Source organism: Parasteatoda tepidariorum, chromosome 7 (genome assembly GCF_043381705.1).
Source record: "Parasteatoda tepidariorum isolate YZ-2023 chromosome 7, CAS_Ptep_4.0, whole genome shotgun sequence".
NCBI lineage: Eukaryota > Metazoa > Arthropoda > Arachnida > Araneae > Theridiidae > Parasteatoda > Parasteatoda tepidariorum.
Window position 1 is genome coordinate 7,688,205 of NC_092210.1, and position 72,089 is coordinate 7,760,293.

Here is a 72,089-nt window from a genome sequence, read left to right on the forward strand (position 1 = left end):
GTTCACCAATGAGCTCTGGATCTCAGAACCATACTTTTACATCGACGCAACGAAGTTTTGGTGGTGCAATTTTATACGTAGCACTGTTTCTTACAACATCGACATTATATGTTGCCATCATAATTCACAAAATATTGCAATTTGGCATGTATTGTAACGAAATGATGTTTCACATTTTCTGTAGCACTGTAGGTTTTTTTTTAAAAAAACTTAATAACTGTCAAGTGCATCATTTGAATTTTCTGTTGGTTAAAATTTTATTCCCGTTGACTAATGGAAGGCATTATAAAGTTCTCTGAAGTCATTTCTTGCTGATCCCGTTTAATCAAACTCTAAAATAAATGTTCTAACGACAAACAATACTTCCAATGGAATTAGCATCGCAAAGCATTCTAATTAAAAGAACATCGAATACACTTTAAGATGTGGGTCGAAAGCTTCAACTTCACCAATTGAAAAAGTTGCCATCATTAATAAATTTCCGGAGTTTTCGTAGCCACCGGAGCGAAAACTAAACCGCGTAACTTTATGTGTGTTTCGAAAACCTTTTCTTCAACTGAAAGAAAAAAACTTCTGTAGCGAATATGTAGGCCTTCTGAATGTATTAATGATTTTATGTTCTGAAATGCGCCTTCGAATTACATTCAAATTCGCATCGTAAAAAAGGAATAAACGATAACGATCGTTCCGTGTTTAAAAAATGCACATATACTAAAAGAGAAAGGGAAAAAAAACTTTTATTTTTTTCCCCTTAATTCGAAAATTTTCCACTCTTCAACTTTTTAATACTACTTACAGTTGTTTCGCGAAATTTAAAAATTATCTTTCTTCCCTTATTTTCTTCTTGAAAATAATCTTAGTTTAGTAAAATTGTAAATTTAACGAACAGGCAATAAATTATTGCATTCTGGATATTCAACGAAAATAATAGGCTTTTGAAAGTATTAATGATTTTACGTTCTGCTGCGCGCCATCGAATTACTGTCTAATTCACTTTCAAATTATTCTTAAAATAAAAGAAAAAAAAACTTTTTGTTTCTTAATTTGGAAGTTTTCTACTTTTATTCAATATTCAATTAATCGTATTTACCCATATGCCAACGTCTATTAAAATAAACTTAGCGTAGAAAAATTATAAATGTAACGAGCAAAATTGTAAATTTAAAGGTGAAAGGTTACGTTCTGGATATTTAACGAAAATATAACCCCTGAATGTATTCATGATTTTAAGTTCTGTGGTGTGCCTTCAAATGACTGTCAAATTCACTTTCAAATTATTCCTAAAACGAAAAAATAAATCACTTTTTGCTTCTTAATTCAGGTCCCGCAATGGACTGATCGTTAAGACACGGTTCCCAGCAGATCACCGAAGTCAAGCATCACTGGCTGTGGTCAGTGTGCACATTGCATATCAGGAATNTGGATCAGTCTGCGTAGGGATCGAGGGTGTGCGGTATTGGTCCTTGTTAAACTGTTCTACCGTAAAGTACTCGACTTCGCGTGCAGGTTGTCGGGCTACCGAAGCGGGGGTGCCCTTCCCTCCACAGAGGATCAAAATTGTGATGACATATCTTCGGATCATCCTCCGGGATGTTTCCCAGACCGTCGCCAATAGCCCATTGTGCAGCTCTAGTGCGACGTAAATTAACAACAACAATAAGTTTCTTAATTCAGAAACTTTCAACTTTTATTCTACATTTTACGAATTGTATTAACCCATATGCCAACAAATTTTAAATGTCCTTTTTCTTTTTTCCTCTTAAATTTTTCGAATTTGATGGGTACAAATCATCAGGGGTCTGCCAATGGATGCAATGATCCTGTGGCTGCAGTTAAACTAGCCAATGCGAAAAATAGATAATTAATCACTTTGGTTACACTTTCACATGCGAATGAACACTCGTGAAACATTGATGTTATTTCAAGCGAACGGAGCGTATTTTCAATGTACTTAATTTGTTAAAGGAAGTAAAAGAGCATTAAATAATTAAAAAGTTGCAATTATTTGATAATTTCGCATTTCTTGAATTAAATATTCGTTACTAAAAAGTCATAAAAAAGTTGAAGATTAAATGAACAAATTCGAAAAAAATGTTTTGATAAAACTATACTTTCTCTTGTAAACATGAATAAATATTTCTTAATTATCCCTTATATTTAATGTAAGTCAATTTCGTATTCAAAACCATCATGAACATAGGCGTAAATTAAGTTCCCCAGCAAAGTTCGTCTCCTTAAAGTATATATATATATGTTTNGAAAAGTGATTTAACTGAATTTCAACGTGGAATGATTGTGGGTGCGAGATGTGTCGGAACGAGTATCAGCAAATCGGCTGCACTTGTGAAGTGTTCTGGAGCATCAGTTGTTAATGTGTACAAAGAATGGACAATCAAGCAAAAAACCGGGTCTCAACGTCAGACTTGTGGTCGTCACAGGGTACTGAATGATCGATCAGACAGAAGGCTGGCCAGGGTTGTGCAACAGGAGAGCAACAGTGTGACAAATTGCAAGTGATCTTAATCAAGGAGCACCTGTGAACGTCTCTGAACGGACTGTTAGACGCACATTGCGCCGTATAGGGTATAGAGGCAGACGATCTGTTCGTAAGCCTTTACTGTCTGCTTTAAATAAGCGCAGACGTCTCCAATTTGCAAAGGAGCACAAACATTGGACAGTAGATGACTGGAAGAGGGTCATGCGGTTTGATGAATCACGATTTCAAATGCATCGCGCAGATGGCAGGATGAGAATATGGAGAAAACAGCACGAAAGCATGGACCCCAACTGCATTGCCATGACACTTCAAGCTGGTGGGGGCAACGTTATGGTATGGGGAATGTTCTCTTGGTATTGTATGGGTCCTTTCATTCCTGTACCACAACACCTTAATGCCCAAGGGTATTTAAGTATCATCGCAGCTCAAGTACATCCGTTTATGTCAATGGTGTACTCTGGCGGGGATGGATACTTCCAGCAGGGCAACGCTCCTTGTCATAAAGCTGGCATTGTCCTCAGATGGTTCGAAGAGCATGACGGAGAATTTAACTTGCTTCGTTGGTCAGCACAATCCGCAGATCTCAATCCAATTAAGAATTTGTTGGATGAAATTGAACGGGTGCTCAGACAGATGTATCCAGTACCATCAAATTTGCAGGAATTTTCAAGTGCAGTTCAGCAAGCATGGTCTGGCATACCCTCTACCACCTACCAACATCTCATAGAATCCATGCCCAGACAAATTAAGGCAGTAATACACTCAAAAGGTGGTAAGGAATATATATATATATATATATAAAAGCCGGTCAGATGGCCGAGCGGTCAGCGTACCTGACTGTGAAGACAATGGTTGCAGGTTCGAATTCCGCTCATCATTGCACGGATGTTTCTCTCTCTCCCAGTGTTGTTCTCTGTTGTATGATGTGTGAATGTGGTCCACCCTACAAACGGGTATCTGTGGCAGTGTGGCGTGAGTAATGTTTCTCACCTCCTTGACTTAGGTTCTCAGGTGCCCAGTGGATACCGTTTAATGAGTAACACTTCTGGCATCTTCCGAGGTAAAGAGCAAAAATTCAGTGCTTGCCGTAAGGAAAAAAAAGCATTTAAAAAAAGTAGTTGTGGTTGTACTTAACTACATCCGCAACAAGCTAGTTGTAGTACAAAAAATAATGCAGTTTTTCCGACCACTGACTAAAATATACATGTTATTACCATTAAGAAGTCCCGCAGTGGACTGATCGTTGAGACACGATTCCCAGCAGATCATCGAAGTCAAGCATCACTGGTTGCGGTCAGTGTGCAGGTGGGTGACCACTTGGATCAATCTGCGTAGGGATCGAGGGTGTGCGGTATGGGTCCTCGTTATACTGTTCTACCGTAAAGTGTTCGACTTCGCGTGCTGGTCGTCGGTCTACTGAAGTGGGGGTGCCATCCCCTCTGCTGAGGATCAAAACTGTGATGGCATGTCTTCGGATCATCCTCAGGGATGTTTCCAAGACCGCCGCCAATAGCCCATTGTGCAGCTCTAGTGCGACGTAAATGAGCAACAACAACGACAACCATTAAGAATTTTTTTTCTTCTTATTTCTTAGAACCGAGCAAGTTGGCATCCATGTAGTAGTGTTAACCTGAGTCGCTTCCTGACGGATGTTTTACCTGCTTCCCTTTGAGGAGAATTTTTTCCTAGTAGTAACCAAAAGTACACTTTAATGTAAGATTCTTCATTTACAAAATGTGATATTATGTTATTTTGCCTATTACTACACATAAATAATTCAAAAGTTCATATAATTTGTAGTGAGCATTTTAAGATATTTGTGAAGAAGTTACCCTGGATTCTGAAAGTTTTATTTCTTATTGTGTGTGTTCTGCTAATTTATAAAATCTCTAATAACTTATGATTCGCTACTGTGCAGTATGCAAAAAAAAAAAAAAAAAAAAAAAAAACGGATCACCCTAAATAATTTTTGATCCTAATGATCGGATCTTCACGTTCTAGGACTCAATCTTAATGGCTTGAGGTGTCCTCAAATGTGCTAATTATTTAGAGCAGACGATATTATAAGTTACAGAAACAGATACGAAAGCGTACTTTCTCCGAATAAAAATACCTTTTGTGCAACGGATTTGGATTTTTGATTCCCAAAATATAAGGGGTTGCCTCTATCTGGAAAATATGTTTCCCATAGTTTGGACAGGAGAGCGATTCAAAATTTAGACCACTTAATGCTAGTTATACTTTTTGCTTATTTGGCCATATCTCGGGAACTTTTGGAGTGTATTAAACAAATTTTGCTCACAGTTACAAAATACGGTTATCCAAAGACAATTCCATGCAAAAAATAAATTTTAGTAAATATTTTTCATTTTTTAATATTCTATTTAATAATAGTTCAAAAAATTTTGAATTGAAAGTTATACAATTTTTTACATTATTTTAAAGTCTGTAATTTTGTATGGCAAAATACAAAATTTGAGCAAATTCGGTTTAATAGTTCCTGAGAAACCGAATTTTAAATATCAGACTTTTGTGAAATTCAATTTCTCAGGAATTATTCAACCGATTTCGTGCGAATTTTATATTTTGCCATGTAAAATTATAATCCCTATAATGATGTAAAAAATTATATAGCTTACAATTCAACATTTTTTCGATCGTTCTTAAATAAAATTAAAAAAAATAATAAATAATTACTAAAAGTTATTTTTTACATGGAATTATCTTTGGATTCTGGAGACTGCACATTATTTTTGTCAATTATTTGTTTATTTTTTATTAAATTTTGTAATAAGTCTAAAGGCTTTTCTAAGTGCTCTTTCCACAATGGCAAGAGTGAATAAATCGTTTTGTATTTTTGAAGTTTTAGAAAAATAGGTACAACGTCTCTTTAAAATTTTCAAAGGTTATAAACGAACAAAGTTTTTTGTTTTAATTTCAAAACTTTAGTTTTTCTTTTAGAATTAGGGAAAGGAACATTTTTTTTACATCACATAATTTACATTAAAACGGTGGCAATTCCAAGACTATTCAGTAAGTTCGAACAATGCTCCAACAAGGGTCTTAAAACTGGTTTTAATTTTATTCCGCTGAAGGAACTGAATTTATACTTCATGAATTTCGAAGCCGAATTTAACACTTATTAAAAGAGCCGCTAAAAAAAAAAGTCGCGGAAGCTTCATGCGAGCGTGAAAAAATAAACACTTTTTAAGAACTTGTTCTAGATAGCCGTACGGCCGATATTTTTAAAAATAGAAAGCTAAAGGAAAAACATTATTTACGGTTGGAGATGGTTGCAGGTGGGTCCCTCGTTTCGAAACTTTTTCTTTGCTTTTCCCCCTTTCCCCAGTTATGCAACTCGTTTTTAGAGATTAAAAAAAAGAATTATCTAAGTTGAAGTAAAAATACACCTCAGATTTTAATCCATCGTCTGCGGATCGGAATGCTTTCTTCTGTTACATTTCGTTAGGTTTATAGACAATTGCAATATGCATTTAGGACGAGGTTAAAGCGATACAAAAATACTCGATGAGCTTAAATCAATCATGAGAGGTGGTAATTTTAGTTAACGAATGGAAGTATAATTGAAGCATATCTTATCTTTGAAATCCGAAAGTAATTTTAATCTTCTAAAAACTTTAGACTTTATATGAGACGCTGCGTTACTATACATAAATATCATATGTTACTACTGAATAAATAAATGATAAAAATAGCTTTCCTTTCAAAAGAGCACACCGTTTAAAAAAAGTCTTTTCATTTTATTATTTTTTTTTTTAAAGTTAACCTATTTAAGACTATTGTTGCAAAACTGCTCCTTTGTTTTGAAGTAAGTTGCACTTCATGAAGAAAGTGGTTGGGAATTAATGGTTAGACCAATCTAATTATTATCTAGCGTTGTCTACAAGTTTAGTTTTAATATCGCAATGACCAAGAATGAAATAATTGAATTATCAATTAAAAAAATAACATCACTCTTTGAATAGGAATTTATCAGACCGTTAGTGCTTAATGGGTAGTAACCCATTAAGAACTAAGTTAATGGGATAAGTCAGTTCTTAATGGGGAAGTTCTTAGTTAGTTCTTAATGGGAATAATAAAATTAACTTATTTAAGACTTTTGTTGTAAAACTGCTCCTTTGTTTTGAAGTAAGTTGCACTTCATGAAAAAAAGTAGTAGGGAATTTATTCTTAGATCAATCTGATATTATCTAGCGTTATCTACAAATTTAGTTTTAAAATATCGCAATAAGTAGTAGTAGAATAATTCGGCGATGTAATTTTACTTAATTTTCTGTATTACTGTGAAGCAGTAAAACATGGAACAATAGTTTTATAATGTAATTTCATGCATTATTTACTTAGCAATGCAGAAATAGTAAATAAAATTATATTAACGAATTCATATTCCTCCCTCTTAATCCAAAGTATATCTTATGTTCAGCTGATTTTTTTTTAGAATATTTCAAATTTAATTAAAAAATAATACTATATCGCTACTTTTATTGATGTTTTTTCCTTTTCTTCATACAATGGGTTTTCTGATGAATTTTATATCATTAATAATTTTCAAATTTTTTTAGAAATGATCTTATCAAAATTTCAATTGAATTTGTTAGTTTGTAAAACATGCTTTATAAAAGTCGTACCTTCAGGCATTTGTAACTTCACAATTATCATTCATTATTTATATTCTGAAATTATGTATATAATAAAACCACACTAATTATAAAGGTCACAGGGTGACCGTGCAATCCACTTTCATTCGCTTTTAAATCTAGTTGGATAAATAGCTCTTGAAATATAGATTTTCTTAAACCACTAATTTATATTTAGCTGAATATTTCAAATAAAGTCACTATAATGAGTTCAACCAGATCTGGAAAGTCCCCAAAGTTACCTCGCGGGCTTCATGGTGGATTCTAGATCAGGGAGGGAGTTACAGGGTGGTGAAATTTAAATATTGCTTTCCAAGCAAGTGAAGTATTGTTTCTGATGTTCACTACCTTACAATAATGGATGAAACACTTTCAGCTTCTGACATTTTTTTAAATTTTTTTTTAGAAATACTTAGAGGATTATTTTGTAGCTTTAAAAGTTCATGCAATTTTTCATACTTAGCATTAAAGTTTAAAGCTTTCAGATGTTTGAGAAACTGACAATAAATTACGAAAGAAAACAAGTATTTTTGAACACCCTATATCAAAATTAAGCAATGAGCTTGTAACTTGTATCGATTTTGTATGATTGTTATTTGCAATAACTGTATGAAATTTCGTAAATTTAGCTTAAATATTTATGGAAATATGGAAAATTTTATAAAAAAAAAGCAATTTTTTTTTTGTCTTGCGTTTCTTTTGCTATAACTTTAAAATTGGTTAATGAAATTAAACTAAATTTTTGGAGCAATTTAAAATTATTTACAAATTCATTATATTATAATTAATCTAAAATTTTAAAAATATTCGCAAAAAACTACTCGATATGTGAGTATTTAAAGTAGTTCTTTTATACTGCGCAAGGACGGAAAAAATTTAAAAAAATGTTTTGTTTTCTTTACAATTTTGTACTTGACAAATAATGAAAAATGTTTGATTTGAATATCTTAAAAATGTAAAAAGTTTCAAGCAATTTTCTTAGCAGTGTTTATACTTTTTAAAAGAAATCTCAAAACGATCACAGTTTTTCTACAAATTTCATTTTGCAGTCTTGGCTGCATAGAAAAATTAAAACTCAAATTTCTAATTGTTCTAGTCAATTTGAAAGAATTAGATTTAATAAGGAATTTTTTATATTTACGTGAGAAAAATGCTTAAAAAATATCTCAAACCAAGAACATTTGTCTTTAAAAAAAGAAAAAAATTACAAGAACCTGGGAGAATAAATTAATTCTTATCACTGCAAAAGTTTAATCCGGATTGTTACGATACGGATCAAACTGAAAAAAAAAGAAGTTAAATTTTTTCAACTATGCAAAAAAAAAAAAAAAAAAAAAAAAAAAAAAAAAAAAAAANTTCAAAATTAGGCCTTTATTTGAGCATTCAAAAACATTTGCAGTGTATAATGTGCAAAAAAAAAAGGACCACCTTGAATAACTTTTGATTTTATGATCAGATTTTAACGTTCTAGGACTAAATCGTAATATCTGGAAGGGGGGGGGGACTTCAGATAGGTAGGCGATATTTTGAATTACGAAATCGGACACTAAAACGTACTTTCTCTGAACAACCATATATTTTTTTCGACGGATTAGATTTCTGATTCCCAAAATTTTAGGGTAGGCGCAATCTGGGAAATAGGGTCCCAATAGTTTGGTCAGGCGAGCGTTCCAAAGTTTGGAACCCTTAACCTTAATTTTACTTTTTGTGTATTTTGCTATATCTCTCGAGGACTTTTCATGCGGATTAAAAACTTTTTGGCACACAATTATAGAATTCGTTTAACAGAAGATAATTCCACACAAAAAATAAATATTAGTAAATATTTATTATTTTATTTAAAAATGATCGAAAAACTTTTTATCAGTAAAGTATAAAATTTTTTTGTATCAATTTAAAGAATGTAATTTCACATGGCAAAATACTTAAGTTGAGCAAAATCGATCGAATAGTTCCGAAGATATTGAATTTTAAGTACCCGACATTTTTGAATTTAAATTTGTCAGGGACTATTCGATTGATTTCGCTCGAATTTTGTGTTTTGCTGTGTAAAATTAAATACTTAAAAATTACGTAAAGAATTGTATACCTTACAATTCAAAAATTTTCGAATATTATTGAATAAAATAAAAAAATAATAATTTACTGAAAATTATTTTTTGCATGGAATTATCTTTGGATGAAGGAATTTTATAATTATGTGAAATTTTTTTTTTTAATTCGCTTGAAAAGTTCTCGAGATATAGCAAAATACACAAAGAGTATAATTAACATTACGGGGTCCAAACTTTGAAACTTAAAACTTGTGTATTATGCTTAGTATTAGTTCCTTGTATTTATTAATAAAAAAAATGTGTTCATTTTTGCATTTTTTTCAAAAAAATTGGTAAAGGAAGCGGTTAACAGAGAAATAATTTTTCCTTGACCACCGTAACTCTTATTGAATAAATACTTTATCATAAAAAATTTCACAAACAATTGAATTTTTTCATAACCTAAAAAAAAGTGGAAGTCACAGATAGTTCACTTTTTCCGGAAATGAAAAGATATAAATAGAACTTTCTTTCTTCCTTTGACAAGTTTTTTTTTTTCTTTTTGATAAACAAAATTTTTTTTTAAAGAAAAGCAGTAGATAGTAGACCTTAGACATTGGCAGTAATACTAAGTCCCCACTTAATTTTTTTGTTATATATATATACAGTCAAACCTCGATATCTCGAACTTGACAGGAGAAAAAATTCGAGATACCGAAAATTCGAATTATCGGTTGGTTGGTTGGTTAAAGTTTAATGGCACAAGAGCCAGAAGTGGCTATACTGCGCCAGTCACGAGGTAAAAAAATTGCACTTTTATATCAATGAATGCAGTTTTATTGTTTTGATGAACTTGATGAGATTATGATGTATAGGGTCACTAAGTAGGGATGAGAGATCGGGATAAAATCTGCCAAAAAGTTTCTTCCTCAAATATTTTCGAATTATCGAAAATCGCATGTTATCAATGGTAGAATAAAGAAAAATGCTCTTTACATACCTTATTTACTATTCCATATTTATTCTAAAAAAACTTTTTACACTTAAAAAGATTCAATTGTTGTTTGCTTTAGAGATGTGTAAGAAAGTTTGTCTATAACACTTTCTAAGTGGACTATAGCTTCAAAATGTCTCCTCTGACATATTCGGCTGCCTCTCAATAAATCTCCTTACAGTGTCCACTGCAGAAAGTGCTTGTTTGAGAATTGGTTTTCTATTCTTAAAAAAAAAATTTGAATATTTTTTTATTTTCAGAAAAAAAATCTACACTATTCATGGAGAAAAAAATTCAAGTTATCGAGGGATTAGAAAAAAGAATTCGAGAAATCAAGTTTTTTTTCTAACACTGAGTGTATAGGAAATTTGAAGGGAATTTTTTTTTCTTCGAGATATCGAAAAATTCGTGAAATCGAGGTTCGACTGTACATATATATAGAGAGAGAAAATATGATTAATTTTTTTATTAGTAGTGTCAAATAACTGTTAATTTTGTGAGCAAAAAACTATGCACTGAGTAAGGATGAAAACATGGAAAAGTTTCACTTAAATATGAGATTTTTACAATAAATAATTGCAATACATTTTGAACAAAAGAATAGTTTATTGCGCAAATTTAACTATTTAATTATTTTATATCCGCTGTGTCAGATAAATTCAATTAAGGCTCCTATACTATCAGAGCTGACCTATCAAGCAGTATTGGAGCAAAAAAGTTCGCAAGTTAACGTTATGTTAGTATTGTGCTTATGTTAGCTCTTTGGAGCAAAAATAGATGATGAGTCGGCCTGTCTAATTCAGGGGCTTTAAATTCAATAAAGAACATTACGTGGCAGCACGTGTGGTCCACGTCACCAAATTTATGATACCATGCGCCTTTTTTTTAACTTTTCAATTGGGTATAATATAAAAAAAACACAACTACTTCCACTTAGTAGGAATAACATTTACCATGACGCAATGCTAAATTCTATGCCACTATCCACATAAATGCAAAAATCAATTATTCATCAAAAATCGAATATCAATTACTTTTCTTTATAATGCAATAAAATCTGGCGAGCAGCTATTTAAACGATCAAACACTTCGTTTGTTTATTTGTGGCTTGAAGTTAGGCTCGCAGAAAATGCCGTTCATGGGTTAAATTTAGTAGGAATAACACAACCTGTGACGTAGGCTATATTATACCCAATTCCTACTATTAGTTCACACTCTCCCTCTATATATTTATATACCTTGTTCAAATTTTCAATCGTTAATAAAATACTTTTTATTCATCCATTCAAGTTCAAATACATTTTTTTGAACTTGCAGTGGATGACCCTTCATGTTAATACAGTTTTTTCAAATATTAATTCATTAATTTTAGTTTTGTATGGGAGAAAAATTTGTAATTATTTAATAAAAAGTAACTAAAATAAAATTTTTCTTTGTTGACCTAAGTAGGAATTGATTTAAATTTTTTTTTTTAATATTATAATCGAATCTCAATATCTGATTACTGTTACTGACAATTCCAACACTTGTTAATTTCCAGGTTTCTGTAAATAAAAAATTCAACTTTCCACGACAATTCAGGTCTTCCATGGAATCCTTGTATTATTACCGTTCAAAGCGATAAGGGTAAATATCACATAAATGTATTATTTTCAAAACTGCTATGTTAAGTTCCTGAATTATTAGTAAATTTGGTTTTTTAAGCACTAGTTCAATCGAAGCGAAGTCCCTAATATTACAGGTCAGAAAAAGGTTAAGTTGCAAATTATTAAATTACTGAAAAAGAAAAAAAACCTTTACATTTACTGTCGCGTGATTTGTTAAGGAAAGTTTAAACTGCACTCTGGAATTAAATGTGATTCTTTATTCATGGTAACTGAAAGCGGAAATCAGGCTTTTTCCTATATCATTATTTCCCAATGTGTATCAAACATGGAAACGTGATCAACAAACTGTGAAACCATTCCCTTCCCCCTCTCTTACAAAATGGTACAAGAATTTAAAAAATCACTTTTATTCATTTTTTCCCCTTCGATCATCCATGCTTTGCTTTTCTTTTCCAAACCAGACGCTGATGAATCTATTAGCAATAAATAATTCACTTTTCACTAAGCTATAATTTTCGAATTTGGTGATTGTTCAACCGGTTACCCATTGTAGCCGGAGGTTCGATAGACGAATCAATATCACTTCTGTTCGATTGATAGACTGGGCGGTTTGTTCTTGAATAAATCATCTTCACGGCAGAAGAGATCTCTGATTATTAAGCCTTGAGTATCTTTTTTTTTTTTTGGTACCCTACTGTGATGTGAAAACAAATGTTAATATAGCTGCGTTTCAATAGTTTATATTCTATGATTATTTTCGTTCGTTAACAAGCACTTCAAACTTTTCGGGTGTGGGGATTTCATACCTGAAATTAGTACCGTTCCTGAAGCTACAGATTTTTTTAATGATATTATTAGTCTATTACTTTGTCGAAATATGCATTTTTAGAAACGTTATGCATTACAGGGAGTCGCGTAAATGTTGCGACAAACTTCTAGGATAGTTAGGACACATCATCAGGATTAAAATTGCATAGGAACCTATTCCCGGAAATATCACCATACGCCGCTAGGGTCGCCACTCCTGTTAGGAATTGTTTTTTCCTGTGCTTCTGAACAGGTGATATAGGGGAAGCGTTTCTAGCCATCAGATGACATTTTAAGGAATGGGTTCCTATGCAATTTTAATCCTAATACTGCGCCCTAACATCTCTAGAAGTTATGCTACTACCCACTGTTGCATATACAGGGTTCCCACTCAAGTTTTTAAAAAAATTCATGGACTTTTCAATGACTTCCAGGGACCTAAAATCAAATTTTTCAAGGACCTATTCGGTATTACACTTATATACTAAAGTACATATCAATCAGATTTTACAATTACGTAGAAGCAGAAATTGTATATTTTTGAAGCACAATGCTTATTTGACAACAAAAATAATTATTTATTAAATTTATGAGCTAATAATACAAATGGTTGATAGTTACATTGCAGTTTCAAGTCACTTTGAAAAATTCCAATTAACAAAAATAAATAAATAATAATAATTGACGTAGGATACTAGCCAACATTTAAAAACTAGCATCAGAGAAACTTTTCATGAAAAATTTAATGAAATGAATTAGAATTAATGAAACTGAAAGAATGGATAATGCAGATTACTTTAAACAAGCATAGTCAGGGTGCGTAGCCAAATCTTTCAACAAAAAATAAATACCTTTTAGGCACTCAAAAAATATTTTTAAGCACTATACAAAATAATTTTCAAAGACTTTACATGTTCAAGATAAAATAATTAGCTTCTGAAAAAGACCTCGTTTCTTGATTATATTAGTCATTACAAAATGCTCGAGAGATTTTTTGGTTCAGTATCGGAGGATGGAAAATGAAGTCTGAAATTGAGAATATTTTTCAAAATGCAGTCGAGTTGCATATGATGAGAGTGCAATAATCTCACCGAACCTAGCTCAGTAGACGCACTTGCGGACTCCCAAGTATTTCATCAAACATGTAAAATGATTGGCGCTTTCATAAGCTATGGATCGACAGTACGCCGAAATAGATTGTGGTTAAATGAATTGTGAAAACGTTGAATAGAACAATATGAAAAGTACACTTTTGCATAATACGTGGTGAAAATCAACACGGTAAAGAAAAAAACCTCTTTTTCGAAGGGGGAAAAATTAATCTATTTTTAAAAACACCCAATGGCACAACCACCTTTAAGGGCTTCTAAAAAACGAAAAAAAGCACCTTTAAGCACTTTTTAAAAATGCTACGCACCCTGATAGTAAATAATTGACAAAGCTTGTGCAATTGCACGTTATTAAAATATAAATACTTTTTTCAATATGTTAGATCAAATTTTAGGTTATCGGAAATGTATATAATTAGATAAAATATCAAAATGTATCCATTTAACATATCTGTTTCAATTTTAATAACAAATTATCTATTTTGTTACTTCAGAATATCAGTAATGTATTTTGAACATTAAAAATCTATTGTAGAACAATATTTTACAGATAACTAAGACTTATCAAGCTTTATTTTCTTTAAAATAGATCCATAAAATGTGAAGCGTAATTTTTAAAATTTTGTGAATATGTGTAAGTTTCACTAAGCGTAATTGTTTAATCACATTTATACGAATTTAGATATACTATGTGTAAATCAAAATTATAAGAAAGGTGAAGTCTTGAAGATTGCGTAAATCACAATGTGTAATTTGTAAATTGAAAAAGAATTGCAGTGTATGTTTCTTAAATCGGAACAATATGAATAGCAAATGATACTAAACGCACGAACTTAACAAGACGTAAATCATACTGTGTCATACATAAATCACTTTGTTGTGAATTCTGTTGCGTGATTAGCTAATAGTTTTCACGTGAATAGTGATCATTATGATGCAAATTGCAATTCGAAAGGTGCTTAAATCATTTTGACGAGAATTGTGAGTAGTAATTCTTAAATCTCTCTTTTGAGAATCGCATTGCGTGATTTGTAAACTACTAGAATGAGAATAGTAAGGCATGATTCTGAAATTACTTAAATACATATCACGTTATATGATTCAGATATAACTTTAAATGAAATCATGATGTGTGATTGATATATCACTTTTATGTGAATCATATGAAATATATAAAATACCTTAATACAAATCCTGATCAGTAATTTGCAAATCACTTTAAAGTAATATTTGATATGTGATTCATTAATCACTTTCATTTAAATCGCAATTCATAGAACATTTTATATGAATTCGATCTGATCCGTAAATTAAGAATAAGTTTAATGTGAATCACGATGTTTATTCATAATCAATGAAACCTGTAATTTTATTTATTAGCGGGAAAAACTAAATGTAAAAATTTGATTATAAATGATAAAAAATTATCTTTGGTACGTAAATTAAAGGAACAAATAGGATAACAATATTAACCTGTCGTAATAATGAAGTTAACACACTGAACATATTTCTAATTTGATTAAACACTAAATGTCATTCAAAGACTATGACTATAAAACCTAAACTTAGCTAGAAATTTCAGCTATGAAACAGAGGGATGAACAATAGTGTGAAAAATCTAGGAGAAAAAAGTTTTGCATCTTCTTTAACCCCTTTCNAAATTTGATTATAAATGATAAAAAATTATCTTTGGTACGTAAATTAAAGGAACAAATAGGATAACAATATTAACCTGTCGTAATAATGAAGTTAACACACTGAACATATTTCTAATTTGATTAAACACTAAATGTCATTCAAAGACTATGACTATAAAACCTAAACTTAGCTAGAAATTTCAGCTATGAAACAGAGGGATGAACAATAGTGTCAAAAATCTAGGAGAGAAAAGTTTTGCATCTTCTTTAACCCCTTTTCACTTCAAGCATTAAAAATTGCATCCACGTATAAGAATTTCTATAATTTTCCTTTGAATTTATTTATTGTTTTTTACTGCTTTTTTGTTAGAATGATTGGTAATTTTTTAATTGCTAAAAAATCAAGTACTTTTCAAGCACCCTATGGCAGAATTCAAGGACTTTTCAGGGCCCTGATTTTTTTCAACAAAATTCAAGGACTTTCAAGTACCGCGAGAACCCCGATATAACGTTTTTAAACTTTTACATTTCGACAAAAAATAAACAAAAAACATCATTTCAAAAAGAAAAAAACTGTTGCTGGGATAGAGAAATCGATTGCAGATTTAAAATTCGCAATGGAAAAATATCTAAGCTCTCTTGCAACAATTAAAAAAAAAATGTTTCCTAGGGAAATACTTCTCAGAACATTACTAAAAGTCTGTTATATTTTATTCATTTAATTTAATAAAGCATATTTTACTTCTTAGTGGTTTTCAAATAATATAAAAGCCTCCAAAGCGGGAAAAGGTTATGGGAGCAAAATTCATCATTATCACAAGCAAAACAGCTCAGGTTGAGTCTTGGCCTTCCCCAGAACATTTCTCATATTTGCAAAACCATGTCAATTTCCTTCCCGAATGGTTTCAAAGCCTGCCGTACTGGTATTTTTCGGAGCTCTTTCGCCAAGGAAAATAGAAAAGCTAGTTTCAGTATCTTTAACTCTTAAGTCTAATTTTAAACTATTTATATCACCTTACTGTAAAGAATTAGCTGAAATATTAAAGTTTTTCAAAAACTGCTAATTTGACGAGATTTTCCACCTAGATGAACATTATTAAAATCAATATATAATACTCAATTTTTGTAAATTTTTACTAGCCCAGACAAAGCAGCATTGGAGTAACTTTTGCAAAAATTAAACAATTCGTGACAGTTTTTATTCTTATAAAATTTTAGCCTTTTCCCCACACCGCTTCATTTTTTTTCAACAGAGAGCGCTGGATAGACAAAGCTAAACCTAACCATCAAGAATAACTGTTAAAACTCACAACTGTCTAATTTTTTTAATTATCCCTACTAAAAAAAAAAATCCAAATTTGTAGTTTGTCGTAATTTGTATATGAATGTGGAATGGAGTTAGGGACTCCTCACAAAATGGAGGTGCTTTTTTTTTTTAAAAAAAAGGACATAAGTAACATTTTTGTGGATACAACGAACATTACACTTTACAACGAAAACTTTACCATGAAAAATGTGTCAAAAGTTAAAGTAAACCAGTTAAATATTATACTAATCAGTCAATAATCCATAATAAAATTTTGCAACTAACTACAATGCATCAGGTCCATAAGATGCTTTTCTCCATTCCTTTCATCAATCTGAAGAGTTTGTCTCGCTTCTTTTCTTGTCAATTTGCCCTCAAATGACTTTACAGCATGGGTGCAAATTGGAAAAAAGGCCAAGACTGAAATTTTTTTGACTGAAATACGTAACATACACAATACTCCCTCGACATATGCAAACTATCTAAGAAAGCTTTACCATAATACATCAAGTTTAAATACTGTACAAAAAATATTTATTCATCTGTCTTTTGATAAAATAACAACAGGACATAAGAAAGTAGACCAATAACATAGACCTAAAAAATATCTTTAAGGACAGAAATTTTTCTTCTTCCGATTTCCGTCTTCGAGTCAGTCTTGTTTCCGTCCGCGGACATTTTCGAAAGACGGAAATCCGTCCTGGGGACGGAAGACTTGCATCCATGCTTTACAGTAGCAGCAGATATGTTGCTGTCAGATTCATTTTGAGCATATTCTTTGGCTGCTTTTCCTACATTTATTTCAAATTGTTCCAAAACAATCAATTACCTTCTGCAACCTTCATTAAGATTATTACAGCTAAATTAGTTGAGACATAAATTAGTGTGTTTCTATTTATATTGAAGCCATTAATTCTTTTTCCTATATAATTTAAACAAATCATTTCTATAAAATAGTTAAAATTATAGTATTTTACTGAAATACTATCATTTATATTGATAAGAGATTTATATTGATCCATTAATCAACTGAGTAGACAAGGTCAAACATGTAACAGAGCGTTCAGCGTGATTTATTATGTTGTAATTAAGAAAACAATTTGCATATTTTGGGTCAATTATCTCAAGGATAAACTATCGAAAAATACAATCAAAATTTTTTTCTTCCCATTTTCGAAAAATTTAATGTGTTCGACCCCTTAGTATCTGGCCAAAGAAAAGTGGTCTCTGTAAGAAAAACACCTCTAAGAAAAAAGTGGTAGTAAGAATTTGCCAATTCCAAAATAGTTTTCAAGGTCTGCGGCATTGTGGGTAAATTTCACATACATGCGAATTTACTATTTATTTGCTTTGTTAATAATTTTGGTTTCGATATTTTTGAGTTTCCTCATCTGGTGCAGAAGTTTTGCCTGGAAGGTTTTCTTCAACACAAAGTCTATGGATAAAATTCACCGCCTCCCAAAAGTGGTCATAAATAGGTCTTTCAAGGAGGTTTCACTGTACCGATCTTTTGCTTTAACAACCATTCTCTTTTAGGAAAAAACATTCTGTCGTTTAAGTATGCAATATTACAAAGAAAAGGACAAAATGGAAGATACACTCATTTCAGGCATCAGTACAGGAAGAAAAAAAATCATTTTACTTTATTCTATTCTCAGCAAACTTTCCTCACACATCAAAAGGGTGCACCTGTTTTCCATTCTTGACAACTTGCTTTTGCAATAATTATTTAGCAGTATCTATAACCTCAAAAACTACTACTGCAATTCACTTTTAAGTCTTTCTTATGAGCTATTTTAACACTAAATATGTGTATTTGATTATAATACTCACTATAAAAGGAATTTTTTTATAACAGTGTCATGGTGATTTGCTCCTAACTTACAAACTGAAAAGACAGAGTTAAAGTTAGGGGGGGGGGGGGAATGCGATACATCTTTTTCCTTCTCTGAAAAAAGCAGCCTCTTTTAAAAGAACTATAGGCACAAATGTGTTAATGGAGTAAAGTCATCCAAGATTTGGTCTTTCTCTAGTTTTTCTGAAGATTGATTTATGTTTGAAAATCTATTAGTTGCATCTAAACCTCAAATATGCATTTAATTCTATTACGACAAATTCAAATCATTTCCTCTGACATTTCGTGAATATTTCCATATTGATAAAATCCGCTGTTTTTTCTGTTTCATAACTAAAATAGAACATAAAAAGAAAGAAAAAAATGAAAGGGCAGGGTATAAATTACCAATCTATTAGTAATACTAATAGAATGTGCTAAGACATGGGTGCAAGTTTGAAAAAAGGCCAAGACTGAAATACCTAACATACACAATACCCCCACGACATATGCAAACTATCTAAGAAAGCTTTACCATAATACATCAAGTTTAAATACTGTACAAAAAATATTTATTCATCTGTCTTTTGATAAAATAACAACAGGACATAAGAAAGTAGACCAATAACGTAGACCTAAAAAATATTTTTATGGACAGAAAAAAAAATTATTCCGATTTCCGTCTTACTTCCGCCCGAGGACATTTTCGAAAGACGGAAATCCGTCCTGGGGACGGAAGACTTGCACCCATGTGCTAAGATAATACTTGCTCTTTGCTTATAAACTGAAAAAGACAGCATAAATTCTTTTTTTGTGTGCAATAAAATAATTCAGACGAAATCGAACAAAGATGTGTTCTTTTTATTTTTTCCTTTGGGAGAAAATCTGTACATTAATTGTTTTCATACTGGAGAGTACAGAAGTGGGAGATAAAGTTCATTTCAAAAAATGATTTCTTTTGCTTAACAAAAAGCAGCACAATCAAATGAATTTCAAGTATAAAAAAGAATGTCAGCTTCTGTATATAAGTTTTAAAACAACAGTATACACTGGATTATACTAAATGAAACTACATATATTTTTTTTTAAACTGGTGTGGATAACATAAAAATTCACCCACGCACAAATTAACACATTACTCTACACACGGGAGCCATAATTGAAGGAATTATGCTGCATGTGCTTGAGTAATGTGTACAGAATACTTTTAGTATCTGAGTATTAATCAAGCAAAACATATTTTACAATTAGTGTCATGAAACAAGTACATAATGGCATACAATAAAAAAAAAGAAAGAAGAGAGGGTAATAACATTGAAAAGTCTCAATTACTAAAAGTTATCTGTCGAACTATGCATTGCGATGAAGAACTCAAAGAGATGAGACAAGTATTGATCCACAAACATTTACAGCAAGAAAAATGCCTCCTGCTTTCTGAAATGTTTTTTCCAGCAGCTTCGTAAAAACGTATACAGAATCTAAGTAATACAACAGTTAAGAAGTTTAGTCTGTTTTTAAAGAAAATAGTCTGGAGTACGCCTTGTAACATGTGGTTCACCTCTTCTTGGTGCCGGATCAAACTGAAGACTGAAAAAAAGAAAAAGAGTATTATAACGTGGGGGAGTGTTTCAAGATCATACAAAAAAATGTTTTACAATCCATGGTTGCCAAAGAAAAAAAATTAAATATTTTCTTTTAGTAGCCAAAAGTAAGAAAAGAGGTGCCTAAATAAGAACAAAATTCATCAAAGATATGACTCAAATGTTATTAAATGACTTAATTGGCATGTACCATGATCCATTTAGGCAAGTTGGTGGCAAATATGATAATTTTTATATAAACGTTAGTGTTCTAGCACTAAATTTCTAGATCAAAAAAGTTTGTATATTAGCAGAAAACTAAATGCTTTTAATTACTAGAATTCATTAAAAAAATACTTTTTAATTAGAAAAAAAAACACTTTTTCTAAAACATTTTCTCTTTTATCAATAATTAATTTAGCATTTATTGTGAAGTCGTTACTCAAATTAAAAATTTATGCATCTCAATATCGTATTAAAAAGTTTTTTTTATTTTAAAAATCATGCGGAATTTTACAGCAATAACCATTGAAATGAAATAAATTTACCATGGCATCTGTGCAAATTGAACAAATTAAAAAGTGATTACTCAAATTCACAATTCAAAATTTTTTATTTTTCAAGAAAAAAAATTCAGTGTGCCCAGAAGCTCCCGAGGGCTGCAAGTTTTCAACCCAGTTTATGTTAAAAAATATTGATAGGAGTACAGAAAAGTCTTTCAATAGTCTCCCTGAAAATAGATTTTTAAAAAAAGAAGACTTTTCAGGCAAAAAAAAGTTGCCATAGTCGCCTGTAGCAACCCTGTAATAAAANGCCACAGAAAAAAATGAACAAAATAGTTGCTTTTAGTAGCCTAAAGCATGAAAATAGTAGCCAAAAACTAGGAAAATAGTTGCCTAATAAGAACAAAAATTCATCAAAAATATGACTAAAATTTTGTTAATGACTTAATTGTCATGTACCATGATCCATTTAGGCAAGTTGGTGGCAAATATGATAATATATATAAAAACGTTAGTGTTCTAGCACTAAATTTCTAGATCAAAAAAATTAGCATATTAGCAGAAAACTAAATGCTTTTAATTACTAGAATTCATTCAAAAAATACTTTTTAAATAGAAAAAAAAAAAAACACTTTTTCTAAAACATTTTCTATTTTATCAATATTTAATTTAGCATTTATTGTGAAAAGTCGTTACTCAAATTAAAAAATCATGCATCTCAATATCGTATTAAAAAAAGTTTTTTTTAAAAAAAATCATGCAGAATTTTACAGCAATAACCATTGAAATGAAATAAATTTACTATGGCATCTGTGCAAATTGAACAAATTAAAAAGTGATTACTCAAATTCGCAATTCAAAATTTTTTATTTTTCAAGAAAAAAAAATTCAGTGTGCCCAGAAGCTCCAAGTTTTCAACCCAGTTTATGTTAAAAAATATTGATAGGAGTACAGAAAAGTCTTTCAATAGTCTCCCTGAAAATAGATTTTTAAAAAAAGAAGACTTTTCAGGCAAAAAAAAGTTGCCATAGTCGCCTGTAGCAACCCTATAATATAATAATAATAACTTCACCATAGCTGCCAAGATGGAAAGGAAAAAACCCAGTAGATTTTATGAAATAATGTAAATTTTGTGATTGTTGCAAAATATACTAAATAATTTGCACCGCTAATCAATGGTTTAGAGATACATGGAATTACATGATATTCGTGGAAAAAAAATCACATATGCCTTGCTTCTAGTTTTTAGACCTGATCTAGGTTGAAAGAAAATCAGCATAAGGAGAGAAAAGGTGCTAGAATACAAATAAATCAGAACATTTTGACCTAAAACCGTACTTTCGGAACAAAGCTAAAAAATCAGAACAAATAAGATCACAGTTGGCAGTTACGGTATTGGTCTGATTAATTTTTAACAATACTCAAGCAACAATTTTACCTTGGCCCCAATTAGGCTCAATATGGGTCCTATAAAAACATGCACAGAGGGACCAATATTGGGATGTCCAGATTTTATAATATTGGTCCTAAAATGGCTTACATAGAGCCTACTTTGGCCAATATAGAACCTATATTGGATAATTAATGAATATAAAATATCAGGTGAATCTGATAATTCGATATAGGACAGATATTGGTTGTAAAGTGGCCATAAAAGATCCGGTGAATTGGAAAATTCTATATGGGGCCAATATTGGAAAAATAACAGCCCTTTGAACCCTTATTGAGTCAAGATTCGTGAATATTGGCCCAATGAGGGCCCAAGTTATTTTGCTGCTAGAATATTTCAACCACAACTAAGTTTATTACACTTAATTATAAAAGCTCTAAAAATATTTTTTAAAAATGATTTAAATAAAAGGGATATTTTTGATTTAAAAATAAAATCACTAACTTTGGAGGGCTAGTGCGCTTTAAGTTGAGGACATATAATACTTAACGCACAGACTTCCAGTGATATGGAATTTTGTTCACGTGGAAGAATAAACACATTTTTTATGAACTTTAACTTCTTCCTACAGATTAGAGTACTCCTAATTGGTTAAAAGGAAAGACATTTCTCAGTAGTGACTTTATGTACTAATAATGATGTCGGTATTTGCTGATATCAATGTTATTTATTTTTTGACATTTAAAATGATTAAATAAATTACCACTTTATAGTTATTGGTGATATGTATTTTTTATGACATATATCTCTGCTAAAATGTGGTTTAGTACTCACAGAATAGAACCTCACAAAGCTATAGAAGGGGTGCCAATAACTTAGGTTAGGTTTCACTTGTGTTTATAAATATTTTGTAGGATTTTTTTCCCCATTTTCATACAGAATACAAATTTGTGTGTGTACACTTTTTTTTCCCATTATATATAACAATTTTTCACAAAAATCAACTGCAATAGTTAGATGACTTTTTTTAATAGTTGTTCTGAAATTAAAGTAAAAGTCAATAAAACTAATACTTTAAAAAAATATTTGAGATTAAGAGATAGGATGATTTGGCACTTATGGGTATTGTGCATGCTGATAAGCTTGTCATAATGTGAATCATGTCATTATTTGAATATTCACTTATAATATTAAGTGCTGTAGGTTCAACTTTGAAACAGAAGGTTAGCAAATAAACTAACAATAATTTTAAAGAGAATAAATATACTTACAAAGAATACTTAAGAGCATCATCTAATTCCATTATTGCAGCTTGATTTCCACACCGGTAACAATAATTAGGAGCACTAAATATAGTTACTACATTTCTATCATGGCACCAATTGTAACCCTATTGAAATGACAAGAAAAAAAAATATATAATAGTTTCTAAAATTAAATTAGAAACTTAAAAATTGATAGTACTAATAAATTACTCACTGATTATGTTAAAAATAGTAAGTATAAATTTAAAACATCATCACTGAATAAAATATTTTGCATTGCTATCAAAGTGTGCTTATAATATGAACTGAAATTTTTTTTCTACGTGTATTAAAGCCTGATATTAATCGTCTGGAGAATGAATTAGGTAATCGCCCACGGAATTTAAAAATATGCAGTATGCTTCTCGCAAAAAAAAGGGGACAACTACAATTTTTAGTGCAACTTATTTAACTTTTTGTTTATAGTAAAAAGCTTTATGAAGATTAAAATTCAATGATAAATATAATTTTACAAGCAATAACAGGGGTGATTGTGAGCCCAACTCAAAAATCCTGAAAATTTCTTGAGTAAAACCATTAATGACACATTTAAAAAAATTAAGGTCGTAATGAATTTAAATCATTGATATGCAACATAATTTAAATTAATAATTATGTATAAGTTTAATTTTATTACTAATCCCAATTATTATTCTAGCAGAAAAATTTTTTCAAGTGAAAGAGATGCCAAGAATAAATTCTACATCCAATATTTTTAAATAAAATACACAAAATTTTTATACATAAATGTGAACGATAATTTCCTGAAACTTCCGGACCTTGGATTTCCAGAATTGCGATTAGAGAAAAATCTGGATTTTTCCCGGAGCGCAATCATCTCTGATAGTGAATAAGAATATTTTGCACTATAAAAAATCTATATAGTAAATAAAACTTTTCAATGAAAAATTACCCGACAATATTGAATTTTTTGAGCCACTACGTAAATAGTTTGATTCGTTTATTCACATATTTATGTGGATAGAATAAAAAATATATTTACTCAACTTATTGAAAAATAAAAATGCTGAAGAGGAATAGAAGAGGAATTTGCCATCTTCAAGTTAAGTTAATATAAAATATTACTCAAATATATTGACTAAAAGGAAAAAGAGTGGGCAAAAATATTACATATAAAAAAGGGGAAAGGAGGAGAGAATCTCTTCAAATAGGGGGGGGGGGTAAAGTATAAATCCCCTTTGAATAAATGTGAACAAAAGAGCAAAAAGCACAGCATAATGAAACGATTTTAAAATAACTACTAAAATGGCACAAGTATTAGGGAAACTTGGTAAAAATAAAAATAGCATTTAACAATTACATATTTCCTACTACAATCCATAATCAATCTTTACGAAATCGCAACAATAATGCTTTTGAGACTTAGTAATAGACAATAACTGAGCACAAATGTTTCAACAAAAAAAATGTTTCAAAATTTATTAATATTCAACCCTGAAAAAAAAAAAGAAATACTTAACTTAAAAAAATTTACCAGTTGTGAAAAATCCTAACAAAGTAAATATCTGTAATGATAATCAGAATTAAACTTATAAAGACAGATAATTTCACCTGTGTGTAATTATTATTAAAACAGTGAATTAATTTTTTTTTAAAAATGGAATATGAATAAATAGGCAGTGTTTTGAAGGGACAGTGGTTTATACAGTCAAACCCCATTATAGTGAACGAAATGTTTGGTCCCGTGCCTTGCTATACATGTATAAAGCTATTTTTTGTGGATATAGTGAACCAAAAAAGTGAGGAAGTTGGATAGAATGAACTTTTTTCTGTTTTCGACTGATTTTTTCTCTAATTTTTTTTTTTGTAATAATTTTGAAATTTCTACTTAAAAATAAATACATATACTGATTTTTAAAACCATCTATAGAGGCGAATGTAGCGATAAGCATTTTTTCTTGTTTGCTTCTTTTATCTCACTTTCATATCCCTAAACAAACCAAGGAGATGTTTTAAACTCAGGCAGATGATGCACCTGTAAGGTGTCAGTGGGATCATTATGCATTTTCTGTCAGAGGGAATGAGTAATTATTCATTATTGGTCAAAGGGTTGGACACTAATGTGTGTTGGTAAGGCCTTCATTTCAACTCTTTTTTGCTCTTAGTTCAGTTAAAAAGAAACCTGCAAACAAGTGACTCAAATTTAACTATGGTGAGCAGTAAACGTAAAACGATCTCCATTGATGATAAAACGGGCATAATCAGAAAAATTGAAAATGGATGCAATCAAGCTGATATTTGCAAGGGATATAAACTACCCAAATCTGCAGTTTGTAACATATGGAAAAATAAGCAATTAGTAATTTCTGCTCATGAAAAAAGTTTAGATGGCAGAAAAAAGTTGAGAAAAGCAGATCACAAGGATATTGAATAAGCATTACTGAAATGGTTCACCATTCGAAGAAGCCACAATCTTCCAGTATCTGGACAAGTGTCGAATTTTCTAAGCGATTTTATGCGACTACTTTTATGTGCTCGAATGGCAGGTTAGACAGGTTTAAAAAGCGGAATAACAGAAATTCAGGAAAAATTATTTGAGAGTCAGGAAGTGTTTCCATATCTGACGTTGAGGATGGCTCATCAGCTAAAGATTACTAATTTTTTTTGTACACAAGACGAAGAGTAATGAAAAATAACACATTTTTTGAGACAACATAATGAGAAATAACATAAGAGTAATGAAAAATAACACATTTTTTGAGACAACATAATATTTTTCAGTCATTTATTTGAATAATGTGCAATAAAAGGAGTTTGGGAACCATTAGCTAAATTACCTCCATAACGGATATAGTGAGCTCTAGGTTATAGTGAACCGAAATTTCGGTCCCTTGAAGGTTCACTATGAGTGACTGTATTTACAAAAAGGGCACATTTAGTCAGATCGAAGGGCGTGTAGGGTGGGGTCGCCTTAAAACTCTTTGGGAGAAGACCAGTAGCTTAAATCTTGTCATTTGCACGATAGAAAAGTATGCCACAATTAGTAAACACAGCTTTTTAATCTTTATTGTTACCTTCACTGGCTCATTTTCATCATACCAAAAAACCAGATTCAATCATTTGACAATACTGGGACACACAGTATACATTGCAGAAACAAATATTTTCTATCATGCTACTGATACAATTCAGTTACTGGGTTCATGTCAGATGAGCAGAAATAACCACGAATTTTATCAAATCATGCCTACATATTTTTTAACCTTTTATATGTTTTTCCCCTTCGTCTGTATATTTTTTTAAGAAAGAAAATTATTAAATTACAGGGTGCGTAGCCAAATCTTTAAATCAAAAATAAGCACTTTTTAAAACTTTTCAAGCACTTTACAAAAATTTTCAAGCACTCAAAAAATTCATATTCAATCAATGATATTATTGAAAAACAAAAACTTTTTCTAAACAGTTTTAGCGTTAAAAAAAAAACCCAAAAAGAAACGGACGTAAATCGAAACAATCAGTACTTTCCCACATCAGCGAGTGAATTCAACTTGATCATGAACTCAGAACAAAAGTACCCTTATCCCCTACGTCAAAAAAGTGTTAGAAGTAAAATAAAATAAACAAGAATAAAATTAAAAAGAAAAAGATTTCATAAGGATCTGATATTCTCTATCCGAATTAGAGCACTCTGGTTTCGGTTTCAAGTGTGCGCGCCTGCGCAAGTCATAACGTGGGTGTGACACGAAGTCCGCATGAATAATTACGTAGCAAACACCCCATTTTTCGTAAAATGCATGGGATCTACCAGATATCACTGAAGGAAAAAAAAAAATTCGTGAAAAAAAGCACTTTTTAAAAACGCCAGCTGAAAAAAGCACCTTTAAAAGCTTTTAAAAACAGAATCCCCAAAAAAGCACCTTTAAGTACTTTTTACAAACGCTACGCACCCTGAATTACTTATGCAGCAATTCAGTTTTATACTTGTGTTAAAATCTTACTGAAAATCAAATTACACACACATAGCTGCAAACATGGATAGGAAAAAATCTAGTAGATTTTAAGAAATATAAATTTCATGATAATTACTGCATAATGTACTAAATATTTTACACGTAGGGAATTTTATAGTAATGAAAATAGAAAAACTGCAATATTTTTCAGTTATGATTGGCATTAATCATACTAAAAATGTTATGTATTATGTTTACTCAGAATTTCGAATATTGATAGGCATTTAATTCGCCAAAGATAGTTTAAAGATTTTCTTTTTTTAAAATTAATCTAAAAAGGGAGAGTTCTGAATAAAAATAAACTGAACATTTTAGAACAAAAAAACTTATGAACTGATTTCTATAAATGAGGTTTGTTTCATTATGTACTAGTAATACTTATTTAAAAATTCTAGCAAGCAAGCTATAATCTGTAAAAAAATTCTACTTCAATTGGTATTTTTTTAGAAAACTCAATTGATTTTAGGGAATCTTCTAGAATGTACAAAAACCAGGAGAATTTTAATTGAACCAGTAGACCAGACAGCTAGGCACATATTTTAATATTATATTAATAATTTTATACTTAAATTCCTCTCAACATTTCTGATTTATCTGAAGTTATTATAGATACATATTAATCAAATACAAGTAGTTATTTTTGAGATGAATTCATACATCTTAAAAAGCAATGAATTCATAGAAAGCTATAATTATTATGTAGAGTAAACAAAAAATTCTATTGTGTTCTGGAATTCTGAAAAAAGAAATAAATTGAAAAAGCATTGACAAGGGGATACCATTTTTTTAAAAATGCATATTTCACTTTTTTCTCTAAAGCTTCTCTTCATATCTGATACAATGACAAATTAATGAATATCACAACAATTTGGTAATATGCATCTAAAAATGCACTGGCTTTGTTATGACAAAGAAAATAAATTATGCGTTGATTTACTGGTGTTTCTATACACGGGAAAAAACAAAGGAAAAATATGTATTCTATAATGGAAGGAAATTCTATAAAAGGAAAAAAAAGCCTCTGATCTCTATTTGCCAAAACATTCACAAGGTTGCTACTCAAATAAAAGAATAAAACTTCCTGACTTTTCCAGATACACTTTAAAAATATATTACAATATAATACCACTGTATGTACTAGCAGCGTTGTGGCAAAACAGAGTGAATCACATAAAATATTTGCCATTTTATTTACATGTTATATTTCAATTAATGACAAACAGGGGCGTTAAAAAAGAAGCTCCTGCACACGAAATGTGTTCATTGAGAAATGTTGATGCAAACATTGCATACTTGGCATTCGCCTAACCCAACTTCCTAACTTTTCCAGATAGCATAGCAAAGACTAAATTTATTATATGTTCATTATTTATTAATTTCAACTATGGTAAACTATTTCCCACCACTTTTGTCTATTTCTATTATCTTAAGATCATGTTGATCATTACTCATTTTTATTTCTGGATCTCATGACCTTACAAATAATCTATTATTCACATTAGCAATTTTTTTTTGTCACTCTAAGCAAGTTGTAATAATTTCAATTATTAAGTGATCTATTTCTTTAGATGTTTCTAAATATTATCTGTAAATATGGATTAGATGTAAATTATGGAGGGAAATTAGATAACATTTCTGATGAGAACAAATCAAATCAAGATTAATTTTTTTTTTTTTTTGCGACTTTATCCGGTGTAGCATTTATCATTCTGGCTCTATTTGATTTAAAAAATTCTTTGATTATTTATATGATTTTCACTTTATAAATTTAAAATTTGTTACTTGAGAATTATTAATTATGAATCAAATTATTCATGCGTACAATCATATATATCATAATTAACAGCTGTTCTTACTTTTGAGGAATAAAAGAATGAAGAAATTAACTGCCTTTGAATTTTAACACTTCTAGTTTTTAATTTGTGGTGAATCAAAAGAATTTGAATTTTTTTTAAAAAAAATATATTGATATTTCTTACCTCCATTACTAATTGATGAGCCCTGGCAACTAATGTTAATCCATTACTATGATTGAATGTTTCAGATATATCTTGGCCAAATGTATAACCAGCTCCACGAGGAGAAATACCCCAGCCACCTCTATCATCAGGATCTGACCATAGGAGGTCACACATTGGTCCCTGAAATAGTTTTATAAACATTATTTACACCAATTAATAATGAATGAAGCAAATGCAAAAGAAAGTTAATAACACAATAAAAAAATATTCCAACTGAGGTAAAATGTATTCAACAAATGCAGAACTGAACAAAATTGCATAATCTTGAAAAGGCATCTACCTTCTTTCAAATCTTGCTAACAAATTAAATTACACAGTATTTGGCATATTCCTAAATTGAAAAAGTTTCCGCCACTTTGCAAGGTCGATTGATCTCCTGAAATGGATTTCCAACCAAAAGATACATTTGAAAAGTAGCAAAATTTTGGTCTTCAGCATACAAGTTTAAGAGTGGCATAAAAAGCCATTACTTTCATTCACTTGTTCTAATACGAAGAAAAACGATACAAAATAGATTCAATTTTGATACATTGCTCTTCCTAGCATTGCATTGTGCATTCAAGAATACCATTAAACAGAAAGAAAAAACTAATAACAAACTAATTTGTTAACTATAACAGATTTTTAATAATTAAAATATTTTGAAAGTATGCTCACCCAAATTAAAAATATTAAATGTGGGGGGAAAATATTAAATCTCTAGAACACATCAAAATTTTATTTCCTTTTGTTCAATTTTTTAAACAAGAAAGAATCTAAATTAAAAAAGTGTATATTAATTACAGATAAATCCTCCTGTTATGGATACTCATGGGTGCAAGTTGGAAAAAAGGCCAAGACTGAAAATTTTTTGACTGAAATACCTAACATACACAATACCCCCTCGACANAATGAGAAAAATTTAAACTGAGATTTTCGGCATAAGATTTTTATTTAAAAAATTAAGAACGTTTTTTCTATCTTTTTATTTTCCTTATGTAAAAAAAAAACCTTTTTTTTAGACGTTTTCATTATAAGGAAGTAATTTTTAATAGCATTTCTGTTGACTAAAATTCTTTTTTTCTTGGCTTTTTTTGGTAATTGAAAAACTGAGATGTTCAGCTTCTAAAAATGTTTTCAAAAATTAAGATTGATTTTTATGTTCTCTGTTTCGCTCTTCAACATTTTCAAAAACGTTCTTGATTGGCCTTACTTTTTAGAGTTAATTTATGAATACGTTTTTCCAGGAAATATTATTCTGAGCATTGAAATTTTAGTTTCAGTGTAGCTATGCTGCTAAAAGATTTTGCTATTTGGCCCCAAGTGTACGGCGTTCAGTTGATTTTTTCTTGCCGAATATTTGGTTTTTGATCAAATCACAATTCATTACCACATTCGACCAAATCATATTCGTTGCTGAAATAAAAACGAAGGAAAAATAACTAGGATTTACGAATAAAACTGTACCGAAATACCGTATCAAAAAGTGATTATTTAATTGCGCAATTAACAATCACGTGTTGTAATAACATCATAGTTAAATAACGGGATCGTCAAAATCATGTGGAAAAGTATAGAAATAATTGGGGAAAAATATATTTATGCTGAACTCAGCACGAATAAAGCTTGTCAAATGCATGATTTAAAATTTGCACGTCGTAACAGAATAATCGGAATTTGTTATAATATGTGGGAACGCATAGCAATAACTGCCGAGAAAAATTTTTGAAAAAAAAAAGAGAAAGAATTGCAAAAGAAAGATAAAAAATCACTTAGATTTAAGATGAAATCGTCACAAATAAAGTCCACAAAAGGTGATTATTTAAATTTGTGATCTGAAACTCGCGTTGTAATAAAAATTCGGGATTTTCGAAATCACGTAGAAAAGCGGAAATAACTGTTTTAAAAAGTCATTTATATTTACGATAAAATCGGCTTAAAGAAAGCGTGTTAAATGTACATTTACTAAAGAATCTGTTCTTGATTATGTCAAAACGCGATGACTTAAAAGTGCGATTAAAAATTCCCATTTTTAAAATTTTTTTTATTGTGTTTAGAAGCTCTCGCGGGCCGCACTTCAGTAGTCGAAGGGCCGCAGGTTGTGCACCTCTAAAATAAATGAAACATTTATTCAGACACTTGATAGATGATTAATTGTGAATACATCAAATCCATAGGCCTTTTAGCTTACAGGTAAGCAATGAATTCTTCTGTTTTCAGTGATTCGCGGGAGGTTTACCTTCAAGGAGGTATTAACCAGGCTTCCTATAAAGTGATGGTTTTATACTACAGAGAATTATTTAAGATATTGATTGATAAAATTATTAAATAAAAGACCAATGACCTCACTCAGAAACTATGAAAAGGATGGTTCAAAAATTCAGCTATCAAAGGATAGTTAATTTTTTAAAAATTGAAGGAATTTGGAGCAAGCTCCAAAATATCTATGTTCTAAACCTATCCATAAATTTTAAAAAGAAATATACAAATATAACAAGTGGCACACTTATTAAAAAAAGCTTTGCCATCTCTGAAATGTACACTATTTAAAACCAAAACTTATAATTTTGAATTCTAAAAACTTCAATATGAAAGTTTTTTACATACCTCATGAGGAACTTCTTGTAAACGATCAAGTGCTCTGATATGATCTAGAGTGTCAATTGATGGAGATAAACCACCATGCAAACAAAATATCTATAAAAAAATACATAGAAATATTATCTTCCATACATTTTAAAACATTGAGTTGTAATTGGTAAAAAATTGAAACAAAATTTAAAAAAAAGCTGGCACTTTCTGAAAAAGTCCAGGCCAGGTGGTTTTAATTTAAAAGACTGGCTTTGTGTGTTTTATGATTCAATTTTATTGATTCCTGAAAAATATATTACATTAAAATACAGCTAATATTTAGTTAATATAGCTTTATTATATAAAATTTGCCACAGTATGATGCATTTAATATAAAAATGAACGATTCGTTCATAATACAAATAAAAATATATTTAGTTGTAAAAGTTGGGAAATTTATTAATTATAATTCTTAGTAGCTTAAAATTATTCTCAATGTTGGCTTTCTTTTAAAATTAAAGGTTTTTTTTTTCCTTCACACTACCAATTTTCGAAAGTGCAAAACTGTTGTCATACATAGTTTCTAACATCTAATCACATCAGTGTAACTACTCAACATTATACTTCTTTCTTATTGTTTCAGCTTTTGAAAATTATTTTCTTTTAATAAAAGCCAATTTTTATTTAAGCCGGTCCCTTTTTAGTGGTTTAAATCCAGCAGTCCTGGTGGTAAAAAATACTTTGATTAAACAGACCAGTAGTAACTTGATCCTAATTTATCATTAACAAAAAAATATTAGATCTAAAATAAAATGTTTTCATCAGAATATATTATGAAATGACAAATGTTAACAAAGAATTTATCTTGTGCAAATTAGAGTTTCAACACCTAAATGAAATTTAAGAGACATGCTGAGAGCCAAAATTTACAAAAGAGAAAATTAAATTTATCAAAAGTACTATTTGGACTAAATCATTAGGGACTACCTCAAAATTAGATATAAGTAGTATTCTCTTTCATTTTTTTAAAATTAATATGAACTTTCAAATTATTATACACATAACTAATGTTAAATAACCACAAATAATTAGCTATTAAATTTTATGACAGCTATGTTTATTTATATTATTACAATGCTAAAATGAATTTTTTGACAAAATTTTTCTGCTGTAGCTTTCAAGAGAAAAAAAAATCTGAGATTTATCTGATTATTCAGAATAAATAAATGCATAATGTAAGCTAAAATAATAAATACAACAATGCAAGAGAATAATATGGGTAGAAAAACATTAACAAAATCTTAAAAGCATGAAAAATCAAACGTAATACGTATAAATTTCAAAATAAAATCAATATGATTCCTGGATATTATTCATTATGTTAAAACAGACATGTCTACAAATCAAACTCTTGAGTTTAATTTATTTCCAAAATTTTAAAGAGTTTCAAATAAACAATTATCATCAATTAAAATAATCAAAAAAAAAGAAAGGAATGTAACATATTAAATAAATCTTTAAGTTTTAATATAAGCTTTTCTTCTAACCAAACATTTTTCAGTATGAACCATACTTTAAGACATTTTCACTAGGAAAAAAAAAAACACCAAAAGTAATTTTAATTTCATATTTAAAGCCTAATAACTATATCATTTATGCAATTTTGCTTTAGTTACATATCCCTTGGCTGGTAAAAAAAAAATTAAAAAATAAATAAAACATAGTTTCTCTACTATTAGTTATCATAGTTTCTCTATTATTATTATAATAGTGATAACTATTTATGCTGTTTACGATAGATTTATTAATAACTCTCTAATGGAACTTTGTGGTTAGAGATCTCGCCAGTTAAATTAGAAAATTTTTCATACATATAAAATCGAGATAATAAGAAAACTTACCTGACCATCTACAAGTGCAGTAAGTGGCAAATAGTCAAAAAGATCTGTGAAATACTTCCATACATTAGCATTGCCATATTTACGAAGACATTCATCATAAAAACCATAAACTTGTGTAATTTGTCTGCTTTCATGATTACCTCTAAGAATTGTAATTCTTTCTCTGTAGCGAACCTAAAAAAGAAATCATCAGGGAAGAAATTAAAATCTGAATATTAATAATAACCATAAATGAGATGTAAAATTATCAGGTATGGCAAGTTTTTTTCCACAATGGAAAAAATCGTCAGAAAAGAAACTTTTTTAACAGAAAAAATATCAAGTGCTAGATGAAATTTTAATCTAACAGTTTGGACACAGGTACTGAATTGATACTTTTACTGTGTTACTTGTTTTTCTTTGTAAAACAAAAAGCATTATACCAATGTTATATAATTAGTTTTAAATCAGAAACACATAATTTGCTTTAAATAAAATCAAATTAATCTTTTAAAAGCATAATATACATTCATGAAATACATATATCTCTTTGTATCACATGGTATGTTCATATGTAATTTTAAATATATAAATTCTTTATATTATATGTCTTACAGGATGCCAAAAATTATCAACTTTTATCATTACAAAAATATATTTTCAAGCATAACTCTTATAAAAGAAGCTCTGAGCATCATCGAATTAAATGAGATGTTTTGGCTTACAACTGATATTTTAAATTATGCTTTTCTGTCAAATTAAAGGCTCAATATTCTAAACTAAATTTTTAAACATAGATCTTTTAAGATAAAGTACAGCAGATAGAAATAAGTACAGTCTATAATAGAAATCTTTAAATAAAATGGGGATAATTTGGTCAAATCTTTTAAATACTCACCACAGAAAATTATTGTTTTTTAACCGGAAAATATACTTCTGTATTTTTTGTCGAAAAATATTATAAACCTGTTGATGTAGTTGAACAAACCCTGAAGTACAACCCAAATACATCATGAATCATTGTAATGTGTATTCATATTACACATAATTTGTTTTATAGGTAAGTTACCAAGATTTTATTATTAATCATGTACTTTATTTTTTTAGTTTATAATTATTACATTTTAGTAGCAAGAGTCAAAACTCAAGTTGAACAGCTGTGCGATCCAGAGAAAGCCCAACTTGGAATTAACGAAAAAATACTGAAATCGTTGGTCGCCTCAAGAATGAAGTCAATGACAGTCAAAAAGGAACTCGCGAAAGCAGGGGCCAAAACAGAATAGGTCATGGAGACCATTTTAAAAAAAAAACTGGCTTTGATAAAGAAGCACTTTGTGATACCAATTATTTTTGAGGGCTGATTAGCGTGCCATCTACAACCGAAATAATAAGTGGTACTAAGGTAGAAATCTGTCACTGAAGTAATTGTGAAGCCAACGAAAACAAACCAAAAGCAGCCCTTGAAGGCTTGAAAGACTCTTTAGCTAGAGGGATGAAGAGTGACGACGGAAACCACCATAAGTAGGTACGGCAAAGTGAGAGACGTTGGCGAGGTGATACTAAAACAAAGTGTAGACAAATCAGCATTACCAAAGTGCAGGAAAAATAAATTGGTGAATTTAGAACCCGATGATGTTGTAGTACAGGTGGAAGTCAAGGGAATACTAAAAATCAAGTTTTCTGAATTGAGACATGTTGGTAGCACTGAGACAGATAGCACATCAAAAGTTATAAAAAAATCCTGTAAGAATAAAAAGTTAAATGCTTGGGATACTAAGAAAAAGGCATCAAAAGTTGAATGAAAGTAACATAATAATAAAAAAATTGAAGCAAGAGTTAAAGAAACACTGTACCTAACAGATGGACAGAAAAAAGGAACCCGAGAAAAAGAAAAGGTTTGCTTTGTAGTGTTCCAGATAGTCAACTAGATGCCAAAGGAAAACATGGTACAAGAATGTTTAATCGATAAAACAAAATCTTAGTACACTGGAGTATTATAAATTCTGCAAGAAATGCAAATGAATTAGAATCGCGAAAAAAAGTACATGTAAGGCCTAAAAATCTACAAGCAGATCAGAAGGGCTTATGGAAGTGTAAAGCAAAGAGTCTGAAACCATTAAATGCTGGAACGTGGACCTAGAACATCGAGTTTGGAAGTACAGAAAAAAAGATAAAAATATTTCATGCAAAGACGAGATAGGAATTTAGAAAATTTCAGGTAGCCGAAATTTAAAAGATTTCCACAGAATATATGAACAAGGAAAAATGATTAGATTGCAAAAAGTCGCCAAAACATTTGAGTTTTCATCATATTTCATCTTTTTTTAAATGGCAAAAGAGAATTATTTTCAGAGTCTATGACTGAATCTTCAAACCTTAATTTTGAGAAAGAAATACAAACCTTACTAAATGAATATTTAAATTTTTAAGAAAATATTATCCTATGCAGACGGTATTATTGAAATGATCATTAAAAAATTTGGAGTTAATAAAGATGATAGTTAAAAAAATTTTTTTTTTTTCATTTTGAATTTAACTTAGGTAATTTCAATAAGGTATATTTTCATTGCATTAAAAGTTTTTCCTGAGCGAACCATAGTGGCTAAAAGTTGAGATGTAAAATCTCCAATTGTGTTAGATTATATTTACTTGAAAATTTGTCACCGACACTGAAGGGCAGTAATTAAGTAAAAGAAGGAAATATGATGATGAAAGTAAATGCTCCATAACTTTTATTAATTCCATCTAGGTTTTATACAATAAAAATATGAATTTTATTGTTTGGTTATTTTTGCTTGCATATAGCTGAGAAAAGAACTATCTATATTTAGTAACTTTGATTTATTAAAGGCAAACTATGTTTAAATGAATTTGTATTTATATTGATTAAATTTAATTTCATATTATTAGGAGAAACTTTTGCCAGGTAAAGGAAGCAAATTTTTCTATTGGCAGTGGCATGTTAGGACTTTTAAAAATAAAATTTAGAGAGGCTGACAAAAGCCGGAAAAATTATGAAACATGCAACACCAATATCAAAAACATCGTGCGTGATTTTTTTAACTTATTTTCAGAACAAAACAAGACTAGCTTTATGTTTGAAGAGGTTGTTAATTGTTTTGGAATTATTTAATTTAGAGAAGATTTCAAAATCTAAATTTTAGATTGTGGTAAAATTTTTTTGGATAAATTTTTCCATTTGCGGAAAAATCACATGACTTATCACAGGGGTCTGTCCAAGCCAAATTTACTATCGTTTAGCGGTACCTTTACAAATCTAACTTTAGGAAAAACAATAGTTTCACAAAATAATTTTTCTTAAAAAAATTTTTTTTTTTGTCTCGTAAGAAACAATAAATCCATATTTTTACCATTTCCTTGTGTTGATTGTTTAATATGATTTTTAATTTTCACAAATTATTTCTAAATTTTCAAAAAATAGGTACCTCTTAGAAAAACCTAGACAGACCCCTGCTTACTCGTCCTAGCTTTAAGAACCAATAGGATGATAGCAAAAAAATCCAGAACTCAGGGGTACAATTCAAAGTTGGCAAGGTTTAGGACAAAATGGATTAATCCATGGTTAAAACCATCCTGTCCAAAGCCCCTTTGTCTAAAACTTTGTCAAAAGTTATAAATCTTTTCCTATTATACTATTTTCCTTTCATAGGTTAAAGCAAATTGTATAAAAAGTATGAAATATTTATTAAAATATGTAATTATTATGTGTGCAATGGGTTACACCTATAGAATTTTTACCTTTTACCACAGATAAGGGTTTTAGACACTTTAAGACAGTTTCGGGAAGTTTTAATCAGTTTAGGACAGTAAAATCCATGTGTACTGCTCAAAACCAGTTTAGATAGTCCAAAACTCTAATCCCAGATACAATCACCCCTACCAATATGAAAAACCCTGTTGAGTTTCTTTGGTTTTGATCTATCTTTGTGAACCCTACTCTGATATCTATTACAAATTCACAGAGGTAATCAGAATAGTATCAACTTAAATGAAGATAACGTACATTTATCTTTTAATTGTTAGTTTGTAATATTTATATACAAAATAAATTTAAATATTTTAGTTATAATATTGTTTTTAAATACTAAGAATCATTTATACATTTATCTTAAATTTGACTGGGAAACATAAGAGAAATCTGATTTCTACTGAAAAAGAAGAAAAAAGATTTCTACTTAATCATGACTTGCAATCCTGATCTTATGGATCAAATAACTACATACATAAAATAGGGTGGGAAAATCTTCAAAATCTACTTTTTTGTAAGGATTGTAGAGAAATGTAAAAAGTTATTCATTTAGAATAAAAACTTCCATTCTTAAGAAGAAGGAAAATACTTACTTTTAGAGCTACGAGAAGTGTCACAGTTTCAACTGAATAATATCCTCTATCCACATAATCTCCCATAAAAAGATAATTGGTATCTGGAGACTTTCCACCAATTCGAAAAAGTTCCATCAAATCATGAAATTGACCGTGAACATCCCCACAGACTGTGACAGGACATTTTACTTCTTGAACATTTGACTCCTTAGCTAAAATTTCTTTTGCCTAATAATCAAAAAGTTTGATAAAATATTTTACAATAATATAATAATTACATAATCAGTTCTTAAAAAAATATGAGTGCAGACTGAATTTAAAAATCTATATATATAAATATACATAAAAATTATTGAAGATTCTCAAACTGTAGCATTATTTCTTACCCCTATCTAAACACATATTAACATTTAGCAAGTCAAACACACTATAAGTCACTGAAACCAAAAAAGTAAGACAACACATCGAAAATAAGTTATTACAATCATCAAACTTGATAAAAATATAACCAACAGCTCACACACAAAAACGAATCTATGCATTAAAATTTATAATCAAACATCTGCATTGAAAATAAATCTATATAAAATTATTCTCGTTCATAATTATCTAAGAAGAAATAAAAAAAATTCTGAGTATCAGATTACACCATTGCTTTTCAAAGATGCAAGTGTTTGATTAGTTTTAAATAAAAGCCTTAGCTCAAATATCTCTTTCTCACCATTAAATTCTTTGTTTTCTCCATCAATAAATAAAATAAATATGAAGGTGCTTATTAATGGATGGATGAAGAGATACAGAATTTATATTTCAAATAAGGATATGGCAGTAACATAGCTTATAGTGAGAAATTGCAACACAATTTTTATTGAAGTTAGAAATAGATGTCAAAGGGCAGATAATGTACCATGTGGAGAATTTTTTTAAAATTTACGAGATTTTTAATTTTTCTTTTATTGGCTATAAACATCCAGCAACAGGACTTCAGAATAAATTCAGAGATCTCTCTGAAAATAAAAAAAAACTGGATATTTTTTCAAAAACAAGGGCATTAACACTAAACATATCATGACTGGTCAAATGACCGTTTAAGAACTTGTCATCAAAAATGTGCTTATCATCTCATCGTTTTTGCACATTTGACTTCATGACTTTTTCTAACAATTATATACCCTTATTATTCTGTTATTATGTTTGTTTAGAATAATATTTGTTGCATACCTATTTCTACCACAACCGGTCATTTCACCGGGAGAACAATTTATTGCTTTATAAGATTATCGGATCAGAAATTACGATGTAATTCGTGTTCACCGTCTTGCATTCGATTAGTTGCACATTTCTGCAAAAACTATTGCGTAGTTAGTTCAATCAGACTAACTGGGAATTTAAATTTCAAGAAAGTACCTAAAATTTTAGATCGGCACTTTTGTGTAAGAAAAAGTGTCAGAAACTAAATGTTTTGGTAAGTAGCTTATATTTTATTTTGATAGCCTTAATTCATTTCTATCTAACTGTTAGTTTTTACCCAGAAAAATGTCGAAACTATCAAGACAGCAAAAGTTCTTAGAAGAAATTATATTAATTATAAGAATAATCATACGAATTATAATTCTTATATATTCTTATAATTATAAGAATTATANCGATTTAAATAAAAAAAATCTGATTCTTTTGATTTTTTTTTTAAAAAATCAAAAAATCACGAACCCTGATTGAGCAATGAATTAAAAATTCGTATTCTTTGTGCTTGTAACACATATAAATTGGCAATATACAATTTTGTTTAATTATTATAAAGTTTTTATAGTTCATTTCCTTCCCAACATCATACATTCAATCAAGAAACATAAAGTTCGGTCATTTCACCGGCTATGGTAGAAATAGGTAGGTTGACCCGGGGTAATTCACGATTACTCTGTTTCTGGGGTAAATAATGATCACCTGAGTTTTATTTTAAAAAAATTATTTTTTTTTTTTAAATTTGAGACATGGACAAGAATGCTTGTACATTTTACTAAAGTATAACTACATTTACTTAATAATAATTTTTCGTTTAATCTAACAAAATAAGTATCTTTTAAATTGCCTTCTGTATTTTCCATTTCAAAGATGGGTTTCAAAATGTGCACATTTCTGCAAAGATCCCCCTCCTTCTCTTAATAATAAATATTGTGAGTTACTTTCTTTTTCTTTGATATAAAAGTAGTGTAAGCTTTTGTTTAATTGTTTCACATCTACTGTAAACACTATAATTGATTATAGGAAACTATATCAAATGTTGCCCCCTACAGATGGGGTAATTATTGATCACTGGGGTAATTCCTGATCATTGTCATTTCTTCTTATAAATAGTTTATAAATAGCCAATTGTCTTTTCTTAAATAACAGTTCATATTTATTTAGTGGAACAACTATAAAATATATCTTAACTGTCATCACAAAGTTTGTTTTTAAATGTATACAAGACTGTATTCTGATTTGCACCATTTCTGGTTTGTCTTAAATTGCTTATCTTAATTTTATGCGTGTACATCGTTAGAATAATTTTTAAGTTTATAAATTAGCCTAGTATAAATATGGTGAGAAATAATAAGCCTAAAAAGGATACAAAGCTTCTAGAAAACAAAATTATTGAATTTCTTTTAATGATTGAAAATGAAAATTTCAGTGTGAGAGCTACTGCCAGAGCTGTTGACATACCTTACTTAACTTTACACTCTNTATAAGCCTAAAAAGGATACTAAACTTCTAGAAAACAAAATTAGTGAATTTCTTTTAATGATTGAAAATGAAAATTTCAGTGTGAGAGCTGCTGCCAGAGCTGTTGACATACCTTACTTAACTTTACACTTTCCCTTAATGAAGTTAAAAAATCCAGCAAAAGAAATAACCCATGTGGGAACTCTTATATTTTAGAAGAACATGAGAATGAGTTGGCTGATTGCCTAAAATGCATGGCACGGTGCAAAGATTTTTGAAAATTTAAAGTGTTAATCGTTCCTCTTGCTTTTAAATAAACCATTTTATTAGCTGCTTAAACATATCTTTTTGGTTTATTTGCTTGATCTTGATGTCTTATTTGTTAATTACCATAATATAATTATTTTTAAACAGTCCCTTTACAATAAAAACTAGTGATCAGTAATTACCCCAGAAGTGATCAGGAATTAACCCAGAAATGATCAAGACCAGGGGTAATTCCTGATCACTAAAATTTTAAAATCTTATAAATTCTAATTAGATTTTCAAACAAAAGAAGGTGGCATAGGACTCATCTCATATAGCCTCAAACTTCCAGTAAATATTTATTTTGAATAGCTTTTTCACAAAATAGATGTTTGCGTTTTTTGATCAGGAATTACCCCAGGTCACCCTATATATTAAGTGTTGATATGTTTAGTGTTAATCTAGCTAAATATATTAATTATATTTAGATAGATTAGCGGACTTCAAAACAAATTTAAAAATTCTCAAATACGAAAAATAATGGTATTTTATATTAACTTAGTCTAAAAATAATTTCTACTATTTATGGTAATCTGAAATTCGTGGTTTCTGTTACTGCTATCTCCTTTCTTAAAACAAAAAAAAAGAACATTCTCTTCCTATTTAAGAAAGATGACAGCATTTTTACAAAAAAGGGCAAGAATGTTAACGGCTCTATGAAAGGGCAGGCAAAATGGACCACCCTTTTAAAAACGCTAAGGGAGAACAAAGGTCAATTTTTACTTTTTATCATTCAAACATACTTCCTAGAAGGAAAATAAAAGTTCGTATGGCACAACAAGTCTCAATCCTGCAACTAGTTCACTAATTCATTTTCTCCCACCCAAAACTCAGGTCAGGCAAACATTATTATTAGACAAATTTAATCATAGCACAAAATGCAAACTATATGGGTTTGTAAACAGTTTTTCAGTTCTTGATCCAAAAGGTCTTTTTTTTTTGGAAGCAATTAACATATAAAGCAATTGACTAACTCCAAGAATTTTTCATGACTTAAATAACAAAAGTTCTGAAATCACAAAAATTTAAAAAACAATTTGCTCAAAAAATGATGTTTTTTCTTTCATTTTATGAAAGAACACCATAATTTTTGAAGTACATGAATTAAATATTTTATATTTTACTAAAATATGACTGAGTGGTGATTTTTATTACAAATCCATAAATTCAGAACACCATGAAATTGGGAGGGGGGATTCAATTTTAAAAACAAGATTTTTCGGCCACCTTAATCCATGACTTTTTAAAAAAAATAGTTAAAACCATGACATTTCATGACAAATTTTGTTCAATACCAAAATTCATGACTTTCCATGATTTCTCATGACTTTCCAGGTGCATAGATACACAGTGAAATAGGGGTGCCTAACAAATTCGATTTCTTAAAATTATAACACTAAAAGGTTTTGACATAAATTGTTCAAGTTTCAATGCCTAGATATTACAAGGCTAATATACACCTCGCCTTGGTCCATAACTGGAACACCAGTGATTGACTAGAAGACCAATTTTCTTATATATAGATATTATAGGATTGATACAGAAAATTCTGCAACTGGTCTTTTTCATATCAATTTTATTTGGTAGTTATAATAATCAAAGCAGCAAGAAATCTAACAAACATAGTTTAATATAAGTGTCTAGCTTTCTGTTAATACTCATTATCATAAATGACAGATGCAGAACATATATTGATTTCAAACGCATAAGCCGAAACATAACAATGCACTCCTAACATATTGATAGATTCCATCAGATTTAATAAGCTTGTTCAATCTAGTATTGACTTATGAACAATGCTAGATCAAAATTTTAAATCGATAGTTTAGACACAGTATTCGAACAAAACAGTCACAATCTAAAATAAGTATATATATAATAATATAATGGTAAATCATTTGTAAACGTTACGATATGTTACTTCTACGACTTACGAAAAATATCTTTTAAATTGATTATGTATATTTAAAGGAATAAAGAAATGGTAAATGATAAGACTTGCAACGTTATTTTCTGATTAACATTTTTGGATGCTAAAATTTTAAAAAAGAATTCGAAAAATATTACCTTTTCGCATAACGTTTTTACTTGATTTTCAGTTAGTTGCTTACATTCATTGAGTTGCTCTATCCAAGAGTCCAATTCTTTTAAAGCGCTTTTATCTTCCATAGTAAAATATTTGTTTACAGTAAATAAGTATATTTTAAAAACTGATCAGCTTTCGCGACACAGGTAAAGCCTTTCATATAATTGTATACATAAATATTTATCAACGAGTGACAGAAAGGTTTAAAAGAATATGGCCTCCATACATGTAAGAGATTTACGTCATAAAAGATACCGATTATATTTGGGATGATGACGCTTATCTCGGCAGCTTCACTACTGAAAAGTGCAAAAATTTCTACCATAAGGCCATTCACACTGCTCATGATTCACGCAACGCCACTGGCTGTTGAGATAAGAGAAAAACCTGATTGGTGAGTTTTCCACATAAGAATATTTTCACCAATCAGGTTATCAAATTTTTCCGTATAGTCGTATAGTTATAGTCGTATAGTTCCATATAGTTATTTCTGTCCATTAGTAATAATTTAATTAGATTTTTTTTTAATTTAGACCACTCTCTATTTTTTTTCATGCGCATCAGAATTAACGATGACAACGCTCGCGATCTGGGGAGGTGGGAATACACGCTCTCTGGGGAGTAGATAAGTTCCATGTCTTGATGCTTATTCCTTTGGTCTTCTTTTTTTCTCAGTTGTATAGGAATGAACAGTGCGGTAAAGAAAAAGAAAAAAGAAAATAACGGCACATTCTGAATCTGATAATCAAATCTTCACGTTTCAAGAATCAATCTTAATGGCTCGAGGGTTAGACCTGAAATGTGCTTATTAATAATTGCAGACGATGTCACAAAAAAATTAAAAATTACTAAATCAGACACAAAAACGTACTTTCTCTGAATAGACATACCTTTTTTTGCAACGGATTCAGATTTCTATTTGGGAAATTTGATCCCAATAGTTTGGTCAGGAGAGAGTTGCTAAGTTTGGACCCCTTAATGTTAATTTTACTTTTTTGATATTTATACATCCTTAGGCATTTTTTAGGAACTTTTAAAGTTAATTAAAAAAAATTTGTACACAATTTTAAAATTTCTTCATCCAAAGATAATTCCAACGAAAAAATATTTTTAGTAAATATTTATTATTTTTTATTATTTTATTTAAGAAAGGACGATATTTGGAATTGCAAGGTATAAAAATTTTTGCATCATTTTAAGGAATATAATTTTACGTGAAAAAGTACAAAATTTGAGCGAAGTTGATTGAATAATTCCAGAGAAATTGAATTTCAAAAATGTCAGCTATTTAAAATTGGATTTCTCAGGAGCTATTTAACTGAAAGACCGGTTCCATGGCTTTAGCCCTTTCCCTTTTCTCCTCTTTTCAGTTCTTTGGAATGTATTACGATATTTTTCCTTTTTTCTTAATATTTTTCACATTTAATTATTAAAAATATTTCTTTAAATTTCTATGACGCTTTCTTTTAGAACTCTGTTTAATGTGGTTCTGAGTTCCATATAGTTTCTTAACTTTAAATATTTTAATTTACTTGAAAATTAAGACAGAAACTAAAGTGCCTCCTTCTATGACTCTCCACACGCTAATCGTGAAAGCATGTGAAATGTTGCCATCTGCTTTTCGCCACCTATAGCCTATTTCGATCTCCATTAGAGTTTTTAGATACTGTAATTTTATAAATTAATTAGTTTGTGCGCATTTTTCCCCACTTAAATTTAATTTGTTTTGACGTTAATGCTTCTTTAATTTTAATTTTTGAAATAATTGATCACTTTTTTAAGTAAATATTTAGGGTGTTAAATATTTTTTTTTGTCAGGTGTTGTTTTACTGTTAATAATTTATTTAAAATAAGTAAATATTTGTCTTGCAATTGCTTTCATTGCTTATACCAAAGATTAAAGATAGCTGATGTGATCAGCACGTCAGTGTTCGATATGTATTAATTATGGCATAATAATAGGAGAAAACATGACCTTTTATATCATTAAAGTACTTTGCTCAGATGGAATATTTTGTTTAAATGCTGAAAATGCAAACGATAAAGTTACTTTAGGCATCTCATCACTCGCTGCGCATCTAGGGTAGGGCAGGTGGGATGTTTTACCATGTAATAATAAATAATGTAAGTATAGAAAAAGTAAAGCATTGTAACAAATTTTTATAAGTAAATATAATTAGTTTATTTGTTTAACTATAAGTATTTGGAGAAATTATTTTACAATTTTATTAATTGATTTTCTCCTTGCACAAATATCTTGTAGCAGACGATAAAAAGAATAATTATTTCCATTATTACACATTTTTATTAATTGAATATATTGACTCGGTACATACAGTAAAAATAAAAAAAATTTTGAAAGCTGCGAAAAATTTCATCACAGTTTATTTCCCCACACGTCGTTAGTATTCAATTGTTATTTAACGAATTTAAATATAAAATCTTGTAGCAGACGAGGAAAAGAATAATAATTTCAATTACAATCCATTTTTATGGATTGCATACATTGGCGGGGTATTTTAGGTATTGTTAGTTTATACTTGAGTAAAGTTTTTCATTCTTGTGTTTCAAAACTTAGTCATAAGCTAATTCGCATATTTCAGTATTCGTACTTTTCAGTACTAAGAACATTTGAGTCATATTGCTAAATTAATATTCTTTTTTATAATGGACGGTTATGCTACGAATAGTGACTGTAGAACTTACTCCTCATCCACCTGAAAAACATATTAAGATGGTTTTTCAAAGCTCCGTCGCCACAGGAAATTTAAAAAAACCGCAGTTAAAGTGCTTTACACTTGGAGCAAAATTATTTTTTTAAACTATATCATCTTGCTGTGAAAAATTAACTGGGCTTTAACGGACGTCAAACTTAAATATTTTTGAAGTTTTTAAACTTTTTTAAAAATCGCCTACTTGACGATATTTTTCCACCTAGAAGAAAATTCCTTATTCTCTGTTTCTGAACATTTTAATAATCCCAGATAATAAAACATTGGAGTAAGTTTTTAAATATTGAAAAATTAGACCACAAACGCTTTTCATTTCCACAAAACTGTGCCTTGCATTGACATTTTGCATCATTTTCAGAATAAGTATAGAAAGCGCTAGCTTTAGATAGGCTGAACTTGTCTTAGCAGTCATGAGTAGCTGTTGTAAACTCACAGCAGCAATGAAAATAGCATATTAATCATAAAAAAGCACCATTTCATGCGACGACGAATTTTTCGAAAAAAATCTTAAAAGTACAGCTTTAAGTATATAAGAACAAATTTTTATTTTTATTTTATTGTTTTTTTAATTAAAAAAAAAGCTATAAAATAAGAACATTCGTTCTTGAAATAGAAACCACTCTATGACGTTGCAAGATCATTTGGATTTGATTGAACACTAAAAATGGGGTGTCTAATGCTGACATGCCCTTAACAAATCAAACATAAGATAAGTTTTTTTTTTTCACTGTAGAGGAAAATTGTCTCCAAGAAACGATATTTATTACTCTTTTGTCTGTTTTTTAAATCTGATACGATTTTTCGATATCATTTTTATTAGTTCTTATTACTTTAATTGATTATTTAATAAGTTTTGTTTTTCTAATTTTACACGATTTAAGAAAGCAAGCAAAAGAAGGTTATGAAATGTCATTTTAAAACTTGGTATACGCTAGCGCTGGGAGCTTGGCATCCATTTGTTGGCGTACGCTTAGAAGGAAATAGGTTCTCTTCATAGGGACGATGGTTTTTCCGTAACTTGCAACAAAGTATAAGTACGCATATATTATTAGTATACTTTGATGAACCACGATGGCTCAGGATACAGAGCTTTCGCATTACAATAAGTTGAAATGGATTCGAATCCCAGCAATGGCTGGTCGACACGAATTCACTGGCTGGTCGACACTTGAAATATCTTCAGTGGTAAATTAGAAAAAAAAAAACATTTTCCAAGACTTTAAGAGGTCAAGAATTTTGAACACAAAAGAGTTTTAAAGAATACTCGACTCAAAATGTCATAAAATGAATGACATAAACTTCCCCTAACGCAAAGTTACGTATTTTTATTTAAATTTAATTCCAAAACTTTATTACTACAGTAAATGCCAAAGTTAAAGTAAAAACCAAGGAGGGGTTATTGCTAATTTCTTAGGTATGCTGGGGAAAGTTTTGGAATTTGCTTATTTTTGCTGACAATAAATTAGTCAACGTGAAATTTGAATGGCCCTTTATTAACTTAAACAATTGTAGGAAAATGTACCATGCAGACTACTCTACAGGTAGCAGGAATGCAACTACATAGTTGAAATTCAACATGCTGAAGGGACTATATTTGCTTATGAATTTAACACGAGTTATTTTTTTTTTACAATTTTGCCTGATTGATTGTCTATAAAACTTAGGAATTTGAAATTGTAAAGATGTTTAAAAAAATGTACTAGGAATTCGATGGGATAAAAAAAAGGAAAAATATTTGATTAATATTTGAAGAATTATCGACTTGAAATAGAAAAAAATTGCTGAATAAGTAGCGAATATTGATTTACATTAAATTGTTATTTTATAAAAATGTTATAACATTGTAATTAAACATATTCAACATAAATATTTTTAACTTTAAAAATGTTATCAAGCGATAAAAAGTAATTTTTTTTAAAAAAAAAAAACCCTCATAAAATGATGTATACAGGCCATTTGGTAAAATGAAACATTCAACAATTCTTGAAGGTTAGATTTGCAGAGAAAATGAAAATAAATCAATTAGGTGACAACAGAACTAAGTATTTTTATATTATTAATATGCTTTGGTGATTATGAATGTTTTGCTTATCCAAGATTATTGCTGACGATGAAATATTTATTTACCTCTCTTTATCTATTTTGGAAGCGAAACATCTTCCAAAAACGGAACATAGTCATTTCGGTCTCAAATAGCAAAAGAATATTATCTAATACTAGATTGATGCAATATAAGGTTATTAAAGAGTAAGATTTGCTTTTTCCGAGGTCTTTTATCTCTCCTTCAGAGAGGCGAAATTATGAAGTCAAGTGCAATGCGCGTCATACAATCTTATTCCCGTCATACAATGCTATCATACAATGTTATTCCTAATAACTAGCAACTATTTCAAGTCTAACAGATTCATTTTATCAAGCAATTTTTTCTAAATATAAATTGTCTATTTGAATGCAGTATTTTTTTCTTTTTTGAAGTTTATTATAAAAATTTTGAAATTAAGTAATAGAATCCAAGTTCGAATGTTAAATATAAAGCAAAATTTACCTTCATGTTTTCAATGTAAAAATTAAATCTATACTTTTAACAATTTAACCCAAAGCATTGCGTATGAAGTTAGGTTCCAACCGCAGAAAAATTTATAATTCTCAGGATAATGGAAGAAAGTGAAAACGCAAAGGAAAAAGAAAATCAATCATAAAATAGACAAAGCAAAGAGATCTAGTGCATGTGAAATAAAATTACCATGATTAGTCAGAATAGTTTCGATTAAATTTTATAGCAAGCTGTGCTTTTATTAAGCATAATCAAATTCATTACTGTTTTGTGTTTAATTCCTTTAACAGTAAAATTTTTTTCTTATTAAATTTACTAAAGTTAAAACTTATTTTTTGGTTTGGATTTAATACATGTTACTAATTCTTTCTTTCTAATTTTACTAATTTTTCTTACTAATTACTAATATTTTTTTTCCTTCAAAATTGGTTTAAAATTTTCTTTGTATTATTTCTAATTGTGTTAAAATGTATTTTACTTTTAGAATAGCATTCATTTTTGAAACTTTTGTTGATAATTTTTGTTAAAATTTTAAATAAAAGTTCCGCTTATGATCAAGTTAAATATTTAATTTCGCCGTTGCAGCGTGCAAAAAGTGGTTCCAAAAAACCCAAGGAAAATGTTTTTCCCACCGGTTTCACAATACGTTTTATCATGTCACATCATGTTTTATCATGATATTTCATCGCTGTATTTTCAATTTATTGTTTATTTAATTTAGCCCTAGGCTAACCTTATTTCTGAACAAACCTGCTCAAATTCCAGATCCAAGGGACCAGTCTTTTCAGGCTCTTATAACATTTTTGTGTAAAAAATTGACACTGAAAAGACAGCATATGTAAACTACTTTTATTTCACCCAAATCTGTGTAAGTGCAGTAAATATATTCCTATATATATTCCAAAACCGGACCAAATTTCAAGTCAAAATGGCAGGCTTATGTCCGAATTTCTAACACAAACATATTGATTAAAAAAAGACAGCTTCCATGAATCAACTTTATATTTTTCAAATCATAAAGAACGCATTCTATAAATTTCCTATTTCTCTCCATAATTTGATCAAATTGGAGACTCAAATGGCTAGTCCATGTGAATGATGGTCGGGATAGCCAGGTTGGTAGGGTGCTGGACTCACGTCTGTGAGAATGGGTGTTCGAATCCAGCAATCCAAAGACTGGTGCAGTAAATGGTGACTGGTGCATGTTGCATCTGTCGGAGCACGAGGTCCTCTACTATCCCATAGCAAATCAATTCCTCTGAAAGTACTGAATTGGAGATTGATCGTTCTCTGCTTCAGGTCAAAATTACGATCTGTGGATGAATGCATGTATGAATGGGTCCTCCCTGTTAACGGGTGTAACGTATTGTAGTGGCAGAAGTCGAACTCTTGGCCATAGATGGCGCCCCCGGAAAACAAGAACAATCACGCCAATCTGCCTTAATAGCCTATGACAACAATAATAACATATTATCCATATGAGTTATTTTTATTACTCTTCCAAATTACCTGAGTGCTGGTTTCTAACTAAAAAATAAAGATAGCAAAGACAGCATACATAAATCAACTTTATTTCATCCAAATCGGTATAAACACAAGAAATATATCTTGTTTGATGGACATAAAAAATGAAAAAAAAGTGAGCAATCGCAAACACGTATGTAAAAAGCACAAGAACAACACTAACACTTACATTAAAGATAATTAAGTATTGAGCAAGTATAGTAATGAAAGCCTATTAAAGACCACAGTTTTAAATAATATTCTATTATTCACATAAATACCAATACAGTAGTAGTACCCTTTATCAGTAAAAGTGTTTTTTTACAACTATTACTACAGTTATCACATCATACGAGCACAAAATTAGACACTATCGGTAGTAGATCGGTAGTAATCTATATAAAGGGAACATCGATCAAAATCATGCACCTTAGTATGAAAAGCACCTTGAAAATGTTCTCTACTATTTCTTGCATTTTTTAAATGATTTTTATGCTGTTCTTAAATTGATGACAACATTTACTGATTTATCAGGGTACTGTGCTGTGAGTGAAAAGACTGAAATAAATATTTATTAAAAAAATTGCTATCATCTTTTAATTGTTACATTGATTTTATAATCACTATTAAATAACTTTAGAGAATAATCATGTTTTTTTTAACTTTTTTAATATAATAATATAATTTCTTATTATTATACTTGACATAATTTGCTTTTAAACAAGATAAGTAGGTGGATATTTGTTGACATTAATTTAACAAAGATTTATCAACGAACAGTAAGAAAAGAAAATAATTTACATCAAGAAGAATTCCTTACAGTATATGATTCTTTTAAAATGAAAGAGAATAGTTCTATGTTACTCATTTCAAAAAAAATTTCTATGAGGTTATTTAAAATGAATAATGGTTCGAAACAAAATATTGCTGGAATAATTAAAAATACCTTACATAATGCAAAAGGTATAAAAAAGTTAGAAAAAAGAGATCGATATAAAATTCTATGAAAAGTACAGTTTAGCGAACGTGGTGAGTATTTAATCAAAATTTTTAAAATAATCAAGGTTCATATGCACCTGGAAGAAATTAATAAGTAGTATCAATCATGCTATAAAGAAAATTGATACCTAGGAAAATTAAAAATGTTTTAATATTAACTTCCACTATTGAAATAAAACTTTATATCTGCCACCTACATGCAAGGTGTCCTGTAAATGTTGTGCCAGACTTCTAGGGAAAGTAGGGCACATCATAAGGATTAAGCATTACCTAGGAAACCATGACCGGAAATGTCATCTTACGCTGCTAGAGGCGCTTTCCTATTATGAACTGTTACATAGTGTGCTTTTGAACATCAGGTACTTCTTTTTTTCATCTGAATTTTCTGTTTTTTATAATTTAATGTCAAAAACTGCTTTCAAATAGGCACAGTATTAGCTGTTTTACCGTAATTTAACAATTTGGTGACTAACTGGACAAGCTCATCTAATCATTAAATTACGATAAACAACTTTTCTGAGTCTATTTTAATAGAACTATTTACAATAATTAATAGTAACATAGCCACGATAGCTTAGGGGATAGAGCGTTCGTCTTCCAATGAGCTGAACCGGGCTCGAATCCCGGCGATGGCGGGTCGATACAAATTCCGCATCCGTCTTGCCCCGACCACACTGCTGACGTGAAATATCCTCAGTGGTAGACGGATCAAGGGTGAGAGTGCCTTTGCCGTTAGGCTAACCGTGGGAGGTTCTCGCGGTCTTCCTCTCCATTTAACGCAAATGCGGGTTAGTTCCATCAAAAAATCCTCAACGGAAGCAAAATTTCTCCCAATGCTTGAAGATACTTAGATACTAATCTCCCAGGAGTTCCCTTGTTTTCTGGATTGGGTTCAAAATTAGAAGTTTAAGTAGTTTAACATTAGTAGTTGCAAACCTAAAAAATTGGGTTTGCCGTTAAGCAACGGTTATGAAATAAAATGAGATGAAATAATAGTAACATAAGAACATTAGTAGTCGTAAACCCAAAATTGGGTCAGCTGTTCGACGACGGTTATAAAATAAAACAAAATAGAAACATAGAATTTACATGAAATTAAAATTTTTCAGAAAAATAAAAGTGCAAGTTCGAAGGTACACGAACAACATGTCCATAAAAGGAAAGCACCCCTAGCAGCGTAAGATGACATTTTCTTTCATGGTTTCCTAGCATTGCCTACTTCCCTTAGAAGTTCGTCGCAACATTTACGGGACAATCTGTATATTTACTTATAAACAATAAAATACTCTGGTAGCTACAAACATAATAAAATGAAAAAATTTATATAACTGCCATTTTATAATTTTTTCTAGGTGCGCATTAACCCTGATTAATTTCAACACTTCTCGCTTTAAAAAATATAATTATTTTTTCAGAGATATATATTTTTTTAATTAAAAAAGTTTTCAAAGAAATATAGACTTGCTATTTAAAAGTACCAAATATTTCCTTTGAAATGTTCTCTGATTTACAAAATAAAATACTGTACTGATAGCAAAATATTATAACAATTTTATTACATTGCACTCTATTATATTAACTAATAATGTTCTCTTGAAAAATAATGATTTTTCCAGAGATAATCTAAAAAGGTTTTTAAATAAGTATTGAATTGCTATTTGAGAGTAACTTATGTATTGAATGTTTTATTGATAACAAATTCAAACACTATACTGATCGCACACGATTCAAATAATTTTATGTCACACTAATTCACTGATAAATATAAAAATAATTTTATTTGTCGATAATTATTATAGATCGAGAGGATTAGTTTATGTTCCAACCAACAGTGCATCATCTTAAAATTTATTATATTTTAATAATTAATGATTGTCGTATTCATCTATATTACTGTATCCAAAAATCATCTTTTCAAATTAAATATTCGCTGAAAGATATTTTGAAAGTTAGTTTTATTTAAAAATTCTGCTTTAAATTCTCCCAAGGAGCAGAAGATGATAGCAAAATTACTTGAAATTAAAATGGGAAGATTACATGCATGCAGGGTGTTTCATGTATTTTTAGAACTATTGTCAAAAATTGAGTCAAAAAGCTTACACATTAATTAGGTCGCAAATTAGTATTTGAGAAAATTCGAGTAAAAAAAAAAACTATTAAATTCTGACAAACCATAATTGAGGAAGGCGGACCTAACGAACGTCAATATTTGTTTGATTACTTGTTGAAAAGAAGAGGTCTTTTTGATAATCATCTTTCAATTTCCTAATATTTTCTCCCAAAATTAACCATGTTTTGTGGCTTCATACGCTCGCTTTCATCCATTGTGGTTTGTCAGAATTCGATGATGCTGTCATTACGGAGCACTCTGTAGTATAGTTTGAGAACAGTTGTAAGGCAGAAACTATTAGGCAATTATATAAACATCATTTAAATTTGTAAATTATGGATTTATAATTTATCTGACCATGATTTAGTGATGAATAAGATAACCTATAAGAATTTTAAACAAATTTGTTTATAAATGAAAGGCAGACTGTTGTTAATCCAAATCATTAGACAATTATGAAAACATCATTTAAATTTGTGAATTATAATTTATAATTTGTATAATTATAATTTATGACACATAATAACCAACATGAATTTACACTTAAAATTTTAGAATCTGTTGACAATTTTATATAACATTATCTAAATCATAAGAACACAAATTTAAATGTAACACAATAACAATAATAACATTATAATTGGTTTCACATACATCATCATAATCATATCCTATACAAAACATAAAAATGAAAACAAAAATTTTGTAATTGAACAAGAAAAGTTATATATTTCCCAAGAGTAACTTTTCTTCTCATCCAGAAGAAGGTTAATAAAAACAAATTTTCAAATTTAATGAATTTTTTTTTTTGCTTACTTATTTAGACATTTTTTGTACAAATACAAATTAGAAATAAATGATCAGATTTTATCAGTCAAACAAAAATTCTTTTTTAACATACTTATTTTTTTAACACACGAATTTTCTTTAACTTACTTATTAAGACATTTTTCGAACTAATACAATTTAGAAATAAATTATCAGATTTTATCAGTCAAACAAAAATTCGTTTTTAACTTACTTATTTTCTTGACATACGAATTTTTTTTTAACTTACTTATTTAGACATTTTTCGAACTAATACAATTTAGAAATAAATGATCAAATTTTATCAGTCAAACAAAAAATCGCTGCTTTCACATGCTTGAGTTTAGAAAAGATTCTAAAATACTATGAATATTTATTAAACATTTTGAACATCAATTTTTATTTTTATTTTCTGTTCCAAATTTATAAAATTTGCAAAATTCGCTCAGAAAATTTTAAAAATCTTTTCATTCAAATATAAGAAAATATAATTTTAGTAACTATTGCAAATGTGCATTAAAAATAATTTCAGTTGATAAGAAACACTTGGTTATGGTTTGGGTGAACCTATATAAAAAGTTTCTAGGATTCTATAAAAATTACAATTATATATTACCTTCATGTTGACGACTTATAAATTCCTGAGTGTTATCCTAAAGATGCACCAAAAATTAAAAAAGAGAGGGAGAGAAATAATTTTTTTCAATCTTGTCGAAAATGAAATTAAAAAAGTAGGAGTCGCAAATTGAGGTTTAAGTGAGGAAATCTATCGAATCACTAAGGAGGAAGGTGTGATGAAAATCATCAATAATCCGCAGTTTCTAATAATCGTCTTTGAATTCCTAGTAATTTTTTCTGACAATCAAACAGGGTTTAGTTCCATTTACAGTTCGTCATATTTAAATAGAATTTTTTCCTGGAATATAATTAGTTTGCGATCCTCGGCGTACATAATTTTCTTATTTAGTTTTTACAACAATTCCGGAAACATGTGTTAAGGTCGGTCGTTACTGAACTCCTCGAAAATCATCAAAACTACAGGAAATAAGACATTTCAATTTTTTTTTTTTTTTAAATACTAACTTGTCGATTTGAAGTTAAATGTAGTTAAAATGTAGTAATAAAAGTACTGCATTCATAAAAACGATAAATCAAGCAAACATTTTCCCCAAGAGTGTAGAGAAATTACTGAAACATTCCTTTTAATCTTAGAAAAGGATTGATTACTATAAAAATACTGATTCAAAAAAAAAAAAAAAATGTGCAAATGATGTTACATTTTGAATATTGAAAAATGACGTTACCATAAAATACTTGCTTAAAATCCTAAAAAAGAAAAGGAATAAAATCACGTGAAAATTTTAAAATTTTAAATGCAAATGCCAACAACAATCCGGGATATGGTGACTGTTTTGGATTATCTCCATTAACTTCCTTGACTCGATATTTATCTTTTATACTTTTAAACTTGTTTTCTATAAAAATGTACATTGAAATTTACACTGAAAGGTTGAGAAAAGGTTTAAAACAATAAGTTCATGATCATCACGTAGCCAACCGCATGCTTATGTGCGCAACCTCTGCGCAGCACAGTAACCACAAAATACAATTGATTCACTATAAGACTTGCGCAGAACATACGTACAGGAGCGTGCAGGATGCTCCGTGAAAGTGCTAAATATAAAGATTTCGCTCTCTCACATAACATTAAGTATGCTCGCTGACGTACGATATGCGCAGTACAGTTACCACAAAGCAATCTTGATTCTCTAGATTTGTGCAAAACCTACGTACGGGAGCGTGCGGTTTGTAACGTGAGAATGCGAAATCTGATTGTATTACACTTATGAATTCAGAATCATCCCAATATTTACACAAAAGACGAGTGTTCACATAGTTAATCGGAATCATGTAAATGTAGAAAATGTAAGAAGTCTTTTTTACAGCCACATAGAAACATCCATTCTTCTTAGACCTTTAATGATTCTAATGCGTAACTATCAAAGCACATCAGCTATGTAATAATTAACTTGATAACCATTGGAGACAGGGTCTTTCCATTTCTCTGAATAGCTGTATCTCCTAGTTTGCAGTGGTACTTTTCTCCACACAATGTGTGACATAGAATTCAAAGATAAGTTATAAAAAAATTGCATTTAATTTTTTATATTTTTTAGAAGAAAATCAAAACATTTCGTTTTAATTCTAATAAAAGTTGATTGCTGTAAGTGGACGAGAGAATTATTCAACTAAATATGCTGATTATGATAATATAACAGCAGGGGCGGCGTTAAACATATGAATGTAACGCTTTAAATAAACAAATTTTATTTTAACTTACTACAAACACTGTCATCCATTGTATTAAAAACACATCTAAGTAGTTAGTACCCACGCAACCGCATGCGTTTAGTTAAAGAAATTACAGTCAATGAGCAAAGACAATTAAAACGGCAACCGATGGCCACTGAGGGCAAATTCTCTTTCATCAACATTAGTAACTTAAAATATATAATAAAAAAATTAGTTTGAATAAACCAAGAATTAACCATAAAGCAGCTTTAAATGCTGAAATAGATTTTTAAAAACATCAAAATGCAAGTAAATTACGGCAGTATTACTTCCTCACTTTCTATGTAGGAGTAAAGTAAAGTATATCAGCAACAGCTCTTTGGGGGCCATTGGCTCGTGGAGTTTATAAGGTTCCACAATTTCGCGAATAACGGTATGATTGTGCTATTTTATTCAGTAATGCGCTCAACGTTATCTTTAATTCAAAGACAAGCTATCAGTCAATCTGGAGCTGGGGGTGATTCAATCAGCCGCAATAACAGCTTAGTGCCTTTAACCACTGTTCTATCGTTGCCTTCTACGTGGAGAAATCCTGTTAAAAATTATTTGCATTCTATTATTGAAAAAATCAACATTTGTAGCTTCATGGTTTAGTCTTAGTTTAGCTGAAATTTCTTAATTTCTTTACTTTAAATTACTAATGTAGATGGAAAAAGAAACTGCTCTGAATGGTTTCTCTCGCGATATAGCGTCCGTGAATATATATTCAAAGCTGACAGAAAGACCACGATTTTGATCTTGCTCGCAGCACCTTGACAAGTCCAAAATTCTGTTGTGACAGTAAAATAATTCTGTTAATCAGCTTTCGATCCCCGGTATGTTACCAATTCCGTAGGATAAGATACCGGGTTTGTCTGAGGTGGTGCATTTCGTGCAGTAAAATGAAGGATATGTTTGTTTATCCTTCTGTCAGCCTTATGTCAGGAGGCTTTCGAATGAAGACCGCGAATAATGCTCAATTTTGATTTCTGCCTCCAGGTGCAGGTTAGAATCCTCCAATATGTTTTTCTGAAATTAGCATTCGCCAGTGCATAGCACAAAGGGTTGACCATACTGTTCATGTAACAAAGATAATAAGAAAAGTCCCACAAACCTTGAGGAATAATATCATCACAACTAACAAAGGTCTCAACGCTTTTTATCAGCACAAGTACGTTATACGGCGTCCATGTTATTATGAACGCAAACAGAATTGCGCTCAATGTGCGCGCAGCTTTCGAATCAAATTTTCTGTCTTGAGTCTTATTTATAATTTTTTTTACGTTAGGTCTTTGCAACCTTGCTTGTTTCGCTAGTCTAAAAGCACTCAAGGCTTCGCTTGAACTGCACCTTTTAATATTTTGATTTGTCACTGAATGCTCGACCAGGGCACTAGTGCTCCTCGATGATCTCATCGGAACAGGAGTGATTCGAACGTCATCTGGAATCTGCTTGACCGTTGCTTGTTCGTTTTCGGGCATGCTAATCATTATGGTATACATACCTTCATCTCTATTCATCGGATATATGCTATCTCCTGCTTTTTTTCGTAATGCCTCTATCGTAGCTATTTGATCTGGCCGAAGAGTTACGGAAGTTGTCCTGGAAGACTGGATAGGAGTTTCGACTGAGCTAGGTGTTGTGCCACCGGGGCTGTCATCATCGTTTGCTTCATCGCGATCTATGCTACATAGAGAAGAAAGAAAGGCTTTTAAGTGGTGGGAACAGTTTTTATCCTGCTCGGGCACAGGAAAATCTTCATCTGAGAGCATTTTGTTTGAAGTTTCTAAATTGCTAGTTGATTCTTCTACAGCAGCTACTGGATTAGGAGTTGGATCTGGTTGATCAATTTGTTTGTCAGCGTGAAGGTTCGCATGTTCTCTTTTACTCTCTTCTGTGGCCAACCATATTCTGTAATACAAAGTAATCATAGTGATGACAGGGGCATAAAAAGCGATGAGACAAGTTATCACGGTTATGTAGGTGTTAGTTTCAAGGAACTGTATGTAGCACTTGTCATCTGGGACTGATCTCTTGCCCTCGATGTAAGGCCAGCCAACAATCCACGGTGGCCATGTTATGAACGATAATATCCACGCACCACCGATCATAAAGTAGGCTAACTTAACAGTTCTTAGAGCTCGATATTTAAGAGGATTGGTAACCGAAAAGTATCTATCAAAGCTAATGACGAGTAAGTTACACACGGATGCGTTACTGCACAGATAGTCTAAAGCAAGCCATAGATCACAGACTATGGCGCCTAAAGTCCATCCTCCCATCAAAAGATAAGTGGTAAAAAGAGGCATTGAAATAGTCCCGATCAATAAATCGGCTGAAGCTAAACTTAAAAGGAATCGATTGCTTATGGTTCTCAGTCTTCTGTCCATATTATAAGATATTATCACCAATATATTTCCGATTATCGTTACCATACTCAAAATAGTTGTTATAGTTGCTATGGCAATGGTTGAAAGTAAGGTATAGGGTGGTACTGGAACGCTGGAAACAATTTCGTCACAGGTGCCTGGAACATTGGTATTGACCACTTTTTCTTCCATGCTTTAACGATGACTCTTAATTATTTATTCCTTCAAATGGATGCAGATACTGTGCTGGTTTCGCTAAGCTGTCTTCAGATGGTTGGCAATGCATCCATTATCTCCTACAATATAATTGAAGATTAATATACTGTCATCACAATTTTATTGAGATTTATCAAAAAAACCTGTGATATCAGTTTCCAATTAGTAATAGTTTTAAAATTCTGTTCTTTTTTTTTTTAACTATATTTACTTTTTCGTTTGATGATTTTTTGTAGTTATTTTTGACAAGCTAATGTTAAGGCTCTAAGTTCCAAAAAATTCCTTAGGGGCATTAAAATTCTTAGCAGTATTATAATAGAAAAATTTCTAGTTAGAGCTCTGTTCCTTACGAGAACATATTCCAGAATGTATAATTTTTTCAAAACAGTAAATGATGATAATTTGTTCAAACACTTTTTATTTTGGCAAGCCAAGCATTAGTATAATGGCGAGTTCGTTTACGTTAGTGAGTTAATTAAGAAGCCAAGAGCTTCCTATTGCTTTCAAAGTTTGTCTTTGTTATCCTATATTTTATTGGGATAATGATTTATCTAAAATACCTTCAAATTCTTGCCCTTATTTGAGAGGTAAAATAAATAAATCCAAAGTAGATAAATAAATAGAACAATTCATTTTAGAATATGTATGCGAATTCTTGCTAGAATAGTAGTACAAAGTTTACTTTAATTAATGAAAATATAAAAGTAAATTTATGTAAAATTGATTAACTGATATTTCCATCGTTTTTTTTACCGTTAAAGGCAGAATTTATCGTGATATGCAATTTATTATCAATCAAAATTCCACTTACTTTAAGATTATCAAGATATTACAAGTATCAGTCAATGATATTATAAGTATCAATCAATTTCTGATCAATAAAGGAGATTTAATTGTCAATTAAATTATGAATAGTTACAGTTTTCAACTTTCCGCTGGAGCTTTATACCTAATGACAATTATTAAAACACACTAATTATAAATACAATTTACAGTTATTTTCTCAACGCTGCTAGGCCAATTTATTGCAATATTATCTTCAAATATAACTTACATTCATTCAAAATTTCGAACCACTTTCTGACTAGCTGGATAATTCAGATTTCAACTGATACCAATGCAAGTTAGAGATGTTTCATAAATCAAGTAGAATCACAACATTTTATTGACGTTAGAAACTTTTGAAAAATTTCCAGAAATAAATTGACAGACAGATGACTAAAATATTGTTATTATTATTAATAATAATAAGATAAAAAACATTAGAACATTAGAAACACTTAGAAAGGAGAATATAATAGTGTTATTGTCAGACAGAAAACAAAATGCGTAAGGTGTATTTTTTTCCGTTATAAACTTCACCTTCGATGTCCCCTACGTGAAAGTGATACGCTCTTCACTGTTCGTTTTGTGTCTGAGTAAAATAGATTATTTTTTCCTTTTTAGTTCCCTCTAAAAACGCAATGTTAAAATTTTTATTTCATCATTTTCTCTATTTTATTACAATTTTACTTACGTAAAAAGAAATTACTTTAAACTGAAAAATATTATGCATGCTCAAAATATTGAATTTCTCAAAATTAAGCACGATAAAATGCACAAATTTGAACGCGCAAATACTTGATTCATTGTTCAATTAATTATAATACCAGTAATTATCAGAACTAAAGATAAAAAACAGCGTTAATCTCTTTATATATATTTCTTATGAGACCCCATAAATTCAGGTATATCCATTTTCAACTCTATAGCTAATATTATAGCCTTTCTTGGCTCTTTTGCAAAAAATAGAAAACTCACATAAACTGAATTCATCCAAATGTCACAGAATGCATAACTTGTAGGTTGTTAGGTTGTTGGACGCTATCAAAATTCACAATTTAAATGAATAAAAAAAAACTAATTGAGTTATTTTTCCGAGAAAATAAAGGTAAAAAAGGTATTTAAACCATAAAATCTTTTAAACAAGTGCCAAATCCCACAATACAAATTTTAAATATGAATTATTTTCTTTCTTCAGCAAAATAACAAAACAACACAAATAACAACAAAATAACAACCGATGTTTAATAAATCTTATCAATGCTTCACAACTAATATCTATTTAATCTATCCCAAATCTTTTTAATTCTGTTGCTAAAAGTCTAAAATTGTAAAGGCGTTGTTAATGTTGACACATCTAGAGTTACCGCCTTATTTTTTAACACCTAGATATTTGTGATGAAAAAAACTCCCTTTTCTTCCCTTTGTTTACACATTTAGAGTTTCCACCATATTTTTTAACTATTTGTGATTAAAAAAAAACACTTTTTTCCCCTTTGTTTACACATCTAGAGTTTCCACCATATTTTTTAACACCTAGATGTTTGTGGTGAATAAAACACTCTTTTTTCCCTTTGTTTACACATTTCGAGCTTCCACCATATTTCTTAACACCTAGATTTGTGATGGAAAAAACTCCTTTCCCCCCTTTGTTTACGTATCTAGTGTTTTCACCTTATTTTTTAACACTTAGATGTTTGTGATGAAGAAAAAAACCCTTCCCTCCCTTTGTTTACACTTCTACAGTTTCCACCATATCTTTTAACACCTAGATATTTGTGATGAATAAAATCCCCCTTTTTTTCCCTTTGTTTACACATCTTGTGTTTCCACCATATTTTTTAACACCTAGATATTTGTGATGGGAAAAAAACCCCTTTCCCCTCTTTGTTTACACATCTAGTGTTTCCACCATATTTTTTAACGCCTAGATATTTGTGATGAATAGAAACTTCTTTTTTTCCCTTTGTTTACAAACATCTAGAGTTTCCACCATATTTTTTTAACACCTAGATATTTCTGATGGAAAAAACCTTTTTTTTTTCTACTTAAAAAGAAGAATGCTTCATGTTAGAGATGCTTGCAAACTTTTTTAAATAATTAATATTCAACAAATATTTAAATAAATACAGTTGGAAGAATATCTTTTACTTTTTTTCTAACTTTTGTATGCTTATAGAATATAATAAGAGAAATGTTTTCATACTAATGCTTAGTTGTGAATGCTTAGTTAGTTGCGATGCGAATGTTTATGATATTATTATAAGTTTTATTATGTTTGTCATCGGGATTAATTTCCTAAATTTAATTAAAAATTTTAAGCAAATAAATAATAAAAATTTTTTTTTACTAAAATTTAAGACTCAGTATGAAACACGTTCTCATGTTTGTCACATTTGTTTTAAAAATACAATCAAGGGAATTTCATAACGTCAAATCCGTAAAGCAAGGATTTTAAATTGGTTTTATGAAGAGAATTATTACTGTTATTTAGAGCATAAGTGCATTTTATGGATGTGTTTTAAAAATTTCCATTGAAAAAAATCATAATTTGCATAAAACATGTCATAAATTGTCCAGATAAGACAATAAAAGTTATTTTTAAAATATTTATCAATCTCCTTCAATAACAGAATATCCGCCATAAGAAACATTGTGATTGGTGGCAATATTTGTTTCCAATTTAAACATAACGTTGAAACAAACACGATCTTTAAAAAAATATTTTTTAATTAACTTGATACTTTTTAAATAAATTTAAATAAAAAATTGAGTAATTTTCGCATTTTTTATAAAAGAAATATTTTTTTCTATCTTTCCTGTTCTCAGAATATTTTTTCAAAAGCATTACTTTAGTTACATACGTGTAATGTAAGAAAAATCTGACATATGTAATTTATTTTTATGTGTAAAAAGTTTGGTTATGTGTTTGAAATATATTTTTACATATAAGAAAATTTTGATGTTGTATTTAAAGTTTCGTATTTGATAAACGACGTCGTTGACTGAGTGGTACGGCTTCGCACTCTCGTGCTACTAGTCCAGAGTTCGATCCTCGGGCCGGGCAAGGTTTACCCAGCCTTTCATCCCTTCAGTGGGTAGATAAAATGAGTACCAAGCATGCTTGAGAACTAAACACTGGGGGTTCCACGTTGGGCTGACCACCCAACAGGAACTTGTGCACTCCAGAGTCCATGGTCAAGTAAACTGAGATGGGCACAGTAGGCCTTGGCCCACTATGGGCTGTCGCGCCACTGAGTTCAGTTTAAATTTGATACACAGTCATAGAAAGAATGTTATATTGAACATTTAAAAGCACTACTCGTAGATCCAAAATCACCTCTCTTAATATGGGTTTTGTAATATGTTTTTGTGTGAATTTTTTTAGAGTTTGGAATTTAACTGAGTTATTACTTAAATATTAATTTTCCTTAAAATTAAATATTTAAGCGAGAAAATTGTTTTATTATCGGGCGAAATCTATGGCGTTTCGAATAACTATTTGTTCGTTCGGTGAAACAAAGTGGTCTAATATTTTCTGGGATTCCCAATACCTTCTTGATTGGATCACAGACAATAACGTTCTATTTGTTAACAATTTTCATTTATTTAAAATTGTTTTTGCAAAAAACTCAATTTGTTTTTCAAATTTCATAAAATTGTTTCTCTTGCTTTGGAAAATTAAAAAGGCTTTGAGCTATAAGAGTTAATTTATACGAGCCCATTCGACTGAAACACACAAAAAGTTAATAACTCAGTTATTAATACGGAAGTGTAACCCTCCTCAATCTTTAACCCACTGGCAGTTCAGCAATTGTTCAAAATTGGAAAGATGTTTCTCCTCTATACACTATTACCATATCTTATAACATTGGAAAACCTTTTTTTTCTATGCGGAAGAGAAAAAAAAGGTTTTTCTATGTTATTAGATAGGCTAATAGTATATAAAGGAGAAACATCTTTCTAATTTTTAACATTTGCCAGTGGAAAAGAGAGCCGTGGTGGCTCAAGAGATAGAGGATCCACCTTCCAATGAGGTGAATCGGGTTCGAATCCCAGAGATAGATGACCAATACGAATTCCACACCCGGCTCGAACTGATCTCAGTGCTGACGTAACATATCCTCAGTGGTAGACGGATCATAAGTTAGAGTCCCCTTGCCATCTGGCTAACCGTGAGAGGTTTTACCTCACCATGTAATGCAAATACGGGTTAGTACCACAAAAAAATACCTCCACGAAAGCCAATTTACACTAATACTTGATCCAGGAGTTTCCTTGTCTTCTGGATTGGGTTCAAAATTACAAGGCTTCGGAGTTGAACATTAGTAGTCGTAAACTCAAAATTGGATTGGCTGTTCAACGTCGGCTACATATATATATATATGTATGTGTGTATACAATTTATATTATTTAAAAACCTACTTTAATGCTTCATTATCTGGGCTCATTAAAATTTGCAAAAACTAAGAATAAGGCAGTGATTTTAATAATTGTTTTCTGGATGGAAAAATGTCGCACATTGGTGATTTTTATTTTATTCATTTGTTTTTAATTTATTTGTTTTAAGTTTATTTGTTTTTAATTTATTTGTTGTTAATTTATTTGTTTTTAGTTTATTTATTTTTAATTAATTTATTTTTTTTAATTTATTTATTTATTTTTAATTAATTGATTTATTTTTAATTAATTGATTTATTTTTAATTAATTTATTTTTAATTTGCATATTTATTTATTTTATTGCTATTTATTTTATTATAATTTTAATTTATTTATTTGATTAGTTATTTATCCGTTCCTAAAGCCCAGATAATTCTTTACTGCTAGACGATATAGTTTAAAATCATTGTTTGGCTTCAAGTGCAAGGCGTATAAACTGCGGCGTTTTTATTTTCCTTGATTCGAAAAACCATGTTAAAGCAGCTTCTTGTCATTTTCGAATTCGGTATGTTATATAAAGTATGAGATGAGATTGACAGATTTATCCGTGATGGCTCAGTGGTCAGGCTCTGAAATGTCATTGGGAAGAACTAGTATAAGGGTTCGATCCTCGGTTTTATAATCGATACCAACTTGTATTGGTAAGTAAAGGCGGCATGAGCACAATACGGATCACATTTCCACCATTATGGTTTTGGATTTTTAGGAGAGCACTGGAGAATGACGTTGGAGGTTAAATTTGTGATTAACAATTGTGGAACCTTAATCTCTATACCCTCTTACCCTCTGAAATGCTCTACTTTTTGAGGACCGACGAATTTTAATAAATAAGTGAATAAAAATGAAAATAAAAATTAAGTAAAAAGCAAATGAGTAAATATAATAAAGGAAATATTAAAAAAATGGTACAAATCTTAAATTTAAAAAAGCTAGTAAAAAGTCTTTATTTTAAAAAGAAGCATTTTTTCATTAATGTAATTCTTATATCGAACTCGAAAACAAAAAATTAATTTGTTAACTTGTTAATAAATTAATTTTTTGCTTTAAGTGATAAATTTGCTAATTTGTTAACTTGTAATACACGAAAATAAGAAGTTAACAGTGATAAGAAGAAATATAAATTCGATGGAAAACAAAAGAAAATTGTTACTGAAACTGGGACTGAATGTAGAAGAAAACTGTTACTGAAATGTAAAACTGTGAGAAAAAGAAATTCAAACAATTTTGATATTTAAAAGAATTACAATAAAACTATAATTCCCAGCAAATTTTGAAAAATTGTTAATTGCAAAATTGAGTTCTTTTAATGTAAAGCTGCTATTTTCTCATAAGACATTCATACATATATTTTTTCAAATTTGTGATTTTTAAATCAAATGTTAGACATTGAATAACAGATTAAAAATTTTGTGAATTTTGCAACCACTATTTTATTATTTCTATTAATTTACCCGGTAAAATATTTATTTCCGAAGAAAAAGAAAAAATACAAATACAAATGTAGAAACAAACTGAAAATGTCGTAAAAAATAAAGTTATAACAAGAATTTGAAAATAAAATCTCGTTTTTAATCAAGAAAAAACAAATAAAACGCACGTAAAATCGAACAATCTGGGGTAAAATCGATCGACCACTAAGCAGGTAAAAGCATATCACCTCGTTCTCTTTGACATCTCGTTTATCCCACTTATGGTATAACCTGACGTCGTTATATCCCTACCTTAATTTTTAACCATAAGTCATCAACCAAATTACATACCAAATACAACCCAAAATATAAACACGCTTAAAACAAAGTATGTTTTTCACCATCTCCCAAAATTTTTAATTCGAAATGTTATTTTTAAAAGCAGACGACTATTTATCTTACCGAATTCCATTGGAATCTGGCATCTGCTTGAGAAGAGGACGAATGCTTGCTCCTCTTTCTTCCATCGAGTCATGTTTCATCTGAGGTTCCAATCGATAAAGGGTGTTGCTTATGGGTTTAAAACGGTAATACAGAAATTCAGCTCGAAGATAGAAGTTTAATATTATTCTAAATTTAAATATCGTCTGATTGAATTGTATCGTTTTGTTTATTTTTCTCGGGGAATTCGAGAGCACCAGGAAGAACCATCACTTCACTCAGGGTTCATGGTGAAAAAGGGGACCTTGCGCGCGCAACCGCCCACTTGCTGAGGGATGAGGGCGCACACATTCTTCTGCAGAAGCCCATATCCAGGGGCGCGGGATGCATTTCCAAAGGTATTTTCTAACTTCCCCCCTCCATACAAAGAATTCGTAGATGTTCTTTTTTTATTCAACCAATACTTTTCGATAGGAGATACAATAAAAGTGGGAATCATTTGCTGTTTTTCGATTATATCAATTTCAATAATCGCCTTACAAATGACAGATGGAGACATATTGTCGTTAAATAATTTTAATAGAAAATGCCTTGTTCCAGAAAAAAAAAAGTGGCAGAATTTTTTACGACAAAGTTCAAAATAATATTCTTATTTACAATAATTTCTATTTAATTCTATTACAATAATTTCTATTTAATTATTTTTCTCGATAGTTCCAAGTCTAAAATTGTATTTATTTATTTTTGATAAAAACTAAATTGTTCTCAAAATATCAGTTGCAAACTATGAAATTTAAACTGTTTGTACAACGATTCAGATTCATGAATTGGGTTTAAATAACGAGAGAATTTTTTCAGCTTTCAAAAAGATGTTAACAAAAAGGTCCCGATGATTTTATACATGATAACATAGATATTTTTTTCTTACTGTTTTACATTGAATATTGATATAACAATTTTCTTACATTTTCCACCAACTTCATACTTCTGGAAATCTCGTCACTGTTAACACATTTCATATATATGAACAAGATGTTTTCCATATCATTCCATACATGATAATACAGGCAAGATCGAAACACGATGTCAACAATACAGCTGTAATCATAACATGCTATATTTCAATAAATAAAAATAACTCTTTCAGAATGCTATTGTGCGTTCGCTAGTTTGTCTATAATTATTTCACTTGAAATGGTAGCATATTATATTATGATATAATATCAGACCTAGTTTCAAAATTATAAGTTAATATTAAGGAGAAATATGGAGTATTACATAAATATAGTACATAAGAAAAACATTTCTATCGGTTCATTATAAACGCGCTTAGGAAAATTTGTGAAGGAAAAATTTATTTACGTTACTATATTGGTAAATAAATAAGTAAAAAATATTTTTCTTAAATATAATATTTAACAATTGACGGTGACCGAGAATACAACTCACCCTCGGGTATTTTTAGTCTTCAAACTACATAACGCTACGCCTTCAACTAGGTCTCAGAACTCATATCAAACTTTTTAAGTAATTTCTATGGTTTGTCTAGGAATCCATGTTATGCCCCATTGTGCACCCCCTCATCTGTCTATAAATATTTCCGTTGGTATGTAGTATATTATATTACAATATTATATCTGACCGAGTATCAAAATTATAGGTTATTATTAAGGGGGAAATATGGGACATTATATATATATATACAGTATGTTAGCAACAATTTCCTACTTTTTACGCTTTTATTATGTTCGCACTTCCAGATAATAGTAATAATATTATTATTAAGTAAAGGAATATTTTATTTACGTCATATTATAGCGTTTTAAGTAATTTCTTGACCAATCTTATACTTGACTATACTTGACAAGGTCAGAGCTGACGTAAGTACTATTGTAAAGATAAGTAGCAAGAATACTTCACTGGACCCGGAATCGTCACGTGACAATTGGGTCCATTTTGTCGGCATCGTGTTATATAATAAAAAACGGCCTAAGCTGTTGAGGTAGCCACGGCATGAAAGGGGCTGTTGCGCTGACAAGGAAGAAGAAGAAAAACTTCATGGCACTATAATCAGGTCTTACTCATTTTAATTGTTTACATACAGTGCTGACCAAACAATTGTAAATCAACTTAGATATTTCAAAATTGGAATTGCTCTTGTATGAAACATTTGATACCATTTTAAAAATTCAAGAAAAATCTCTCGCTGTGTGTGACGAACACGAGAAGATCGGAAACTGTAAACGCGAAGAGACCGAAATATTTGCTCTTTATAACAAAACCATTCGTAAACAACAGTTTTTTAATAGAAATATATAAAAGTTCATAAATATTTATTGAATTTTAAAATATATTAATTACTTAATTTTTTATTTTATTTCTGCACAGTGCTAAAGATGTTAAATAATTTGCTTTGAACTATTTATTGTTTCTTTATCGATTTATGGATCATCTCTAGCTTTTAGTTGCTTTAGGGATATAAAAGGAATTTTTTCAAGAAGGGACTAGCTGAGCTGGAAAGATGGTAGAAAAGTACAAATTTTAAAAATCTCAAAAATATTTCTCGCTAAACCGTTGTTAGATCGTTAAATGTGAGCTATGCTCCAATAGACTTAACACTAGACCAACCAAGCATTTTCGATTTTCTCGTTAAAACCGGGTTTTCGTTAAATCGAGACTCGTTATAAGCAAATTCAACTCTCTCTATATATTCCTTATCATATAATAATAGAAGACACATAAATAAATAGTTTAACTTTGCTGAAAATGTAATTTTATGTTTTAAGGTTACAAATTTGAATTATTTTTTAAAAATTTGCTGCTTTTTTATTTATAGCAGAGTGGTTGAAACTGTTAGTGTGAAAGACTGGTGTTCTATTTTGTTTTGTGAGTTATCAATTTTTAGTTAACTTCATTTTCAAGTCCGCAGAAATATAGATTTATTAAACATTCTAAAACATAAAATATTATTTCAAATTATTGTTAAATTTTAATATTATTCATACTAAGCAAAGTTTTTAAAATATAAATAAAGTGTTTTAAATTTTGCAATACGAGTAGTGAATAAAACAAAATACTGCTTCTTGTAAAGTAGTGCTTCAGGCTTAGCTTAAATTATTGGAAATTATTGTAATAATAATTAAATTAATTTTAAAACTACGTTAGCAAATGATTAAATTAGTGTATAATATTGTAATAATGATTAATTTTAAAATTACGCTATTAAATGATAAGATTAAATTAGATGGCGCTAAATTGTGCTTCACCATAAAGACAGGTTTGTTTTTATGTGAGGAATGTGAAAGAAACATTTGGGGAGCACTGGAATTATTTTTCCTTTTCCACACAAACTATAATTTTAACTAAGGGCAGTGCTTCCCAAACTTATGACTTTTGTGTACCCTTTCTAAATTTTTCGTAACGCTGTGTACCATTAATAAAAAAATGAATGTATTTTTTACTAGGAAAAAAAATTGCACAAAAGTTTAAAACAACTGGCTGTCGACTCAACTAATTATTAACTGTTAACTCTGCAAAAAATAGCCAATAGAAAAACACGTAATCGTCAATTTTTATGACTTGCTTTTTTTTAAATAAAATTTTTTGAAATTTTCGTTTGTTGACAGATATTTCGAATAAGAACGCGTACCCCCACTAAACTGTTCCCCTACCCCTGGGGGTACAAGTACCACACTTTGGGAAACACTGATTTAGGAGATTGTAGCTCTCAATAGGTCATTTAATTTTCGTAAATAATTTTGGCTTCGCATTTCGAAATTTCACAGTTTTTTCATATACTAATGTTATTATTTACTTCTAATCCATACATATAGAGGCATACACGTTATAATTATAAAATGCGTAAGCTGTTTTGGATCAGGGGATAGTGCATCGGACTCACGATGAGGTGAATCGGGTTCGAAGTCCAGCTTATCAATACGAATTCCGCACCCGGCTCGAACCAACCACAGAGCTGGCGTGAAATATCATCTGTTGTATACGTACCATGGGTTAGAGTCCCTTTACCGCCAGACTAAAATTAGAAGTTTTCATGGTTTTCCTCTCTATGTAACGAAAATGCGGGTTACTTCCCTCCAAAAGTCCTCCGCGAGGGAAACATTTCTCCCCATACTTGATCCTGGAGTTCCCATTGTCTTCTGAATTGGGTTCAAAATTACAAGACTACGGCGTTGAACATTGGTAGCCATAAACTCCAAATTGGGTCGACTGTTCAACAAAGTCTGGAAAATAAAATGTGAGTAAATAATGAAGGAAATCTACATTGAGCCAGGTCTATATTGAGTCACCTAGAGATTTCCATTACACAATTTTTCAGGGTAGCATTATAATATATTATAATGAGATGTAGTTAATGTTATATGAAGTTCATTTAATTTGAGATTTAATTTAGAAATTATATATATATTCAAAATTGGAATTGCTCTTGTANNNTTGTGCGCCACCTAGGAACCAAATCTAGAACCCGACACTCGAAATTTTTGCTCCGTTACAATCGTACCCTGTTACAATTGACCCCACTCTCCCCTACTACACACACTCAAGCTGATTCGACATGCTAAGCGTCGCCAACTTTTGTGTAATTCCTAGCAAAAGCATGAAAAGTACCAATAAAACACACTAAAGATGACTGACTATTTACTTGAATAGGTATAAACAATATTCTTAGAGGAATTTGTATATTTTGTTCTACACATCATTATGTATGCGTCGCCAACTTTTGCGTAATTACTACCAAAAGCATGAAAAGTACCAATAAAATACACTAACGATGGCTCTAGCTGAAATAAAATGTTTTCAGGTTCCAAGAATGCTCTGTGGCCGGGATAGCCTGGTCAGAACCTCTGGGGGTACTGGGTTGGAGATCGATCGCTCTCTGATTCAGGTCAAAATTACGATCTGTGGATGAATGAATGGATGTAAGAATGGGTCCGTCCTATAAACTGGTGCGACGTATGGTGTGGAAGAAGTCGAATTCTTGGCCATAGATGGCGCCACTGAAAAACAAGAAACACACACTCTGCATTAAATTGACGGTTTCACAAAGCACGCTTGCCCGTGCGGCAAGTCGCATTAATAACAACAACAACAACAAGAATACTCTTCTCTTCACAACATTAAGGTTTGATTGCCGTACCATTTCTTTTAGGGTCAAAAAGCTTTAAAAATTTTTGATTGGCTTTAATAACTGTCCTTTTCGTTTTCTTCTAAGAAATTGTCAGCGAGTAAAGAAATTTGTGCAAAATATCATGACTTTTCTAAAATATAGATAGATTAATTAAAGAAATGAAATAGTTCATGATACAAACGGCAAAAACTATGGTTTTGTAGTTACGGTCCTTGTCTGAAACGCACATAAAGGGGACGGTAATTAACAAAGGGTCGATAATGCTATAGATTCTTATTAAAAAATAACCATGCTAAGTGAAGAAATATTTTATTTACGTTGCAATATATAGCTTTTTAAGTAATTTCTGCAAAAATACGGGTCGTTACATATATATACAGTATGTGAACAACAACAATTTCCTAATTTTAACGCTTATACTAAACTGACATAAAAAAATAATTATATTAAGCAAATGAATATTTGATTTACGCTGCAATGTAGCCTTTTAAGTAATTTCTGTGGTTTGTAGAAGCAACCACATTAGGCCTAGTTGTGCTCCTCTTAATTGTCTATAATTATTTCCTTTGTTATGGTATTATATTATACTAGTGGGATGCGCCCCCTGCTCACTAACGCTCGCCAACCCCCGAAAATTACTACGCAATCTTGCATGGTTTGCTTCGCTCGCTACTAACTTAAGTACATTGCAAATGCACAAAATTCTAAGAATATAAAACAATCATTCAAATCCATCTAACAACTTTTTTTTTGAAGAAAATTACATCCTTTTAGTAAATACTAAGTCATTAAAATAAATTTGAATTCAAATAAATGACATGTAATTCGTTAAACCTATTAGAAATGTGCTATAGTATAAAATCTTAAAGCGTAACAGCACGACTGAGACTCATTTTTCAATGAATAACTAATAACAATAATAAAACAAATAAATTCGTGATATAAATCAAAAATCGTCAAATAAATTCGTAATATATAAATTCGTGAAAAAAAGCGCTTTCGACAAAATACTAAAATAGAGATCTATCGACCAAGACTACTCACTTCTGCCTAGCTTAAGGCTATTTCAGTTTCTGTTTTTAAAAGCG

The 72,089-nt window shown here is 30.1% G+C and overlaps 2 protein-coding genes across 2 annotated transcripts; both read right to left on the reverse strand.

The window, feature by feature from the left end:
- Positions 1–19,322: 19,322 nt before the first annotated feature.
- Positions 19,323–43,557, reverse strand: LOC107441025 (protein phosphatase 2 catalytic subunit mts). The gene is made up of 7 exons (XM_021144574.3): positions 43,103–43,557; positions 38,045–38,254; positions 33,704–33,877; positions 31,839–31,928; positions 29,210–29,371; positions 23,227–23,345; positions 19,323–20,069 (listed from the first exon to the last, which is right to left on the reverse strand). The coding sequence occupies exons 1-7, from the start codon at positions 43,202–43,204 to the stop codon at positions 19,997–19,999; spliced, it is 930 nt and encodes a 309-aa protein (XP_021000233.1). The 5' UTR covers positions 43,205–43,557; the 3' UTR covers positions 19,323–19,996.
- Positions 43,558–54,571: 11,014 nt separating this feature from the next.
- Positions 54,572–66,178, reverse strand: LOC107441021 (muscarinic acetylcholine receptor M1-like). The gene is made up of 2 exons (XM_016054148.3): positions 65,877–66,178; positions 54,572–58,822 (listed from the first exon to the last, which is right to left on the reverse strand). The coding sequence occupies exon 2, from the start codon at positions 58,716–58,718 to the stop codon at positions 57,099–57,101; it is 1,620 nt and encodes a 539-aa protein (XP_015909634.1). The 5' UTR covers positions 58,719–58,822; positions 65,877–66,178; the 3' UTR covers positions 54,572–57,098.
- Positions 66,179–72,089: the final 5,911 nt, after the last annotated feature.

Coding starts and splice junctions, on each gene's coding strand:
- LOC107441021 (XM_016054148.3), bottom strand. CDS start 58,718: ATGGAAGAAAAAGTGGTCAATACCAATGTTCCAGGCACCTGTGACGAA.
- LOC107441025 (XM_021144574.3), bottom strand. CDS start 43,204: ATGGAAGATAAAAGCGCTTTAAAAGAATTGGACTCTTGGATAGAGCAA. Junction 33,878..38,044: donor CACTTCTCGTAGCTCTAAAA/GTAAGTATTTTC, acceptor TTTCTTTTTTAG/GTTCGCTACAGAGAAAGAAT. Junction 31,929..33,703: donor CTGCACTTGTAGATGGTCAG/GTAAGTTTTCTT, acceptor ATTTTTTTATAG/ATATTTTGTTTGCATGGTGG.